Genomic DNA, 72,089 nt, shown 5'->3' with positions numbered 1-72,089 from the left:
GACTTCTATGAGTTGAACATTGGCGAAAAACTACTGGCGAGAGATATCACACGATGGGACTTTCTGGCTTCCGCTTGACATCAGTTTTATTTTCCGGGACAAGTCAATTGGTGTGGGTACACCAGCGCTATAATAGCCCTACCTACACAAAACAATTCATGGGAATGCCGTGTAATAATACCTTCAATTATTTTTGTCACTGAAAAAATCCCCCCCTGTACCGAGCGCATTTTTGCCGATCCCAAACGTTTTAGTATTCTTTCCTATTTGATGTCGAGAACAGAACCCAACCAATCCCTGCGGGGCTTCTAAACCCGTTCCTACTACTACTACTACTACTACTATTACTACTATTACTATTACTACTACTACTACTACTACCACTACTACTACTACTACTGCTACTACTACTACTACTTGTATTATTATTACTACTACTACTACTATTACTATTACTACTACTACTACTGCTTCTACTATGGATCTGTATAGTAAAACTGCAAACTTATTTTAGTGAAAGAAGTTTAATGAAAATTTAAAAAAATAATCGTTAAATCACTTTTTTAATATTATTTTCAATCTTATTTTAACGAAAGAAGTATTATATATATATTTTTTTTACATAATAAAAACAATTCCTTGGGCCGGGTTTGAACCCACGCCAAAAACGATTTTCCTTACTAGCATGTTGTGCTAGGTCGCTCCGCCACTAGGGGCAACAACATATGGCATTTACTTTGTGCTATATGTAGGTCATGATATTTTATCTGTATTGACCAATCAGATCAGATAATATCTGAAACGTTTGGGATCCGCAAATATGCGTCCCGGGCTAGATCCGCCTCTCCTGTTTAGACTTCATATATTTCACTTTCTGTCATTGATGTTCCCGTTCAAACTGTAACGACCACAGCCAGCAAAATATAAAAGGAAATAATCGTTATCTTCTCTTTTTCTTTTCTGACCTTGATATGGAAAGTTTATATAGCGCATGCACTTGGATTTTTTTGTACGTAATAAGTAGATAGGCGCGCCATATTTATGAATTGGGATTTGAGGTTATATTTAAGATTCTGTGATAACTCTTGAGGGAATTCATAGTGGTAAAAATTAAACTTTTATCGCTACAAGTGGCGCACCCACGGGGGGCTGTGGGGTCACTGGGTCCATATCGCCCCAAACTTCGTAGCTCGACATACATTTGTGCACTTTCTTACCCAATACTATACTTATTTATCAGAAAGAATAATTGATATAGACTAGACTAAAGATTTGACCTTACTCATCATCTGTATTCTATTTATTTCTGATAAAAACAATCCAATTTTCTCATTTTTCGTGAGAGTACAGGTGTCAATACTTAGAAATTACTTCTCTTTTCCTTTTTTCGATTGTAGAATATCATCCGTTCGATACTACGTAAACGATTATTGGATCCCCTCCATCAAACCTTGGACCCCTTCCAAATAAAATTCTGAGTGTTTAGCCAGTGTCGTGCCGTGGAAAATCAGCGCCTGAGGCGAGAGTATACGGCGGCGCCCCCATACGTAATTTTCTTTCTATTTTCTTCCCTTCTTTTCTTTATTTTCCTCCGGAATTTTGCACCCCTTCCTTCGGCGCCCGTGGAAGTCGCCCCGCTCGCCTCCTCACGGCACAGTACTCTGTTCAGCTGTCGCTACATACTAACGGAAGAAAGCTTCACAGCTCTGGATAGTTGTTTACAAAAATTCTCGTACCCGGCACAAAGTACAGGGTATATTCGGTAAGCATTCTCTCTCTCTCTCTCTGAGCTTGTTGAGATAATGCAAGGAGCGTTTAATAACTTTTGCACATATGGTTATCATATGGTTATAATTTGCAATATGATGATGAAATTTTAGGTGAACGTAGTTTTATCCTTTGGTTACAATATCATGTATCTCAATGTAGCCTCCATCTGCTGTGACGCATCTCGTCCAACATTGTTTCTGTGTCTTGAATGCGCTTTGGTAAAATTCAAGTGACTGACTTTTATTTTACATCATTGATTCACACAAGAAATGAGGCCTTGTCACTGTCGAATGTTTGGGCCTTCAGACGACCAAACAGGAAGAAATTCGAAGAAGCCAAATCCGGAGTATAAGGAGACAGAGGGATGGCTTCCCATCCCATTTTCATGAATTTTTGCTGTGTCATGCTGGCTACGTGAGGCTTGACATTATCATGGTGAAGTTTGATGACTTTACCTTGCAGCCCCGGTCTCTTAGTCTGAAGAGCACGTTGTACCTTATCCAGTGACATAAAATGACGCCCCTTATTAATTGTGGAACCATGTTCCAAGAATCTATGAAAATCACACCGCCCTGATCCCAGAAAAAGGAGGTCATAATTTTCTGGGCTGATCTGGAAAGTCTACTCTGCAAGCAATGTTGGATACTGGCGCGATCCAATGTGTGACCCCCATAAAACAGGGCCAACTTCTTATGAATTAATGTGGCTGATTCATCACCAGTTTTGAACAAGGAATTTCATTACGGACCGTTGTCGGGTCCTGATGTCTACTTCAGTGTGCATTGTGGATTACCTGTGAACAACAAGAATCAACAGTTATTACCACTTTGAAGCCAAAGGACCAAAGGATGCTAACTTAAAATTTTATCATTATATTGCAACTAATAAAAATATTATACCCATCTGTGCAAAACTTACTGAACGTCCTTTGTATTTAAATTTTTGCTGATGTAACTTCCTTCAAGAGCCGCCACTGTGTTTACGTAAGTTGCTGACAACATTTTTCTCTTGTCAGGTGATTTTCATCCAAATATGGGACACCTTTCAAATTGATTAAACACTATATTGTTAGCGTACGCGCCATCGGGTATGATTCCTGGCAGGAGCTCACGTGGTTGCAACTCCACGTTAAACCGTGGGTTCACTTCTCATATAGCCACGCTGCTAAAAGGGAAGCTGCATTCCAATCCAACCATCCTGCTATCGATTAAAGAATAATGTTAATACAAAAAATTTGCATTTTGTAACAGTCTACCTTTAAAAGAAAGATATTAAGCATAAAGACTGTACTTATTAATCAAATAACCTTTACTATTGCTACTGCGTTACTATCATAGAAGAGTTTCCTCGTGGCTAAATGATTAGCGTACGTGCCTTTGGCGTAAGAGACCCGCGTTCGATTCCCGGTGGGAGCTCATGTGGTTCGGATCCTACGATAAGCTATACTTCCACGTCTCATATAGCCTCGCTGCTCAAAGGAACGCTATACTAAAAATCAAATCAGCTATCTATCATAGAAGACATCACATACTATCAGTTACTTACATACTGTGTTTATAATTTGACAAAAATTTTTTTCACGAAATTGTCATTGACATGCGTAAGATCAAGTAAAATTAAAAGTTTTTCTTTTTTTTTTAACAAAGCATTTCCAACAGCATTTTTCAAGAGTATGTTTTAAGAAATAATTGCATTCTCTTTGAGACCTACGTTCGAGGAGGAACGGTCGATTCCTGCATTTCTTCCCTAATAAATAGTAGAAAGTCTACAATTTTATGTAGTACTGGGCTAAGATTGCATTGTTTTTTTGTTTTCTCGATTCATATTTACACATTTTAAAATCCACGCCTCCATTTTCATAATTTCATGACAAAAGCTTTCTTATTAAACTACATCTAGTTAAATAACATTTATAAGATAAGTAGCAGAGTACCCGTTCCTTCACGGGAAGAATACGTTTCATTTTGGACATAAAGGACTGCATTTGGATTTAAACTGCATCGTAAGTGTCACTGTTCATCTCAGCGACTCCAAAAACTATGGATTGAACACTAATATAAGTCATTTTCGATAATTTTAAATATCCCCCTTCCCCTCCCATAAGTTGCACCATAAAAGTGAAACCATAAAAAAAAAGGCTTCAACCTTATCTGTGTTGAAAATTTGATCGAGGTCTGCCGGGTGGTTCAAGAGCTATTAAGTCACAAAGACGGTCACTTTCATATATATATATATATATCCCTCCTCCTTCCCTAAGTTGCATCGTCAATTGAAATGATAGAAACCATACCAGGTGCGAACCTCATCTCTGTGGCAAATTAGATCGAAATCGGTCTCATGGTTCAAGAGTTATTAAGTTTTATTTCTTTATATATATATATATATATATATATATATATATATATATATATATATATATATATATATATATATATATATATATATATATATATCCCCAGTGCTAGATTTAGGTTTAGTGGGGCCCTAAGCAATTGAAAGTAATGGGGTCCTTTATGTATCTAGTTTCCTTTTTCAGCGACAAAATGTCGCCATTTTGGGGTTTGAATATATGCTATATGGTAATTTATGGACCTCATAGATATATAAGTACGTTTATACATCAAATATATATATTATTAACTTACATATTGGTCAACTTACAACATTTACAATGCATTGCAAATTTTTTTACAAAGAAAATACAGACTCATAATCTAGTCTCTGGAAGCTTGCTATAACATGAAATAATAAGAGGTGTCAATATATTACGCAAACTGCTAATAGTTATACAGGGCAAGTCAAAATGATGGACCCGATTTTAGAAAGTTATTCTATGAGATCTAATAAATGTTATTGTGAGACATGCACTTCGAAAGGCTAACTTGCATAGTTTTCACCCAATGTTTTCATTTCTTACCGCTAGAAATCATCAGTGAACAGTTAAGGAAAATGGTGTTGAATGGAAGGCAGTTATCTTTCTGTGTGCTTCATTATTATGTAAACATATCTGTGATTAGTGTATAGATGTCTTCATGTGGGGTTTTGTAAATTATCATGTTTACGTACCACCATTTCCAACAACATTGAATGACCTGCGTGCTCGCATTACACAGCAGCCATTGCTGATGCTGATATTGGCCGCAAGATGCTGGAAAAGGTTTGCAGGAGATAGACTATCAACTTGGTGTGTTCCGTGTTACACGAGGTGGTCACATAGAGCATTTGTGAATATGTTCCAAGAAAACTTTGATATTTGACTTTTCTTACCACATGTTTCATAATAACATATATTTGTGATTTCACACAATAAATTTCTGAAATTGGGTCCTTCATTTTGATTTGCCCTGTATATAGCATTATTAATATGGCATTTCATTTCATTTATTTGCCTGTTTCATTAGCTTACAAAGCATGAGAAATTCTCATGTAAGCATTACAGTTGTCAGAAAGAAAAAAAAAACATACAATATTGTCAAGTACCAGAAGTATACATCATGCAATCTTTCTAAAAATACAAAACCACGTAATTAGGTAACTGTTTCTACCACACCAGGCATGTACTCACGGGTAAGTATCTGTTACCAACTCTTGAGTTAATGAGTCATTTAAATATTCTTTAATTGTATAATAGCACTTTTCAGTGAGTAGATTATATAAAGTCTTACCAAGAATGGAAACAGAGTTATAATCTACACACAATCCAATTGTAGTTAATAGAATGTATTTATACAATATAAATATCATCATTGTATGAGTAGTTCACACTATTTATTGGGACAGCAGACTTTTATAGCGCCGCAAATAAATGTCGAATCTATAAATAGTTGCAAATCGAAAGCAGATTGGCGAGTCACAGTAACGGTATCTCATGCAAAATAATATTGTCTAGCCAACTACGTTTCCACTTTTCGATTACTTTTGTCTATTTTGAATACACTACAAAAAACTGTAAAATTAGCTGTAGTTTAATTTCCTCCAAATGAAGCAAGCCGCTTTCAGATCTCTGCTTACTTCTTCGCAAACCATGACCAAAGCTCCACTCCATGCTGCTATATGTAGTGGTCACAACATTTCTAATTTCGTTTGTGTGTGTGTGTGTGTGTGTGTGTGTGCGTGTGTAAAGTTTCAAAAGTTTCCAGACATTCAATGCTGATAAATTGTCTGAATATCATCCACTTAGTAAGTATTGAATGAAGCTCAACTCCACTTTCAACCAATCGTGTGAGTTTTTTCACGTCAAGTTATTAGAGTAACTCAGGCTAAAATGGAATGCAACCCCCTTAGATCAGACGAAGTGTAGTACAACGGAAATTTGCTGAAAATCATTAAAATATCGTTAAAAAAATTCTGTTAGACTAATATGATTATAAAAGCTATAAATATTACACGTACCATCATTTTATTGCGACGTGAAAAAATGTAGGTATTTTACCTTGCTATGGAGTAACTAAGCTTAACATTTAGTCCGATAGGCTTAACACATTCATACTGCTGCATATTAACTTACACAAGATAATAAATTCACTTGTACAGTTCTGAACACAACAATACAAAATAAAAATTATATAAAAATGACCAACCTCAGATTCCTAAAACGAATGATTCATGCTCCTTTTCTTTCTTTTAGTGAGCCATTATTGACACTCAATAGATCACTATGAAAATGAGTGGCAAGGATAGTAATTCTGAAAGTTAAGAAAATACTTCTTGACACTACTTCTAATACGTACAGCAAAATATTTATAATGGTCCATGTTCCGTTAGGGAGGTCCAAAACTACGCTGGACCCCCTTAAGCTAACCTAACCTAACCTAACCTGACCTAACCTAACGTAACCTAATAGAACCTAATATAACGTTATATTATGTAATCAAACGAAAGTCAATAGAAAAAAGTGGTGTCAAAGACACTGGACCCCTTTAACGGAACATTGACCTCTATAATTTCGCGATATAAAAAGTATATTGCCGCTTAGGGCTTAATTTTTAGATATTTTACTATTATTTTGCCAGTCTGTAGTTTTATGTCTTTTTCTTAATGAATCCAGCTCCGACTTCTTGTCATATTCCAAAGAGAAAGGGCAGCACTAGAGTTCTATCAGCATACAAGTACAAGGTACCATAACACTTACACTGTGAAGTCTTACTAAAGTAGTTAAATATAATGGCTGGGAAACAAGGTCCCTATTACAACAGGACTCTGAACCAAGGGCCCCATTACATGCAGGGCTGGGAAACGGGGCCCCGTTATGAGCGGAGCTGGAGAACAGAGCCCCCATTACAAGCGGGCCTCTGAAACAGAGACTTCATTACAAGCGGAACTGGGAAATGAGGGTTCCATTATAAGCGAGGCTGGGAATAAGGGACACCTTACAAGAGAGGCCTTAATTTCTCGCTTCACAAGAGTCTAGTGCATAAGAATATAAAACACCGTTGTCGTATGTGCATTTTATCTTATTTGCTTTCTCTTATTATTTGGAAATTATATTACAGCCAGTATTTGTCTTTAAATTTGTTTGGGGGCCCCCAAGAGAGTGGGGCCCTAAGCCATAGCTTGTTTAGCTTATACGTAAATCCGGCATTGTATCTTCCTCCCCTCTCCCTACATTGTTCCGTCTAACTGAAATGATAAAAACACTCCCAGGCCCGAAGTTGATGTATGTTGAAAATTTTTATCGAGATGGGTCTCTTGGTTCAGTAGGTATAAAGTCACAAACATAGTGAGTTTTATTTCTATGTAATTAGCCCAATATATATAGATAGATGTTAAGCTAGTATGTTTAAGTCTTCTCAGTGGTGGAACGCTCACCTCTATCGTGTGCGGGTCTCTTGTTTGATCTCAGATCGCAGCAAGGTGGTCTTTGTGGTGGACAAACAACGTGGGGTTTCTCGGGTTTCTACCGTTTCCTCGCACTTTCTCATTTCACCATTCAATCATTATTATCATCACTGTCTCATTTAGCATCTGAACATAATCGTGGAACATTATATTAGAAACAAAAATAAATTATTCTTTGTTCAGCAAAATAATTTACTGTAGATTAAAGTTAATCATTGGATAGTCATGAGAATATGGTACATTTACTATTTCCGACAAAAAATGTGATGACAGAAAACACTGGTCTCAAAAACAGGACTCTACCTTTTAATACGATATCCATAGAAGGGTCATAATTTTCACAGTATTGATTGGTACTTGAAGAACATATACTAGGTATTTACAAAGCATACTTATGATGTTGACATGTTTGCTGTGTACAGGGAGTCCATAAAGTCCTCCACGAAACTAAAACTCCAAAACTTTGAAACCGTTACGTTTAAATGTATAAATTTTTGGGGTTGGAAGAAGGGAAGTTTGAAGTTTAGTTCTGACCACAATGCTCGATGACGTTTGCGCTGGTAATCACGTGACTTAAGATGGCGTCCATTAAAGAAAAGGCACAATGTGATTTGTGGCTTGTGGGATTAAAATCTAGCGTTTCAGTGCGAACAAAAGTTTCAAACAACGTATGGGAAAACACCCCCAGCAGAAACAAGTATCAGTAGGTGGTACGAGAAGTTCAATGAAACGGGAAGTGTGTCAGATTTAGCACGCAGTGGAAGGCCAGGAACGAGTGACGATGTGATTCACACGTTGAAGGACAGCGTAGCCAGGAATCCAATGAAGTCGCTTAAACGTAGGTCATTGGAACTGGGAATACCGAAGTTAACGTTACACAAGATCGTACGCAAGAATTTGAAGATCCGGCCCTATAAGTTAAAATTTGTGCACGAGCTGATAGAGGAAGACTGTGTCATGAGAATGGAATTCTGTGAGTCAGCGCTTACCCGCTTACAAGAAGATGGTGACCTGTCTCGATTTCTGTTTCCAGATGAAGCCACATTTCATGTGTCGGGAAAAGTGAACAGGCACAACTGCCAAATTTGGGGGGTGGAAAATCCACGTGAATTCGAGGAGCACAAGCGGGGTAGTCCCAAAATAAATGTGTGATGTGCTGTTTCAATGGACCACATTATCGGCTCTTTTTTCTTCGAGGAAGAGAAGGTAAATTTTAACAATTATTTTAACATGCTACAGACATTCCTTTTGCCAGAATTTACTAGGTTAGGCATCCTTAATGAAGTCCACATGCAACAGTATATGGCACCGCCGCACTATGCCCTTCAAGTTCGACAGTTTCTTAACGAAGAATTTATGGAGAGATGGATTAGTCGAAGAGGACCCACACCTTGGCCTGCAAGATCACCAAATTTGAAGCCTTGCGATTACTGGCTGTGGGAACATGTGAAGACCAAGGTGTATTTACAGAAGTCAGCTAATCTGCACTATCTCAAGAACAAAATAACTCATGTGATTTTCAACATTTCAGACGAGCACCGCCAACACGCAATTCTTGGTTTCCCAAAAAGATGGCAAGAGTGTTTTGGACGTGAATGGTGCACAATTGGAGGTTTGGCGATGAACCTTAACTAGCTGAAACAAAACTTTGAACCTTTCTGTAAGTACACCAAAAAGTATTTGTTAATACATTACGTAGTTTCCAAGTTATAGAGTTTCACTTTCCTGCAGGACTTTATGGACACCCTGTATAAAATAATATTGAACTTCTTGAGTTGCATACTTCTATTAAAATTTAAGGTTATATTTTTGTAACTTCACGTTTGCAGTGACACAGCCTGGGATATTTTAGAGTTAGACTTCTACTTTATTGACTTAAACATAGTATTGCAAGAAGAGAACGGTGTAAATGATAGAATGGCAACATTTTAGTTTGCATGTCAAGGTATATGTATTGTTATCGACCACACATCCGTACACTGGCTTTTATTGGCTGTTTCCACTGAGTGACGCACATGTTCTTTCCATACATATTTTCAACGTTTTCAGTAAGCGTCAATGGAAGACGAAGAAATGTGCTTACTCAGTTCCTACTCAAAATGAGAAACAGACACCAAGTTTTTTCAGAGCTGTCTGGTCTGTATTACATGTACAAATAAACTTATTGTATTTTTATCGTATATGACATAACACATATAATACAAAGTATAGTGGAAGCCTATATCTTCAGCGCTTAATAAAATACGGACTTTCTTTTTAAAAAGATCGTGCTATTCAAATACTTCAGTTCTTGAACTGAGATTAGTGTTCAATATCCGACTATACGAATATGAACAGTTGTTGCAAGTGCTTTGAATTTGAGTTTGTCGATTTGTGACATTGTCTTTTGAGAAAGTGTGCTTTTTCTTGAAGATTTTTTCTATAAGATCTTCTGTGTTCTTGGTTAGAAATAAGTGGTATTTATAGTTTGTGAACATTTGAGTTGCGGAAAGAAGTAGAAATTTCAGTACGATAATTCCAAAGAAAAACTTTCCCCCTTTCTGCGTTTAATATAGATCTAACGGATAAAAACAATTTGATTTACATACTCTTCGAGTTAAACACATAGATACATACTAATCTGTTTAGATTACCATACAATGCAATCACACGTATGTCTTAATAAGATACTGAATTCCTTCTTCTTTTGAAAATAAGAAATCGTGATATTTAAATACTTCAGTTCTTGATCTTAGATTAAAGTGTTCCCTATCCGACCATATGAACAGCTGCCAGTGCTTTGAACTTGAGTGTGTCGATTTGTGACATTGTACTTTGAGAAAGTGCTGCTTTTTCTGAAGATTATTTTCAAGATATTCCATGTTCTTAGTTGGAAATAAGTTGTGTTTATAGTTTGTGAAGATTTTATTTTACGGAAAGAAGTAGATATTTCAGTACGATAATTCCAAAACTATTTTTCCCCAATCTTCTTTTAATATAGATCGAACGTACGAAAAAACAGTTTGATATACATATTGTTCAAGTGAAACACGTAAATAAATACTCATATGTTTGTATTACTATACGATGCAATCACGATTATACCACGAGCAGTGGTACTACAGGTAAATTAATTGGTCGTAGTATTTTAACACCGCTTCCTGTTTGTATAACTTCAGGTAAACACTACAATCAGAGTATATAAGTAGAAGCAGACAAAGTATTCTACGGGTACCGTTATGTACTATAATTAATATAGAAAGTAATGGGCTGTGTTGGCAGCCGGTTGGGTTAGGTCATTAGGGTTTGATGACCTGTTTACGTGTATTGGAAAGTTGTTATATTTCTGTTTTTAGTTGTGCTGACATGGAAAGGTCATGTGGTCTTTTTCGAGTTTGTATGCGTGTCTGTAGAGACTTTATACTGGCTATTTTTAAAAATAATAATAATGGAAATTTGAATTAAATCTGTTGATACGTCATTCTGAGAGAATAAAAAAGATATTCTCCTAATATATTTAACGGTTCGGTTTTTATTAATTTAACCTCTCGTAATAAATTTACTCGAGCAATATGTGAGAGAGAGAATAAAAGATTACACGAACAATATGTGATAGAATAAAAAGATATTATACAAATGGATTTAATTTAACCTCTCGTAATAAATTTACTCGAGAAATATATATAACTTGGAAAAATGAAATATTTGAGTCCCACCTGTTAGGCTAAAGGAGATGGTGATTATTTTATTTGTTAAAAATAAGAAGCTCAGAACACTTATAATGTGTGATACGCACTGGGATCGAACCAGGGACCCTTAACACCAGAGGTGAATGTTGTATTGTACTGGAATTGAACCCATGACCCTTAGCACCGGCGGTGTATACTGTATTGTACGGGGACTGAACCAGGGACCCTTAGCACAAGAGATGAATGCTGTATTGTGCGGGGACTGAACCCGGGACCCCAAGCACCGGCGATGTATATTGTATTGTACTGAGAATTATTGCAATTCTCACATGTAAATTGGCGAGAAAAAAAAACATATGGGAAATACGAAGTGTGTGTATGTATGATTTATTCATCGTTTTATTGATTTGTTTATTCCTTATAGTTAACTCCGTGTTTACAGCCAAGTTTGAAATACGGAGCGAGTGAATTGTTCTTCCGTCTCTGAGAGAAGGCTGTTTTAGAATGAACAAAGTTTTATTTTTGTAAATTCCATTATTTCCGGGTCGTTGCCTTACACGCTTTCTCCTTGCTTCCGTTAGAACTATGACTTGTGACACGCATGTATAGAGTGTCAATGCACTTTCTAATTTTATTTCCGCTTGTACTGGAATAACCTTAGACACTTTCTCCCTTGTTTGTTGGAACTTTGACTGATGACATACTGAAATATTTTTCCATTAACTATGATTGTCACTACGATACTTATCGGCAGTGATGAAGAAGACAGATAGAAATTTTATGTTTCTTCCCCCTTTAGAAGATGTATTTTTGTGGCAATATCTGATTTTTGGCAGAATATCTAATATCTGATGAAAGTTTTACATGTAAGCATTTTTCCTTAATTAGATGAAAACCGTACATAGCCTGTCCTGAATGTTGATCGTTCGATACCCTGTCTGAATGAGATTTCTCCAGCGGTTGACGAACTTGAAAATAAGAAATTTTTAGATTTCTCGCTGTGGCAATGAATAAACGATGTTAGCGGATATGATGACCTTATTTATTTATTTATAATTAATGAAATCGGGTTGAAAACCCGGTGAAAACATGATGCTTGGGGGAGGGACATAGTGAAATCCTTATATATATATACAGTATTGAAATAAAGTTTGTTATTATTGTTTTTACACAGTTCCATAGTGTGTGTGTGTGTTGATCTTTTGTGTGTTGAACTTTTTTGTGAGTGATTTAACAGAACGAACTCTGATTTTTTTAAGGTGAGAACTTTTTAAATGTCATGTATTATTCACTTAATTATAATAATGAGTTTTTTTTGAATAATTATTGAAAAACTACACGATTTGCTTCTGAGAAACATTATCCGGGAAATAAACCTACGACCATTTTTGTAATCATGACAAGAGGATAAGCTTTGCGATATACTGAAAACGCTTGAAATGTAATTGCGATTTTTGATTACTAAAGTTATTATTATTATTATTATTATTATTATTATTATTATTATTATTATTATTATTATTATTATTATTTTTACGGATCGTATGTTATACTCTGAACAAATTTATTTGTGATTATTTTATTCGTTCGTGTTATTTTATTTCATTCATTCTTTCGCTTCTTATTTTTTACCGATTGCTTGGTACACAAGCTAATATCAGCTACGCTGCGATTATTTATTCTCTCGTTTTAAAATATTTTATTGGTTCGTTTGCGAAGCAAGCTCAGAACACTTGTAGTGTGAACCCACAAATAAAAGACGGACCATTTACTTGTAGAGTTTTATTTGCTTAATTATAGGATGCTTAATTACAATATGTTTGATTCATTTGTTACGATTTTTTAACTGTTATACCGATCACTTTAAATCAGTTATACCTAATATATATATATGTACGTTGTACAGATGGGACTTGAACTGTTTAAGTAAGCTCATTTGCCAATAGATGGTATACTACTACGCTTTGGTAATACAACTGATAATCTTTTTTAGGAACGCAAATGTTTGAACTAAGACTAGTATTTGCAGAAAGAAATGTTTTAGTCTTGGGGGGGAGCGCTTTTCCCCAACATTATCGTGTTTTAATAGTAAATATTACTGAATGTTAGTTATTTGCGTAGGTGGTAGCCACATAGCGCAAACAATAGCTTTAATGTCAAGACAGAAAATTTTACGGAACCCCCTAAATACATTGGTTATTGAACACTGTCTTTTGACTTGAAAACCTGTTGTATATCTGCGAAGCAAAAGGAAATGATGTCCCTCCAATTAAGTGGCTTTTGCCTCCCAGATAGAGCCCATGTCCCTCAATGAGGGGGTTTTGCCTGCCAAATAGATTGCCTAGATTTTAGCAGTATTATCTTATAGCAAAAAGAGAATTATGTATGACTATTTGTAGTATATTTTTACAAGTAACGGGGGGGCCCTTCCCCCGTAGTTATGGGTTCCTCTAGATTTTAGCAGTATTGTATTATAATGAAGCGAATTGAAATGATGTCCCTCCAACTAAGTGGCTTTTGCCTCCCAGATAGAGCCCATGTCCCTCAACGAGGGGCTTTTCCCTCTCAGATAGACCAACATAGATTTAAACAGTATTATTATAGCAAAAAATGAAATTATGTAGTCCTATTTGTACTATATCCCTCCAACTAAGTGGTTTTTGCCTGTCATATAGATTGCCTAGATTTACCAGTATTATAGCAAAAGAGAATTACGTACGAGTATTGTAACACATAGCCATAACTGGCGGAGGCCCTTCCCCCCCCTTAGTTATGGGTTCCTCTAGATTTAAACAGTATTGTATTACAAGGAAATTATGTAGTCCTATTTGCAGTATAACTGGCGGGTCCCAGTCACAGGATTACTTAGAAATTTTTGAGTCCCCACAATTATGCCGGTTAGGCTAAAGGAGACGGTGATTATTTTTTGGTTCGTTTGTTTCTACAAACTCTGAACAATCTAATGTGTTTGAACTAAATATGGGAGCTAAAATAAGCTCTTAAAAGTATATAGGAAGTGGGAGGAAACCCATGGACACGATGTTGTCCACCACAAACTTACTTGACCAACCAGTGGAAGCGCTCTACCACCGAGCCACCGCGGCCCCCAGGCTTACTTAGATTTTAACAGTATTATATTATAGCAAAAGGAAAATTACGTAGCTATAACTGGCGGGGCCCATTAGTTATAGGTGATCCTAGATTTTAGCAGTATTATATTGTAGCAAAAAAGAGAATTATGTGTTTTTACCATATACATTGACATGTGTTAAAGTTCCCCATTAGTTAGTTCTTACAATTACGGGTTTTTCTGAATAGGTAATAACATAATGATGATAATTATGTTCAACTGAAGGGTCATATGTGTTGGTGGGTCCCCCTTAGGGATTTGTAATATAATGAACGTTTGGTGGTTTACTGATAGAAGAAGAAGAATCAAGTATGCCCTCACAAATTATGTTTTATTAACAGAACACAACTGCGAGAAGGGTACTTATTTAATGCTATCAGTAGTATTTAATGGCTAAAAAGAAATATATATATCATACTTTACCTTTAAAATATAAATATATATTCAGGACTAATAACAAATACGTCAACACGATGCACGGGTTAAACTAAACTAAAGTTAATTTAAAAGTTCTCCGACAGATGTCACTGTTAGTGGTGGGAGGGGGAGAACACTTGATAGAACATGATATAACATGTATTTGATGTGTACGATTATCATTTTTTCTTACGTCGGCGTGCGTTAAAGATCACAGAGAAAGCTTTCCTGATTATTAAACCTATTTTAATAGTATTAAATAAAGTATACAGGATTACCACTATATTTATTGAGACCTGTTTTATTACAGATATTGAAGCTGTGCTAAGCGTTGTGGTGCTAGCAATTAATTAAAAGTACCGACTATCCCAGCTGAGATTTCTTCTTTTTCTTTTTGTGGATTGTGAACGGAGAACTAAGCCTTGAAAGGTATGTATTTCTTATGGTTATTATTATGATTTTTTTTTAAAAAAAGAAAGAAATTATATAGTTTTTAATTGTACTTGATTTGTATTTAACCAATATTAATGAACAAAGAGAGACTCTCTCTCTCTCTCTCTCTCTCTCTCTCTCTCTCTCTCTCTCTCTCTGTGTGTGTGTGTGTGTGTGTGTGTGTGTGGATATTTTTAATAGAATAGTTTACAATTCAATATAAGTGAATATATTTACTGATTTTTCATAAAGTAACTTGATTGATTTCTATTTACATATCAATGATTAACTAAAGATGATTATTTTTTCTTTTATATGATATTATCATGTGAGCGTTGCTTAAAAGATGTATTTATTTGATCTTTTTTTTATTAAAGTGGTGTTGATTACTCAAAATAGTTTTTTTCTTTGTTTTTTATTTTTTAGATGGATTTCTTCTGCCCAACTGAAGAATTTAACATGATTGATGAAATCTACCTGCAAGAGGTTTTGCGCGGTCTCAACGAGTACCCTAGGGTTTTTAGTACGTGGAAAGCCATTATGGAATTAAGCAGACTTGGCCATAGGGGAACGGTGAGATGCGAAGCCATATTGCGGACCCTTCGTGTCTTTGAAGGTAATGATACACTAATTCTCCAGCACTGTGTAAGCAGTGCTGACGTACTGGATTTGTTTGTGTACGGTTTTTTCCGTAGTAAAGAATCATATGAATTGGCTCTAGATAAACTTATGTATTTATTAGCTTGTGGGGAAGGTCAGGTAGATAGGATAAATGATACAGAGTTATCTGAGTTTTTTGATTTTGGCTCGCGATTTGTTTTGGAACCATGCTTAATCCCATCTGAAAATAATAATGCCATAGTCATGACCCCTCAAGAAACTCATAACTTGAGTTCTAATAATTTATATTTGTTATCAAATGAAGATTTAGCTTTCCTAAATGATAAAGCAGATGGGATTGGCAATCTAAATTCCGTTGAATTACCAATTGAAGAAGAAATGAGGAGATTGGTTGAAAATGAGGACAATGCTGTGGTTATACCCACGCAACAGGTCCAGGGAGAAAATCCTGTATACAACCCAGCTCAATATTGTGTACAGGATAATCATGACTATGGGAACCAATTGATTTTTTCTCCTCAGCCTGGACCGTCATCTGCTAGTGTCCCACCAATGGTTGGACATGGCAACATAAATAAGAATAGTGGAAGTAGTACTACTGGTAGTCATAATAGTGGTAGTACAAGTGGTAGTAGTAGTGATAATAATAATGGCGGGGATAATCAAAGAAATAGTAATTTCGAAGTTGTAAGACAAAGCAGACAAAGGTTTCGTAAGTTTCATCTTACGGGCCATGAAATTGTCGTCAGACCTGTGGGTGATGAAAGGAATATTAATAACCCAGAGGCCTATATCGAGAGTTTAATCGATTTTGCATTGGAACATGTGATCTCCAATGCACGCCCCATGGACTACATTGGTTTATACGTTGAAAGTAGTAATAGTACTAATAACAAACCAGTGTATGTCCCGTTTAGAAGAAAGGACAATTTCACTGCTAGAACAGTCCTCACTTCAATCGAACGAGTACTAAATTCGAATGAAGTGTTCCTTTTAGGGGAAGAAGTATTGTTTCGATTCCATATTGCTGAGAATTTCCACGGACAAGGAAGAAATACTACATCGAGTGCCGTCGACAAGTATGGAAAATACCAAGATTATTTGGAAAAGCGATTAATTCGCATTGAAAATAAGAATATGTACTGCCTCCCCATGGCCATAATATATGGAATAACAAAACATACCGCAAGTAGTAAAGTTTTATATAATTTAAAAACAAAAGATTATAATAAGTGGCTTTTTAAAGCAGAAGTTCTCTGCGAGATGGCAGGAGTTAACGTTAAAAGTAAGCAAGGTTGTGACATCTCTGATTTGGATCTCTTTCAAGCATATTTGAAAGGGGAATATCAAATCGTTGTTTATGAGGAGGTTGAAAAGAATAATCGGGAATATATAGTACTTTATCCGGGAGAACCTGCAGAAAATAAGATTTTTATCCTATATCAAAGAGGTAAAACTATTGGTCATTTTGAACCCATTCGTACTATTAGAACTTTTCTCAAGGCACGGAAGTATTGTTATTATTGTTTGGAAGCTTATGATGAGAGATATTGGGTACACAAGTGTAAAACTCGTTGTACTTTTTGCGAACATACTCACGAACGGGACGATACTGCAAACAAAATTAAATGTAATGCATGCAATAGAGAGTTTGCTGAGGGTATTTGTTTTGACAGCCATCGTACATGTAATAAAGCGGCTAAATCCGTATGTGATAATGTAAAGCTCTGCATCGATTGTGGTATCATCTTTGATAAGAGGGGGCGAAAATCTGAACACATGTGTGGTGAACATTTTTGTTCAACATGTCGTGCATATGTTGATACAAATCATACATGTTTTGTTCAGAAACAGCAACCTGTTCATACGAAAAGGTTTATGTACATTACCTATGATGTAGAGACGATGTTGAAGGCGCCGAATGATCGCGGTGAAAGGGAACATGAAGTTGTACTGGTGTGTTGTCATCATGTATGTCACGTCTGTATAAGGAAAGGCATCGATGAGCCTTGTAAAACGTGCGGTGACAATATTGGAAATCGTTCGTTTTCTTTTAAGACAATGACGGATTTTATTAACCATGTGTTAGTAGAACGTCCTGTCTTTCAGAAGATCGTGGCGATCGCTCATAATGCATCCAGATACGATGGCCTCTTCTGTCTTAGAACTCTAATAGAAGACCAGCATATTGTACCTAGTGTTCTTATTCAGGGTCAAAAGATTTTTAATATTAACATAGGTAACCGTATCTTTTTTCGCGATTTTTTCCTCTATATTGGTGCTAAATTTTCCAAATTACCGAAAACGTTAGGCCTTAGTGAAAATTTAAAGAAGGGAGATTTCCCATATTTGTTTAATACTGAAGAGAATCAAAATTATGTCGGTCCCTACCCTCCGCTTAAGTACTATGACCCTGAGGGACGAAGCACAGAAGAAAGAAAACAATTGGAAGCCTGGCACCAAGAACGTGCGGAAAGTGGCGAGGAGTTTAACCTGCAGAAGGATATGTTGGCTTATTGTGAAAATGATGTTAGAATTCTAACAGAAGCGGTCATTAAGTTTAGTGATATTATTGAAGAGAAAACGGAGGGTTTGCAATGTTTCATAACATCATCAACCATTGCAAGTCTTGCAATGCGTACATATCGTACCTTGCACTTACCGGAAAATACTATTCCTATCATTCCCGCGTTGGGATTTCATCATAAGACCAAGTATAGTACAAAAGCTATGCAATGGCTTATGTATATGGAAGACCAATTAGGGATAGAAATCCAGCATGCTAGGAGAGGCGGGGAAAAGTATATTGGTAGGTACAAGGTCGATGGATGGCACGAAGGACTCAACGCTGCCTTCGAGTATTACGGATGTTATTTCCATGCCTGCCGCCATTGCTTCCCCTTTAACCGTGACGCGGTTTTGCACGATGCACAAGACTCGTACAATACGATGGAAAAACGATATGAGCAAACCATGCGTCGCCGTAAGTACCTGAAAAGTATAGGTGTAAACCTATATGAAATATGGGAATGTTCTTGGGATAATAAGGTAAAGACGGACAAGGAAGTGCAAAAGTTTGTTCAAGAACGTTGTACTAATCTGCCTGATTTTCTTATTCCTAAGAACTGTTACAACGGTGGTCGCACGGAGGTCTTTCGTTCTTACGTCAATTGTACGAGTGATGAGCGTATATCTTATGCCGATGTAACGAGCCTTTACCCTTGGGTAATGGCACGTAAACCTATGCCGGTTAAATCACCTAAGATTCACACGGGACCGGACTTTCCAGATGTGGAAAGTATTCACGGTGTAGTCAAATGCACAATTGTCCCTGCAAAGGACCTCTATTTTCCGATCTTACCATACGTTGCGGGAGGTCGATTACTTTTCGGCCTTTGCCGCACATGTATGGAAGAAGAAAACACTAATGAATGTACTCATAGTGACGCTGAGTGTGCTCTCACAGGAACATTTTGTACTCCAGAGTTACACCTTGCTCTTAAAAAAGGTTACAAAATAATCGATATACATGAGATATGGGAATTTGAACTCTTAGATCCTGAAGAGGGGAATTCAGGTGGGCTGTTCGGGACCTATGTGAATTCCTTCCTTCAGATGAAGCAGGAAGCCTCTGGTTTTCCTGCTTACTGTACCACTGAAGAAGACAAACATAAATATATCGAAGAATATTATGCCCATGAAGGCATACGATTAAATTATGATAATATTAGGACGAACCCTGGATTGAGGCAATGTGCAAAACTATACCTCAATTCATTGTATGGAAAGTGGGGGCAACGCACAGATATGTCACAGAGTATAATTGTTAATGATGAGGTCACATTTCTTAGGTATTTAACTACGGCAAGGTATGAAATTCAAAGTGTGGTACCAATTGATGATGACCATCTTATTGTCACATACAGAGACATTGAAAACGAAAACGTTCCGTTAGCGTTTTCTAATGTGATACTAGCCGCATTTATTACTTCGTGGGCTAGACTTAGACTTAACGAACTACTGACGACTGTAGGACCTGACAGAGCAATTTACTGTGACACTAACAGTATCATGTATTTACAGAAAAAAGATGAGGAACCCTTGTTACCGCTCGGAAACTATTTGGGAGATCTTACAAATGAAATTCCTGAAGGTTGGGAATTTACAACCTTTATAGGTCTTGGCTGTAAAAACTACGCAATGCGGCTAACAAATGCCCAAGGGGATGTTCGCGATATATTCAAAATTAGGGGGATAACACTAAACGATAGAACCTCTCAAAAATTAACTTTGAGAGTTTCTATAAATTAGTGTCTGGACAATTAGAGTCCACAGTAATAGAAAACCCAAACAGTATCGTTCGCAGACCAGGGTTCCGTATCTTTAACTGTAGAGAAACAAAGACACACCGTGAGGTCAACAAAAAACGAAAACTTATTGACGAACCTGACGTAACTGACGATGAACCAGTACAAAAACGTGCAAGTGTACCTTACGGTTATAGACCCACGAATGAATGAATGTGTGTTGTATGAATGTCTCTTTTTTTTTAAACCGGCTCGTATGCACAGCATAACCGTTCTTAAAAATATTTAATTTATTCCTAATTTATTTTAATTTATTCATAATTTATTTTAATTTCATATACCAGTGATTTTTTTTATTTCAAGCTTTAATTTTATATACCAGTGATTTTTTCATTTCAAGCTTTAATTTTATATACCAGTGATTTTTTATTCGTTTCATTAGTATGTATACTCCGAACAATCAACGATTGTGAAAATATTAAAATTCACATGTTCGAAAATATGTGAATGTATGAGTGTGAGTGTGTATATAAAGCAGAGTCTCTATTGTATGCATTCATTTGATTACAAGATGTTAAAGTTTCAACATCCCTCTACTATTTTAATTGCTGGTCCTTCAAGGGCTGGTAAAACTTGTTTTGTAAATCGGTTACTTAATGAATGTGATAAAATGTTTAGTATAAAATTTAATGATATTGTTTGGTGTTATGGCGCAGTAATACCAAAATTAGATGCAAATGCAAAAATACGTTTTGTAGAGGGGATACCTGACATGAATAATTTTGAAATTAAAGAAAATTCATTATTAATACTTGATGATTTAATGTCGGAAACTAATGGCGATGTTGCTAATTTATTTACAAAGTATGCACATCATAAAAAGTTAACTGTAATATTTATTATTCAAAATTTATTTCCAAAAGGAAAACATGCACGTGATATTAGTTTAAATGCACATTATATTATAGTATTTAAAAATCCACGTGATAAATTACAAATACAATATTTAGCAAGGCAGATTATGCCTCGGTATAGTAAAGAAGTCGTGAGTGTGTTCGAAGAAGTAACACGGGAGCCTCACACTTATTTATTATTTGACTTGACACAAAAAACAAACGATGCATTGCGAATACGTACAAATATTTTTCCGAATGAAATCATGCATGTGTACGCTAACGTAAAAGACATGCATACAGAAATTTTTGTTTAGTCTACATCAAGATGTTGAAGGTGAAACAACACTACAGCACGCTCCGTGCTCTGTGCAAATTGCAAAAATGCAAAACGAAAACAAATTTTACAAAATGCTTCAGGGGATTTAATAAGAACAATATCTCAAGTAGCTAAAAACACAATAAAAGGAAACATTCCTTTAAATTCTCGTCAGAAGCAACGTTTACGTAGACATAAAAAGATCTTACGTGCTCTATCTCAGCAGCGTACTGCATTGAATAAAAAGAAGAAGTTGTTATTACAAAAAGGTGGTGCGCTTTTACCGTTAATCTTGGGACCACTTCTTGCAGCAGTAGGAAGTAGTATTTTCAGTCGTTAAATATGTCAGAATTACGTAAAATGATTTTAGTTCCTGAAAATGCTGTACATGAAATTCAATCAAATCTTAAATCCATAGATTCACACCAGTCACGTTTAGATGAAGAAATGAATAATATCTTAAAACGCAGTGATCTTAGTGTACAACAAAAGTGGAAATTATATCAACAAGCTTTGCATCGTTATTTACAGTATACATCTTCTTCTTCTTCACATAAGCCTATTACTTTACCTATCATTCAAGAAGAAGAAAAAGAAAAATTATCATCAAGTTCCAAACAAGATAGCAATACTTCTATTTTACCATTTGTATCAGACATTTTACAATCAGTACCGAAAACACTTCGTAGGAAAACAGATCTATTATTAAAACAGTTGACAAGTTCTGATAAAATTCAGTGGGATAAGTCTGGCATTGTACGTATTCAAGGAAAAACAATACCAGGTTCAAATATTATAGATTTAGTAAATGATGTTGTTCGTACAAGAAAATATTCAAGAAATCCTTTAGGTATTCATGAATTTAAAAATTTATTAGAAGATCTTAATGTTCCTAAAGAATTTATTGGTACACCTATTAGCACACCAGCATCAAAAGTAAATAGTAGTAGTAGTAGACAACGTATTCGTAAAGTAAGAAAATCTACTAGTCCTGCAGTAGTTGCTAATTTATTTAAACAGTGGAAAGAATATAGTATGTAAAAAAATGACAAAATTATCAAAAATATATTATGATTATTCAAATCCTGATTCTTTATCAAGTATACAAACATTACAACGCAAAACAAAGTTATCTAAAAAGAAAATTAAAAATTGGTTAGCTTCTCAAGATGGTTATACATTACATGCACCAGCTCGTAAAGTTTTTGAACGTAAAAAGTATTATGTTAGTGCACCAAATGAAACATTACAAATGGATTTAGCAGATATGCAAAATATTGCAAAGTATAATAATAATTATAAATATATATTATGTTGTATTGATATTTTTTCACGTTATGCATATTGTGTTCCGTTAAAAACAAAGAAAGGTCCGGAAATGGTAAAAGCAATAACAAAAATTTTTAAAAATTTCAAGTTACCCGTGTTTAACGTACAAACAGATTTAGGCGGTGAATTTTATAATCGTCATGTAAAACAATTGTTTAAAAAATATAAAATTAATCATTATAGTGTTCATTCCGAAATTAAATGCGCGTTAGCAGAACGTTTTATACGTACATTAAAAGAAAGATTGTATCGTTATTTTACTGCAAAGAATACTTATCGTTATATTAATGTATTAAATCAAATTGTAAAAAATTATAATCATTCATACCAGTCAAGTATTAAAATGGCACCTGCACAAGTAAATGATTCCAATGTGAATCAAGTGTGGGAAACATTATACGGAAATAAAAATAATAAAAAGAATATAACATGTAAATTTAATGAGGGTGATTATGTACGTGTTAGTAAGTATAAACATGTATTAGAAAAAGGATATTTACCTAAATGGTCACAAGAAATATTTATTGTTGACAAATGTATTAAGTCAGATCCTGTCACTTACAAATTAAAAGATTGGAACGGTGAAGAAATTAAAGGAATATTTTATGCACAAGAATTACAAAAAGTAATTATAAATTCAAAGAAAACATATCTCATTGAAAAAGTATTAAAACGTAAAAAAGGGTGGATGTATGTAAAATGGTTAGGATATCCATCAAGTATGAATTCGTGGATTAGATCAGATTCTATTCAGTCTGCAAAATGAATTCAAACTTTACACACGACTTTTACGTTACTCTTCCTTCAAATGCAAGTAGCAATCTTTTTGAGAATAATACCACATCATCATTTCGAGTTAAATTGGCACAACCTATTGATTTAAGTGATGGGGAATGGGGTGTTGCATTAACACAAATTAATATTCCGTGGAGTTTTTACAATGTTGGTGAAAATGAAGAAATTATAATTACTAGTGTTATCGATGATAAAGTTGAACGCTACCATGTTCCAATAACACCGGGATATTATTCATCAATTGAATCAATTCTACAATTAATTCCTGAAAATGTTCGTATGTTACACTATTTACAAAATAAAAATCAAGTTGTTATTAAACATTCTTTAAAATTAGAAGATCAATGTATGATTGGTGTTACACCAGGTTTACAACAGATTTTTGGATTTATTAATGAAAATACGCTTAATGTTAAAAATGTTATATACACAAAAGTTAAAAATGTTGATTTAATATTAACACGTGGAAAATTTCCATGTGATTTAGATTATAATATTCCCAATACAATTAATGTTTGCATTGATATTGTAAAACAACAACAAAATATAGGCCCATTAGTTTGAAAACTTAGTGTATATAATGTACAACAGGGCATGTAAAATCTTTTGTATTTCACACACCACATTATGTTAAAGTTGAAAAGAAATATTTTGATACAATAGAAGTAAACTTAAAAGATGAACACGGGTTAAAATTACCATTTCGTTTTGGAACTTCAAACCTAACACTTCACTTTAAACGAAAATGATTTCTGAAAGTATTGATGATAGTTTTTACATTACATTAGTTTCAAATGCTAGTGCTGATGTATATCCTACAAATAGTCCAACACATTTTATTAATCAATTAAAAAATAATATTCGTTTATCAGAATCCGATTGGTATGTAGGATTAAGTGAAGTACATATTCCATTAACATGTTATAATGTTACCGCGGGTGAAAACGTTATATGGTACAAATTTAAAAATGCAGAACCTATGAAAAGTAAAATTCTTGTTGGATATTATCCATCCATTCATCATTTACTAGAAGAATTAAACGCAATATCGAGTTTTATAAGATTTAGTTTTTCAAATGTTGTACATGTTGAATGTGATGAACATGTAGAATCAGTTACATTGTCGCCTACATTAGCTTTACAATTAGGTTTTTCTGAAAAATCAGATCTTGTAAAAGAATCTCACGGATTCAAACAGCCATACATAGATATCGGATATCCACATCAAATTTTTATTTATACAGATATTATACAATATCAATTTTTAGGTGATACAAAAGCACCATTATTACGTATAGCAACAATCTCTGATATTAAATATGGAAAAGTTCAAACAATTACATTTGAAGATATTCATTATATGCCACTTGCAAAATTTTGTTTTAATACAATTGAAATACTATTAAAAGATCATGCAGGGCGAAATTTGCCATTTCGTTCTGGGACACTGCCCGTAACACTACATTTTAAACGCTCTCCGGCATCTTCTAAATAATAATAATAAAAAAAAATGAGAGCAAGACGTGTTACTTATCATCGTGGGCGCGGAATACCATATTTTTCAGGACCTGTATATCAAAGGGGGCATGGTATAGGTAGTTTCTTTAAAGGATTATTTCGTTTTGCTTTACCATTTCTTAAACAAGGTGCAAAAACTGTAGGACGTCAAGCATTACAAACCGGTATGCAAGTTGCGGGTGATGTATTAGAAAATCGACCATTTAAAGAATCGGTTCGTGCACGTGTAAAAGAAGCTGGTAATAGTTTAAAGACAAAAGCAATTAATAAAGTTGGGCAGTTGCTAACTGGTAACGGCAAGAGACGGTCACGCAAGAGGAAAGCTCCTGCAAGTGTAAAGTTTGGACCACCAACAAAACGTAAACATATACAGGACATCTTTTCATAATGGCGTTCCTAAATTCAAATAGTTTTGAATGTTGTACCAATGAATTTGATTTCTTTTCTATACCAATGACACAAACAGCTATTGAAGCAACTACAAATGCTGAATATCGTCCTATTTCCACATTAACCTCAGAAGGACCTATTGAATTTGTTATTCCGGGAGAAACAGGTGAATTTATTCATCCTGCATATCTATATCTTTATGTACGTTGTAAAATTACTAAAGCTGATGGTACAACTTTAGCTGACGATGATGTTGTCGCACCCGTAAATAATTTCTTACATTCTTTATTTAGTCAAATTGATATTTCGTTAAATGATAAATTAATTAGTTCTTCATCAGGATCTTATCCTTATCGTGCATACATTGAAACATTATTAAATTATTCTCATGATGCTTCTCAAACACATTTAGCATGTGCCATGTGGCATAAAGATACTGCAAAAAATTTTAATAAATTAGATAATACAAATGCTGGTTTTCAAAAACGTGCTAATATGGTGAAAAATAGTAAATCTTTTGAAATGTATGGACGTCTTCATACGGATATTGTAAGTTTAGATCGTATGCTTCCTAACAAAGTAAGTTTGCGTGTAAAACTACATCGTAGTAAAGATAATTTTTGCTTAATGTCTGCTGAAAATACAAGTTATAAAGTTGCACTTGAGGAAATTATTCTTCATGTACGTCGTATTGATGTAGCTGCAGATTTAGCTATGCAATTAAATACACGAATGGGTTCGGAAACAGCCAAGTTACCTCTGACGAGAGTGGAAACAAGATCTTATACTATACCTGCACAAGTAAAGTCTTACAGCCTTGATAATCTTTTCCTGGGTAATGTTCCTAAAGGCCTGATTATTGGTTTCATCTCCAACACAGCCTTCAATGGGAAATCACATCTTAATCCCTTTGAATTTCGAAACTTTAACGTTAACAAACTGCAATTACAAGTCGGTTCAAAATCATTTCCTCCCAACCCCCTCACACCTGATTTTAATAATGATTTATACCTTCTAAGTTACTATACTTTGATTTCAGGTACTGGTATATATTATCAAAATTATTCACATACTGTTACTCTTGATGAGTATCCAAACGGATATGCTCTGTATGCATTTATTCTATCTCCAACAGGAACTTTAGATGATAACACGTGGGATGTAGTACGCGATTCCCCTGTAAATTTAAAAGTATCATTTTCAGAAACTTTAACTGAACCTGTTACATGCATTGTGTACGCACAATTCGATTCTTTAGCACAAATAGACAAAGACAGAAATATTTATACTGATAACACCTTCTAATTTATTTAGTTGAGTACAATGCGGGTTGTTGTTCACTTCTCGGCGTATCATGATAACGAAGATGAGTTTATTATAAAAGAGCTAGCCATTGTAAATCCTGACGTTCCCTTTTTTCAAAATTGGGTTTTTAAACCACCATTTCCTTTAAATAACTTATCTGAGCCAATCATAAGCACAAACAAATATCTAGGTGAGAATGTGTATGGCATTACCTGGCACGAAGGGGATGTAGAATATTCACATCTTAAGGAAATTCTTCGAACATATTGTTCAAATACTACAACCATATACACATACGGAATAAATAGAAAGTGTTTTCTTCAAGAAATTCTTCAAAGAGAAGTTACAAATTTGGAAGAAATAAACTGTCCAAAGTATACTGCATTAAGTTTTCACGTTCATCGGTGTGCACATAATAAGCATCGTTTCGGACAATATAGATGTACTGTTCATGAAGCATTACTGTATAGTGAATATGTGAAAGTGTATGATTATGTGTTACATGTGAATAACAGTGATAATTACATACCTACTACAATTAAAAATAATCTTTATCATGTATAGTGATGAATTATTAAAAGTGTTACTAACTGATAAAGTGACTGGTGCAAGTGTTACTGGAATTTACCCTATTGACAAACTTCCTGTAACGGTAAAACCTCCTGCAGCACTTGTGATTAATCTTGATACATCTGATTCTGCTGGTTCCCACTGGGTTGCAGTGTACATCAATAAGAAAAAACATGGATACTACTTTGATAGTCTTGCTATGGACATTCCCAAGGAAATAAAAAACTTTTTGTCGAAAAATACTAAAATGTACTTTACAAATATTCAACAATATCAACATGATAATTCTGTGTTATGTGGTTATTTTGTCTTATATTTTCTGCATCACATTATTCGCACTCAATCATTTGAAAAGTGTTTAAAATTGTTTAACAAGAAAATTTTGAAAAAGAATGATGCTATTGTTTATAAACATGTAAACAAATTTTTAAAAAGAAAACACAAATAATTATTTTTTTATTTATTATTATTTTTTTTTATTTACATTTTTAATTTACAATAAATTTTTTTAAACTTACACCCATGCATTTTATTTACAATTCCTCATTACAATCTTGATAATGCATTAGTTAATGCTGTTGATCTTTCATATTTCCACCAATAATTCAACTGTTGTGCATTACGATATGCACATCCTGATTTCTTTACAATACTTGTGTGAAAAGAACAATATTCATTAAATGTATTTCCACATAATTCATTTAATGAAGGACAATGTTTTGTTTCTAAATCAATGACATTATCTAATGCAAATATTCTTTTAATCCAAAGAGATTTCTCTAAACCTTTACAATAAAAGGTTGAATTCTTTGCACATAATTGATATACAAGGTTTCGTATGCATGATACAGTATATCCAGTTTTGCTATTCCATTTCAATCCATGCAAATTTAATGTTAACCAGTCAATTTGTTTTTGACATCCTAGTGATAATAAATTATATTCAACTGGTGATTTTACCAAGCAATGGAAATTTACTGTATCATCGCATGCAGTTAAACAAAACTCACGAATAATAAATTCGTTATCAGACATTTTAAAACCTTGAATATCGATAATATACTGATTTACACATGGTGAAATTTCATTTGTATGAAAAATAAAAACGGAATTATCTGTCCAACAAATTCTGTATTTTGTAAAAGATCACAGGTTTTATGCATAAAGCATCGAAATGAAATTTCACTATGTTCTTGTTCAAACACTTCAAAGAGTTCAGTAAGAGTTTTGTCAAGAGATAAATACTTCACTGCAAATGATCCAGTATTATGAAAATGTCTACATTCATGAGGAAGATGTAACTTGCATTCCACGCATTCCATTGGATTATTGTTGTGTAAGTATACTTTTATAGTTTTTAATACACAGTTCACATTAATGTTTTCACCATTACATAACACACATGAAACACTAGCACTATTCGAATACATTTTTTCAATCTGAAATATTCGCTTTCCGTTTGTCTTTTCTTATAAAGATCTCTAGTAATTCCGGTAAATAGTCTGTATCACTTAATAATTCCGCATAGGCGTCATAAAATTTTTCTCTTGTTAATAGTCCGATAATATGCGTGTTTGCGTACAAATAAAACACATCATCTTCAACACTAGGACTTGCTATAATACTCCAAGCACGAATTTCCAATAATTCTGGACGCGTCGTCATACAATCATGATCAAAATCATGATTAGATCCTGTCGTACAACCCTCACATATTAGTGTCTCATTAAAATTCCATTTTTCAATAGCCTTCTTTATACATTCACGATCCACTTTTTCACTATTACAAGAACAATCTAAAGCCCAAAATCGTGATGATCTTGATAATACAATTGGAGATGATGGCGGTGTTGGTGAAACTGTTAGCGCTGGTGAATCTATTGCATCAAAATCAAATTCTTCATCTGACGATGATTCGTATATTTCTGTTTCAGCATCAGATATTGCTTCAATATTGCTATTGCAAAGATCCTTCTTCTCATACGACTGCATGATGTATCTTTATATATTTTGTCTCTTATAACCTGTATTTAAAGTATTTTCATAACCGCAAGGTAATCACGTGTTCGGCATTCCCAACATTAAAGTTATTTTTATTAGTTTGTCCCCAATTTGTGATGCTTATCTCCCACGTCCGCAATCTTCCTTTTGTTCACCTACCGCGGCGCCAAAGTTATTTCTATCAGTCTGGCGGTATTCTGTAATGTTTACCAAACGTGTCAGCAATCTTCCTTTGTATTAAAATTCAAGTTTTAGCAACGCCCTGCAAGCACACATCATCACTCTTACCCAACCGGGTTTCCAAAAGCGCGCGAAAAGTTCAGTTCATGTCTTAAGTTCATCAGCAACAGACGTACGAAAACTACGCTCTGTATATGTACCATCATAGTGTATCATGCCGTACACGAAGTTTTACCACGCTCACCGAGTATGCTATGCATACGATCCAACAAATTAAAAAAAAAGTCACGCATGAATAAATATTTTCCTCCCATCATACAGTATTCAGCTCCAATAATAAGGATCCCGGGTTCGATCCCAGTGCGTATCACACATTATAAGTGTTCTGAGCTTCTTATTTTTAACAAATAAAAAATAATCACCATCTCCTTTAGCCTAACAGGTGGGACTCAAATATTTCATTTTCTTTTTATTCTATCACATATTGTTCGTGTAATCTTTTTATTCTCTCTCACATATTGTTCGTGTAATCTTTTTTATTCTCTCTCACATATTGTTCGTGTAATCTTTTTTTATTCTCTCTCACATATTGTTCGTGTAATCTTTTTTATTCTCTCTCACATATTGCTCGTGTAATCTTTTTATTCTCTCTCACATATTGTTCGTGTAATCTTTTTATTCTCTCTCACATATTGCTCGTGTAATCTTTTATTCTCTCTCACATATTGTTCGTGTAATCTTTTTATTCTCTCTCACATATTGCTCGTGTAATCTTTTATTCTCTCTCACATATTGTTCGTGTAATCTTTTTATTCTCTCTCACATATTGTTCGTGTAATCTTTTATTCTCTCAAAATGACGTATCAACAGATTTAATTCAAATTTCCATTATTATTATTTTTAAAAATACCCAGTATAGAGAGACACGCATACAAACTCAAAAAAGACCACATAACCTTTCCATGTCATCACAACTAAAAACAAAAATATAACAACTTTCCAATACACGTAACCAGGTCAACAAACCCTAATGACCTAACACTACCGGCTGCCAACACAGCCCGTGAAAGGACATGACTTTCTATATTAAATATAAAACATAACGGTACTAGGGGAAAAAGAGCGGCGGTCCTACTTATATACATTGCACTGAAGTTAATGTAATGTTTATAATTTGGGTGTTTTTTAAAGAATAATTTGAATCACGTTAGAGTAAGATAATAATCAACTCGAAATTATTTTTATTTGTGCAAAATTAACTGTTAAAGTTTTGTTAAGAACAATGCCAACTTCTAAATTTTGTCATAATTGTCAAAATTATGTAAAAGAAGGATTAGAAACTCATCAATTAAATTGTACACCTGGTGAACATCAAGCTGAAGACCCTACGGAGAACCTAGTTGAAGAAAATGAACGAGAAGAGAAATATGATTGTGAATTCTGTTCACACAAATTTCCTACTGAACAACAGCTCACTGACCATATTGAACACTGCAGAAATAAATTCATAGAGTGTACAAAATGCACCTTAAAAGTACAACGGTGTGAAATGTCCGAACATGAAAGGAAACACTCTGAAGAGGCATATTCAAAATGCTGCTACTGTGCACGAACAATGTTTGAAGAAGAATTACAATTACATATTGCAAGTTGTAATTTTTCTCTAATCCCCTGTGAGAAATGTAATGTGATGATTCAAAAATTTGCATTAATCCATCATTTGGAAAACTTTTGCGAGAAAAGGATTGTAAAATGTGAGTACTGCGCGTGCGAGATAGTGGCAGAAAATCTACAAGATCACTTTGATGTTTGTGATAAAATTCCTATTTATTGTGAGAATAAGTGTGGGAAAGAAATGCCGCGAATGGAGGTTAAACAGCATCTGTTGGAGGAATGTCCTAAAAGAATTCTTAATTGTGAATATTGTTCTCAAGAAATGGAGGCCAAAGAGTTAAAGAATCATAATTCGGAATGCATGAAATTTCCAGTTGATTGTCCAAGGAGTTGTAGTGTCAGTGTGGCAAGAGAGAACGTAGATAAACATTTGGATGAAGAATGTGTCAAACTCTTTGATGACTGTAGCTATAAAGCTGTCGGCTGTAATTTCCAAGGATTTCCTGCAGAATTACGCCGACACTTAGAAGAAGGGAATGTTTGTCATGGCGAGTTGACGAAGGAACGTATACAAGAACTTTCCCAAAAAGTACAGAATATAGAGAACCAAACTAAGAGAATAGATCAGTTAGAGAAGTTGGTAACGGAGTTAGAAAAGAGATTAACTGAATTGCAAGAGAAATCAATCAAACAAGAGAAGGATTCAGGCAACATTATTCCACCGAGTTTAGTCTCGGTCTCGTCTCGAATTATCGAGACGAGACCGAGATCGAGACCGAGATCGAGACCGAGACAGACCTCTATAAATCGAGACGAGACTTAGGTCAGTCTCGAAAGTCTCGGTCTCGTCTCGAATATTGATATTGATAGATACTAAAATTGTCTTCACTCAAAATTTGTTTCGTTGCTGTGTTGGATAATGTGAGAACGGTTGACTGATGTACAGTGGCGTATTTAGGGGGTGGTTATGGGGCTAAAATCCCTCCCGAAATAAATTTGTGATAATTTTTTGCATTGCATGTACAACGCAAATGTTTCTTACTCGTTCCTCAAGCCTCTCCCGAAAGAAAATCCACTGCTGATGCAAATAGAATTCTTTCTCTGTCTATATATATATATATGGTCGCGGTGCCACCCAGGTCCGCCCTGCATAGGTTCCCGGGGCCCAACTTTAATTTTAAATGGAAGCAAGGGGTCAGTGGTACCTCGTTCGATAGACCTTCAAAAACTAAAAAGCGTTGTGGTAAAAGATCTTTCATATCGGGCACTGTATTCAAAATGACCTACAAGACATGTTGCCTCTATCAGATACAGTAAAGCGTGCAGTACCACTAATGAAAAGGGTTGAACATAAATGAACCGAACAAAAACTCAAATAGAAAATGTCATGTGGCACATCGATTGATATTGTCGCGGAGGCTCCCAGGGCCACCCTTCATGGGGGCCCAGGGCGCAACCTCAAAATTGTAAATGGAAACATGGGGTGAGTGATACCTCCTTCGACATATCTTTAAAAACTAAATAGTGCTGTTGCAAAAGGTTGTTCATATGGGTCACCGTTTTCAAAATGACAACCAAGACATGGTACCTGCATCAGGTAAAACGTCCAGTATCACTAATATGTAAACACCAGAACAAATATTCGAATAGAAAATCACAGAGGGTATTTATGATTCTATATCTCGGGAATGTTGCAACAGTCGAAAAGATGATTAGAATGAAAGTGCTATAATGGAAAGGAAGAAATCTAACTTCTAGAAAATTATCACTCCAACCTCACTCCGTAAGTGAGTGAAGCGAGAAGGATCGGTGAAATTGCAAATGAGAGCTTTAGTTTTTGCAAATTGTATCTACGAAACAAAGTTATTTGAAAGGTGTTCTTGTAAGAGATAAATGTCTCTGTAATGGGATAAAGTATGTAAAATTCTTGTTAAATGGGACCTTCCATTTTGATTGCAGGCAATGGTTTGATGCAAAAATGAATCAACTGAAATGCGAAACCAATTTGTCGAACAATGCAATTTTAGAACAATGTTTACAAACGTTGGTTTTGTTCAACAGTCGTCTGCATGATATTGGTTCGCTTCTTTTCCTTCTATGTCTTCTTGCATGTGATAGAATATGAGTTTCACTGAGATGTCCACAGTTACATTCCGAATAACTTTCAACGGTAATTTCAGTTGTGATCCTTTGTAACGAAACGGTACATACTGATGCAGATATATCCCAAAAATCTTGCACGCATTGCGTTAAATTATCAGGGGCGGGCAAAATGTTGTTAAACTTGAATTTCGCCTTATTTTTATTCACCTTATTTCACTTTATTTTTATTCATTATAGTACCAATCATTTGTACACACAAGTGTTTCAGACAAACCATATCTATTGCAAATAAAAGTGAGATTCTCATTTGAGATTTTACTATCCATTCCCGCTTCACCCACTTACGGACAGAGATCGGAAAGATAATTTTCTATCATTTCCTCTTGCATCATGTTAATTATACTTTAATAATCTTTTTCTCCGTTGCATTATAAATAACCTCTGTGCTTTCCTATACGAGTTTTATTCTGTTCATTTATCTCCAATTATTTTCATTTTGGGGTCTAGTGGTACTGGACGTTTTATCTGATACAGGCACCATGTCTTGGCGGCCATTTTGAAAATAACCTATATGAAAAATATTTTGCCACAACGCTTTTTACTTTTTAAAGATCTATGGAACGAGGTATTACTCGCCCTATGTTTCCATTTAAAATTTTAAAGTTTGGCCCTGGTATCTCATGAAGGGCGGCCCGGGAGGCGCCGCGACAACACCATTCGGTTTGCCCCATGGCATTTCCTATTTGAATTTTTGTTCGGTTCATTTATGTTCAACCGTTTTCGAAATATCTCCGTGGAAAGATTAAAATGGGCCATCCTGTATACATATATATATATAGCCGCGGACCCTGCTTTATATAATAAAAATGCTGAAATTTTGTACCTAGTTGGGAAATTCTTCTAGATACTCTGCAATATCACTAAATAAACAATGTTGCTAAAGCAAAATAAAGTCGTATTTTCTCAAATAGCGCTACGTAAAGTATTACATATTTCTAATTTAGTTATTTAATAAAACCACAATAATCCATACATTATTTAGTGTAACAAAGGACAATACAGTATCATTAACATCAACATTTTGGAAATCTCTAATAACTCAAATGGCATGGACGGTGCAATGCGCATCAACTGTATCTTAGCATCAATTACTGTGATCATGGTATAATATATTTCGAATGAATGTAGGAACAAAGTTACAAGAAACGGAAAATTTAAATGTTTCTAAAGACTTTACTTCGAAAACACGCTGACATATCACGTCTCATTATGCAGATGCTTCCAAATCGTTTCAAATCGTTTCAAATCATTTCAGAGATACCAAACACATTGGTAGTGATTGTTATACTGCTTAAAATGACGTATTTGTATTAAATTTTTATAATGATTATTGCTTTCCTTTGCTTCTATAACATTACAACAATAGTTTTTGGTGGTTTTAATTACAAGTGGCAGGTACATTATTTTAAGCAGTGCTGCCCACTTAAATAAATTGCTAAATATTATTCTAAATGTGTGCAAATAACGTAGATAAACTGCAACATATTTTAAAATTACTCGTAATTTGTTTTATGGTGCAAGAATGCTTTCAAGAGAAGACGTTTTTCATAATCTTTGGGCTACTTATAATGTTAATGTGTAAAGTCTTCGTTCCAGCAATACATATAAATGCAAATTGTAACTGAAATTAAATGTAACTGATACATTTTCAGTAACACTAGTTGTTCCCCCTAAGCCTTAGGCCTGGTGTACACTTTAGATTAAGACCGTGCTTAATTAAAAGTTCTAATTACACACTAATTACATTTCACTTGCTTTAGTTTGACCACCGATCATCTCAAACTCGATCCATACCATATAGCTATATGCAATTATTCAAGGACTTACAGTTAGTAATACACAGTGTTCACTTTTGTTTTGTTTTGTTTTAGTTTAACGTCCCACAGTTATGTTAGGGCGGCCAAAGGAGACGTGGAGCTAATGATTATAGTGGAATCCGAACCACTTCGGTCGTTCAACTTTACCCCTACCGGAAATCGAACTCGAGACCACACGAACCGAAATCAAGAGTGCTAGCCGCTAGACCAAATGGGGATCCTCACATTATGTTGATTTAAATCATTCAGTCAGTGTTGCCAGATCCGAGGATTAAAAAGTAGCCTTCTGTACTCCGAAAGTAGCGAATTCATACTATTTGTAGCCCAAATATATAGAAATGAATACTGATGGTGCTAATGAAATAATTTAATATGAGTTGGAAAATGTGCTGGACGTATTGCAAGAAGAAATTATGATCGACGGACGAAAAAATTCTAGACTGAATACCACAAGACAAAAACAGCCTAGGAAACCTCCGCATACAAGAAGGTGTGACGAAATCAAGAGCCACTGAGGAGTAACCTGAAAAAGAACTGCCCAAGTTAGATAGTTGTGAAGACTTGGAAAGACCTTCATCCAGCAATGGATTGATGATGGTTGATTATGATGGTGATGATTTTATTATATCTAAACCTCGGAGGTAAACTAAACCAAGTCATAATTTCGTAATTTTACAGAAGCGAAAAACCGGTTCCTCAACTAAGACTATATATATAAATTTTACTAGGTAAGGTAGGGTAAAAATGGATCCAAAATTTAATGAAAGTCATAGAGCGAAAAAATATTTTTGACTATTCAATCCATCATGTTGCAGCAAAACTACGAAAATTAATACAAAAGAAAACTAGAAAGTTAAGAATCACTTGTTTTGGCGAGTGAGAAAAAATAGATACAGATAACTCGAATTACCTACATACTTACATAATATGTGTCCATGTTTCGCAAGTAATTTTTAATCAATATAAAATTTCACCGTAACGAACGCAAGATTAGTTTTCTCGAATAAAGATTGCATGCACCGTTGAGAACTCAGGAGGCACTGGATATGTGCTTACGTAATACATTACGATCTTATGAACTTGTATAACAGAATGCACTAAAAATGAGACGCGAACTATGCGAAACATCGGACTTTGAATCTAACTTGTTTTGTGAATCAAGTCGAGACCTCACATAGCAAAGATGAGTGTAGTAGCTCCCACCACAAGGTTCAGGACGTTCGTGTTATAAAGTGTCAATTAAACACGGAGATGTGAAACGGTAATAAAGTATTTCATCAATTTCAAACAAAATACTATATTGTAGTAATAATTTACCCTATTTGTTAAGATAATGAACGTTATATTCTGTTTTTAAAATGACAGTCAAAGCAGAATGTATTGAATAATAAATGAGAAATTGTAAAGTTTCAATTTCGGTACGATTAAATACATTCGTGCTGCTATGTATTGCGTTATCCGTCAGGAGGTATTGAACAATTCTGATTCAAAGGAAGGAAATAAACTACTGTATAATACTGGAGTTAATTTAATAGAGTTTTAATTGTATAGGCAGTTCTGAGGCTATATGAGACAAAGTCTATTGCTGAAAGTGAAATATGGGTTCTATTAGGGTTTTAGGGTGATATACCCACTGATCTTTGAACCTGGAATACGCGCATGGAAAGCATTAGCACTAGCAAATTGGCTATGAAGAGGTACATCATACCATATTTCTAGGTCAAAATGAAAGGAAAAAATAAGCGGAAAGGACAGACTCTACGAGAATAATACTTTCACTATTTTAATTTCACACTATGTATTTCGAGAATTTCGAGACTTTCGAGACGATACCGAGACTTGGTACTCGAGACCGAGACCGAGATCGAGAGAAGCATCTATTGACCGAGACGAGACCGAGACCGAGACGGTGATTTTTTACTCGAGACGAGACCGAGACCGTTATTTATCAACCGAGACGAGACCGACACTGTACAAAGTCTCGTCTCGTCTCGTCTCGATACCATCCCTATATGGATCTTTCAGGGGAAGTAAAGGCAAGAGATTCCTCACTTCCTACTTATCCCGATAGAGTTAGAGCACCTACCGTTATAGGGAGAGAGAGATATTCCCTATTGAGATTAAAAAGGAGAGACTCCTAGTCTAGTCTTTCCGAGATAATGAGAAGGAGGGGAAATAATTCATACGTTAACGAAGAGAGAAATACCGCATCCAGAGAAAAAGAAGAGAAATCACCTCCTCGTTTTTCGACAACTCATGAGAAGTCTCGCATAAACTTAGATTAAATTTTTGTAAATTATTTTTGAGTTAGTTATTCTCTCCTAGCTTAATATATAGCTTAGAAACCAAGACCAATACTTATTATTTTCGGAGATACTTATTTTGCCAAGAGTGTATGAACGGAGTTTAAATACAATGTGATACAGACTATTTTAATAGAACCCTATTTGAGAAGTTTCTCCGAATGGGCTGTTTTCCCTAATTTAACGCTGTGTTATACATTCGTTAGTGTCATGTAATTTATTATACAACAACGTGTTCTAATAAACGCTTTAAGTAAAACGGGCGTATAGCTTAGTAGAAAGAATTTATTCAAATTTTGACGGATTAAAATTTAAAATTAAGTTAATACAAGGAGTAATTAATTACGATCAAAAATTTAATATTAGGATACATTTAAAAGAACACATGTATTCAGTGTCTAGTTTACTCTTAAAAAAAGAAAAAAAAACTACTGTGATTATCTAAGTGAACTTTGTGGTGGACAAACACCGTGTGCATGGTTTTTTCGTGGTTCTCCCGTTTCCTCTTATTTTCTTCATTCCACAATTCCTTCATTTCTCACCATCACCGTCTTCTTTAGCCTAGCCGGCATAACCGTGCGACGTAACACTTAAAGATTTCATTTCATTTTACTGAGTTTATCAGATTTGCATTGTTATGCGGATTGAAACTACCTGTTTAGGAAGTGTAGATTAATATCGAACAAACATTACATGTATAAATGATATTGCCCTTATATTTGTGTTAGTATTGAAATAAAATTTTTACTTGAGAAGTTTTCTTTTTTAAAATTCTTTGTTTCAAATTACGTTAAATAGCTATTCTACAAGAAGAGATTTCAAGTGTGAGGAAAGTTACTAATCACTCTTTCAATGTGCTAATACAAGAATCTAACTCTGGTCTACCGCACAATCATGACGTATTTTGACTACTTGACTCTTCAGCATTTTGCTCTTGATGAATTACAAGTACTAAATGCACTTTACAGTTTGGTCTTTGAAAAAGAAGTTGAGAAAGAACACTTGGATTTGGCGGCAGAAAGGTATTAGTTTACTCCCAGTTAACAGCAAAAATTTAAGAAAAGAAAAACAGAAAAGTCATTTTGAGGTGCCTAGTATCAAAACAAGGCAAATCCATTTAAAAAAAAAAAACTGAAATTGAGTTATATACCATTTGTTATATGTTTGATCTAAAGGAATTACATGGAAACAGTATTTTGATTTAAAGCTTAATATATCATACAAAAAAAAAAAAAACTAGTTCAAACATGGGACTTTGTACGCGTATATATGGAGAGTTACTGCAGGTTTTGCAAGATTTCTCGAAATTAAGCTGAATGGATGTTGCGGATTTTGATACTAGGCGCCTCACATATTGGTTATCGTTTGCATCAGTCGGTTGTTTGGTTTGGAGTTGACGATCCTTTTCAACATAAGAGGCTATATAAGACATAGAGCTACAGGTTAATTTGGGGTTCTAACCAAATGAGCTAACATCAGGAACTGAACCAAGCCCAGCACCTCGAAAACGATTTCACTAATCATATGTTCACGACTGAACTAGAAACCTTTGATAGGAATGCTAAAAGAAGTTAGATTGAAATAAGGACATTCAAGACTAATATGGTACTTGTGTATGAATCAATAAATAACAGTTAGAATAGAAGATGAAGTGGTGGGGTCAATGCACAAAAGAATCAAGTCCACTTTTAGGTTGCTTTGGACACATTTTGCCTTCAAAGCCTAAAAGGTTCATATCCAGATATTGCAAATGACTCTTACAATGCAAAACACGGTGTAAGCTTTTCCATGTACTTAAGCGTACCGTAACTTTATGTGAAATTACATTTTCTAACAACTTTAGTAATGTAAAGTTACTTTTTCTTCAGCTTTCGTAATGTGAAGTTAATTTTTCTCACAACTTCAGCAATGTGAAGTTACTTTTCTCACATCTTCGGTAATGTCAAGTTACTTTTCTCATAACTTCGGTAATGTGAAGTTACTTTTTTCCCACAACTTTGGTAAAGTGAACTTACTTTTTCTCGAACTTTGGTAGTGTGAGGTTACTTTTTTCTCACAACTTTAGTAATGTGAAGTTACTTTTTCTTCAGCTTTCGTAATGTGAAGTTACTTTTTTCACAACTTTGGAAATGAACCTCCTTGTGCTCTTAACGCCCTAAATATCAGAAGAAAATGATAGTAGTAATGATAATAGTTAGCGTTCTTGCTTTTCCATCAAACGTTTCGGTTTCGAATCTGGTGTATGGTCATCCTGATTGTGGCTTTACAAGCTTACTTACCAGTCGAATATTGGGATAGAACCTTAAATAAATGTACGAGTAGTCTCTGACCAACTTCCTCTCGCTATTTCCCCATTATTGTGATAGATTGTTCTAGAATTTAATAGTTCTAGCAAAATTGACCTCTAAGTTTGTAGCTGGTACTTGGTGAAAATAAAGTTGAAAAGAGAAATCTTTTGTCGTGAGTGGGAAAAGGGTGTCGCTAACCCTTAAAATTGAGATCTTCTAATTATGATAATTAAACCAAATATAAATTAAATACATTAATTTTAGAATTCTAACTTCAGATGCTTGTGTTATGGTTGACTAATTCATATCGAACTTCCGAAGAAACATTAAAACAATTTAATGACCGTGTCAATAGCGACAAGTCTCAATCACGACCCCTCTTTTCAGTTTTTTAGTAGAAATAGGAAAAGAAAGAGCGAGAAAGAGGAAGAAGAAGGTAGAAGAGAAGAAGTAAGGAAAAGGAGGGAAAAAAGAAGAATATAGGAAGTTAGAGGAGAAGGAATTACTGGATAAATATGGGAATTATGGTGAAGGACTTGAATAATTATTAAAAGGTAATTTATATTCAAATGCTATTACTTGAGAATCGATGTTGAAGTGATCCGAAAGAGACACATGTTCACTCATACAACCCTGACCTGGATCCAGGCAACTACGCAAGTGGGAGTTGCCCCGACCCAACCCGGGTAACGAGAAAGTTTAATTTAGTTGTTTGCCAGTTATTTCTAAACGTTATATAACCTTTACTTAGTATCTGAATTCCTATATTGAAGATCCATCACACATTTGAATCGGCTAGGAAAAAAATTCGAAGTAATGTATATATCTTCCACAAATAGAAGTTGTATGATCTCTGGAAAGACTGTCGTTATTCTGGCTCATCCTTTTGCTTTGGCTTTTCTTATAGAGCCAATTTTTTGTACCTTGGAATTAGCTAGTCCTTCATGACCTCCGTCATTCATTAGTATATTATTACATATATATTACAGACACTGTCATCGTAAATCAATATTAATATTACCACTTAAAAACTAAGTTTATTATTCATTCAAGCACACACACATACATACGAGACAGCGTATCGACTTGGATAAAGATAATGTAATAGAAACCCTCTAATTACAATTTTATAAACATTTATTACATCTATTCTAGAGTAAGACATAAGTTAATATGAACATGCAATCAACATATACACGAATGTATCAATCTACATATGAAATTAAATAATGACATAACTTTTATATGAGGATTCAAATGAGTCCTGGGGGCCGCGGTGGCTCAGTGGTAGAGCGCTCACCTCTGGTGCTTGGGGTCCTGGGGGCAAACCCTGCTCCCGCCAAGTGAACTTTGTGGTGGACAAACACCGTGTGCGTGGGTTTTCTCGGGGTTCTCCCGTTTCCTCCCACTTTCATCATTCCACCATTTCATTCATCTCTCATAATCACCGTCTCCTTTAGCCTAACCGGCATAACCGTGGGACGTAAAACTCAAAAATTTCATTTCATTTCATTTTTTCAAATGAGTCCTTTCTCATATATGAAAATTTTAAGTAAATTTTCGAGTGAATATACGAGTCCTGTCTCGTAGTTAATGACGAGCGTTAATATCTCACTAAATATCAATGCACCCTTTGGTGGTGTCCAAAACATTTTACTTTACTCATTTTTTCATATGCACACATGACATTAGGTTACTGATCGTAACCGACACATAGTCTATTTCTAGATATACTTATTAATATATTTATATTTTTCTTCCTTTTGGATTACAAGGAAAAAGAAATTTGTCTTTATTCTTATGGCGACTATTTTCCTTCTTTGGTAATTTCACTTGAGGTACTAGTTTCTTGACAAGGTTTGAACCATTATCGCCTTATATCATGAACTAAGCACACTTATTATTAAATTCACACAACTCGAGGAAAAAGAAAACTAGTAAACGAGAATTATTCAAGTCCAGAAAGATCTTCGTCGATGAGAGCACGATTTTAAATGTGAAAGCACTGGTTGAGTTTTAGGATTTGTACAGGAGGGATGGAATCAAATGTAATTTATACAGTAGGATTTCAATTCACTGGTCTGAGGATAGATTTATTAATAAATTAGGGTTACGATGACCTGCCTTAAATCCATGTTACATGCGGTTAGTGTAGTATAAATAATGTTATTTATTCTACAGAGTTAGGATTTCTAAATAATAATGAAATATATCCGACCCCTCAGAAACTGAGAACTTCGAGGAGTGTATGGAAAACTAGACTAAAGTCAACGAAAAAGAAGAAATCCTAATTGGGGATTTGCCAAAATAAAAATAAATAAATTTAATTTTGTACTGGTGCGTTAATAGAGCCAAAACATCACCAGTCGCTACAAGTACGCAAGGGTGCGAAGCTTGAGCCGTCAACTAATTTCAAACACTAAGTCTACTAGAAGTAGAAGAAAATACAAATTTATAGACATTGGAGATTTTCTGACGCCCTGGCACGGTATGACTAGAGTTTACTGTAATTGATTTACTAGATTACTTGATCCTATCTACTCTGTCACTTCTACGAACAATGGTAAGTTAGCCAGAATCGATGACATGGGAAAAAAAATTAAAGTTGTCGGATATTGTCATTAATGCAAACCAAACGCATGTATTTCGACGGCACCAATTCTTCAAACGGCTATTATGTTCCGTGATCGATTGGAAAAATATATCGAATTGTTTGCTATATGATGCTATCCATCCTGTCAGACTAGATCCTCAATGAGTAGGTACTATTATTATTAAACGCCAAACTATGAAGTGCTAATATAGTCCGTTAACTACACAACACATACATCCTCGTGCGAAATTCTAGTGTAGGGATCAATACTCGAAATATTCATTATTATACATAAGCACTCAATACTTTAACTTGTGGCAATAAATACATTACGCACATACATCCAGGGATGTCATATTATTTATTCACATTCATTTTAATATATATATATATATATATATATATATATATATATATATATATATATATATATATATATATATATATATATAATTTATCTTTATAACACTCTATAATGTAGATTCACTAGCGGACACCCTATACTTTAAGTATATCAAAGACTGTTCAATCATATAATCACAACTTATACGCCACTCCAGAAATTAATCGCGCACTGACCAATACACGAGACATCACACGAACCCAGACCTTCTTACTCCAAAAGCTATAAGAATTGCATATATTGTCAAAGAAAAGCAATATTATCAACGATAACATTAATTAAACACGTTTATATTCTGATGACAACAATAAGGTTTATTCTACAGTACGAATAGGAAAGAAATTAGCATCGTAATCCGGGAACGGAGAAATAGCATTATATATTCTAACTTCTACTTAATAATGAACGCAAAGTTTATTTTTATTAATAGTCAATTTAGTTGTACAATGCACATCACGATACCCAATAACTGCGAATTTTCATTATGAATCAAAATATTTCTTAAGACGGACCAGAGATGAAGAATTATATATATATATATATATATATATATATATATATATATATATATATATAAATATATATATATATATACTGTCCATACTTAAATATATCATACTTTTCACTCACTCACTACTACTGTCAAGATACTACATTACACACACATACATGCTACATTCCACGTAAACTAAGAAAGTAAATACTGATACATATAACTATACATGCTAATACGTAAATTATCAGATCACTCAAATATATATATATATATATATATATATATATATATATATATATATATATATATATATATATATATGAACCAAATAATATTATTTGAATTCCCTAATCGGCTTTATAAACTGCAGAGAAGGGAAAAGAAATGATCAGAGCCAAATAGTTCTTCTGTAAACTTAATCATGTTCTCCAATTTCTGTGTTAAAGCTATTGCAAGGATATATCGAATCTGCTAATTGCGACTGACCTTTCCTGAAGGACCCTAAAAAAATTTGTTTAACCCATTTCCGTTGGAAGCCTGCTCAACTTAAGAGTGAATGAGAGACCCTTTCTTAGTTTACACTACCATGATGAAAATTACCTTAGTTGCAAGAAAACCTAAAGATACCGCCATGTTACTAATTATTTTTAAAAAATGCACTTACTACATACCAAACTGAAACTATATATGGACAGGTCGCTGCAACTCTAAACTGAATTTTGGAAGGGTAAGAAAGGAGATTTTAAGAATCAATAATCACAAAATCTACACTTGAAAACGCACACTTTTACGAATCCTGTCCATTGCTATCTGTATATGACATCATGGCGTCTGTCAAGTTGACTTCTATATTTCACTGTTTTTATGAAATTACTATTGAGTTTTTTGCTATCTCAGGCTCTCTGTCTGCTTCCAACCATTTAATTTCTTAAATAGAACTAATTTCACCTGAATTAACTGCCTGTTTTTGCTATAAAATCACCAAAATATCCTCAACAAACAGACGTAGTTGTAGCTCAGATAGTCGTAAGTTCTAAAATGATCATTCTCGCGCCTTGATACCATAGCGTCAGAAAATAGTTCAATCAGAACAAAGAGTTTTGGCGGTGGAAAATTATAAAACGAATAGAAAATGGTAAAAACTGGATAAAACCGGATCTTGGGAGGATATGGGTATCTCAGAGAGACGAAGGGGGTCTAAATTATTTTGCCAAAAATCAGATTGGTGGTTAATTTTAAGAATTTCTGTCCGATTGTGGGCCTATGTTTTTGTATAGCATTAAGATGATGGTTTCAATATTTATCCATTTGAAATACCCATATACAAGATGTTGTCATGTAATAATGTACAAATAAACATATTATTCCCCAAAAATATAATCTCTACTAAATTATTCCAAGCTTCCACATTAATTTTGAGTTGAATAATAATCGAGTGAATATATTATATAAACCGAAAATATATTTGGGAAAAAAGCATGGTACAGTACGTGCAAAAAATAGTGGACCCCTCCCAACAAAAATTTCATTACACAGATTGTAATGGTACATTACAAAGTAAAAATAGAAATTGGAAGTGAAGTTTGACAGGCGTTTTGTTATATATATATATATATATATATATATATATATATATATATATATATATATATATATAGTGTTCGAAGTAGAAAAAAAGTAGAGGCGGTATGTTTTGGTACGACTTTGACTGGACATGCCGGTTATCTAAACGTTGAAATACAATGATGGTATGTTGCCTAAAAGATTGCATTTATATTTACATCATAATGACGGAAAACTATTGAAGAGCTTCTCTGTAATAACGCGGGGGAGGGGGAGGATGTGGAGAGACTCTGATTCCCCCCAACAACTCTTTCTGAAAATAATAAAAAAATATCCCTTATGTTGTGTTGTAGAGAATTATACTCGAAAATGCTCAAGAACCGAATGAGGATATTAACAATTTCCTGCGGGAAAACTCCCGGTCCCCCACTCGACTGTGGGGTATTCCAAACACCGAGAGGATCCGCTCCTACAGCAGACAACCTCTAATTCCGCCCATGCTCAAAACACGCCATTTATTTCCATGAAGGCAAGAAGACACACACACATACACAGCAAAGAAACAATTCAATATGTCACATCAAAATATAAACTAGGTGAACTTCTTTGAAGACACCTCATTTTAAAAACAACAGATAGGAAAAAGATGAGAAAAAAGATGAGTCGGTGTTGTCAACTTAGAAATTATTTCTACGTAAGAAATAAAACCTTTTACATGCAATGCTATTCGTCAATTACTGTGCACAAAAATAGATTTATAAAGGATTTAGCATTTACTTTCCAGTGACGGTATGTTTTAATAATTGAAAAACCAGAGATGGTATGCCTTCATCACTGAAAAACCAGAAGCAGTATGGCATACCACCGCATACCGTCTCACTTCGACCACTATATATATAGAGAGAGAGAGAGAGAGAGAGATAGATAGATAGATAGATATAGATATATAGATATAGATAGATAGATAGATAGATATATGTATATATAATGAAGTGGGATTCTTCGAAAGGATGACATTTCAGTAGGAGGTAGAAACGTTTTGAGTATTCTCGTTCTAGTTGCTATGCCTCTTATTTCATAACCTTAATCAAAAATTAACCATTAGAAAATTTAAGAGTGAACTGTCAAGAGCATGGGGTGATAAATGCTATAAATACCTACAAAGACGAAAGGTAAAGTAAAATTAATTGTGACAACTGTACAAGCTGAAGAGTAAAAAGTAGAGTGGGTGACCAATTTTTGGCATGAGGTACGACTAGAAAATGTAAACACGGATAGGAATTTCTAAAGAAGCTCTTACGAAGATAAAAACCTATTTTGTTGGTCTTTGAATAAGATGTTTTTAAAAAGACCCGTCTAATATTTCGTGCAGATATCGTACTATGCCAAGCACGAACGTGAATAAAAAAAAATATATACTAAGATATTTTCGAGATGTGAGTATGGAGAAGAACGGAGCAAATTAGCGGTTTTGAATTGAAATCAATGAAGTAGTGTTATGAATTTTTGAAATAACTGAGCAATATTGAATGCAATTAAAAGAGCAAAATAAATTCGTTAAAACATTATTTCAGAAGAAATTATATTCTATTGAATGTGATGAAAGAGTATGGTCGAAGAAAAACTAAGAAGGAGAGAAAACAACATATAATTGATGAATGGTGTTAAAGTTGGTAACTTCTGTGTCGAAAGGAAAATGTTAGCTGAGGAGTGGAATCTTCTCAAATTGTGATATAGGGGGTGGCACCAGGGGCGCCATTTAAGGGGGCAGGAAGGGGCATTTGCACCCCCTGAGTTTGAGATTTATATAGATTTTATCAATAGAATAGTAGTAAGTGAAAAACGCGAAATTTTACTTATACCAAGGGGTCTTGCCCCCCCGAAGCCAAATCTGAAATGACGCTTCTGGGTGGCACGATGATGATTCATGTTATTATCTGCAAGGGTCTCAACGAGGAGAAAGTCTATGCCTTCGTGCCTTTATTCCAGCCACCATTTCAATCTAAGTGGTCAGTATAAAAGATATATCAGTATCATCATCATCAATATTCCCATTATTGTCAGCTCAATTGCCGCAACCCAGAAGCTTCCATGCGCCACTGTTTCCGGCTTCTTCTTCTTCTTCTTTTTTGTCTTCACAGATTTTTCTGTATTGATATCGTCTATCAACTACATTTACCTTTTCCCTCTTCCTCTTCTCCTGTCGCCATACCCTCTAATATGTCCTTCATGTAATCAGGGGCGTCATTTAGGTAGGGCAGAATGGGGCAATTGCCCCCCCCCCCAAGAGTTTGAGGAATACATAAACTTAATCGATTGTCTACTAATATAGTAGTGAAAAACGTGAAAGTCTTATATCAGTGGTGCTTTTGCCCCCCCCCCCAAGCGAAGTCTGAAATGACGCCCCTGCATGTAATACTGTAAATGTCTTCTTAAAAAGAGTCCCCCATGCAAGTCTGTCGCTTGCAATGTCTATTAAAAAAACTTTTGAATCATAGTTGCACTAACAATCAAAGGATGATGAATAAAAGAAAACACTCTGAATAACCTCACCTACTCTAAAAGAAATATTCATAGTATAACCTGGAAATGCTAATCAGCACAATATATGAAAAAGTTTGCTTATAGTGAGAATGTAGATTGCTATTTTTTACTTGCTAAAATGCCTAAATTTTGCAGGGGAAGAATAGGTTCATGCGAAATGTTTGAAAGGTGATGAATTCTTCCCCGTCCCTTTAAGAAACGTATTTGAATCGAAACGAAATGTTGAAGACCCAGCTGAATTAAAAAATTATGTTCAAAAATTCATTTCAAACAGTGCATCCCTGATTCTTTGCCAAAAATTTGAATCCATATCCTCTTTCTCTTTAGGATAGTCATTTCAATCAAAATGTAATAATTAAGGGGAAAAGACGAGAAAGAAACAAGTCAGCAGAAACGCTGTGTCCAAAAACAATTTTAAACGGTTCAACCATTTGCTAGTGTTGCCCAAGAGATGAAACAGTTTTCACAATAGAAACATATTTTTCGAGTCGAGACAGACTGGAATGTAGTCTCGGGAGCAATACTAACAGCAATGTCACGAAACCTGGGTCACGACTTTTCTCCGAACTATTGGGTTTGGTCAAGGGCACATCCTGGAAGGGGGTGTTCACCGGGTCTGAACTCCCCCAAACTCTGCATACATTTGCATACCTTCTTAATAAAACTATATTTGTTTAGCAGTTAATATTGACTAAAGATTTTATTTTACTCCTCATCTTCTATTTCTTTTCTGATAAAAACCATCTAATTTTAGCATTTTTCTTAAGAATATAAGTGTCAGTATTTAACCAGAACGAACTTAAAAGAGAATTAATCGGAACTTTTTTGGCCAGTATTTCGGGAACGGTAAGTGACGCAAAAAATTCCAACACTCCTTTCAGATAGTTTTAGATGCTCTATCGAATGAAAAGCTCAAAATTGAAAAATTCGCAAATAAGAGATAGACACACACACAGTGGCGGATCCAGGATATGATGAAGGAAGGGGCTAAACCATAGTTTGCCGCTTTATCCAGTGTAAAGCAGGATTGAAGCCCATTTTATCCAGTGTATAACTGAGCGTCAAGGGGGGCTATACCCCCTATAGCCTGCACACACACACATACACATACTCACATAGAGAGAGAATTCAATAACTAATTTTTAAATTACTTATCTTTTTTTATTTTTTCAGCTGTAGGATAACAGCCATTCGATAATATATAAACATAGTTTCTCGTATTATTGGATTCCCTAATCCTTGAACCCCTCCTAACAAAAATTCCTGGGTGCATGCCTGTGCCTGGTTCAGACTTTCGCATTTCTTGACAGATCCAGCGACCCGAAAGTAGACGATATAATATCAGCTCCGCAACGTAAAAGTGAAATATAATCGTAATTTAATTTATCTTAGTTCCGTCTGTGATGGCGGTTGGAAAACTACGAAGACAAAGGGAAAGGTATATTTTCGGAAACATTTGAAAGAAAAATTACATTTTTGTATTTTTTTAAAAAAGCACTATGGCAAAAGGTTATTTTGGGGGGGGGAGGAGATCTAGGGACAGTAAACGTATATCTGTTCCTTTTGAAGATAACTGAAATTTGTCTATTACATTTAAACCCATCTATAATTAAAGAATAGTCATTGCACAAAGACCTGCGTAATGTCAGTTGGTAAGGTCAATGCAAACTTACAGTTTTGAAGTTTCCTTCGGTTGTGGTTGTTTGATGGATGACTTTAGGTCACCGCTAAACAGAATCTACTGTTATGCCACTGACAAGTAAATTAGCATCGTCCGCATCATACATCTCTACATCGTATGCAAGATTATTATTAATACATAATGAAAATACTGTAGTCCCAATATTAATACCTGGGACACCTAAACATAATAGTCCTCATTTGTGACACATATTTGTTAATAGATTTTATTAACCTATGTTTGTTCTTCAGTTTTGCTGCAGTTCTAAAGCACATCAATAGTTTGTCTTTGTTCTTGGTCAAGGGCAGATACACTACAATCTAATAACCATAGCAACAGTAGCAACAGTGTACATTCACACGCATAACGGTCATTTCAAGAAACAGTAACACAATCAATAAACTACTGCAGAATTCGTTGCATGTACACAATAATATCATGTATGACGCTGTATGTGCTTCTGTAGGTCTACAACTAATCAATAGAAATGTTTGATTCCTTGGTTTGATTCCAGAGTGGGTATTGAACTTTCGATATTGACTTCGTATCGCGAAACCATTCAAAACTACTGAAAATAAACTCCCTATAGCCAAACAGCTAGTGTATACATGTGTTTAGGTACGATTTCTAGTTTAGGCTCAGTATAATCAGTATTGTGAGATACTTGGACAGGTATTTGAGCTGAGGAATTCGAGTAAAACGAAGTCTTTAAATCGATAAATAAATACATTAGGACTGATGAACGAAATACGCATTACCATTGAGACGTTGACTTTCAAGCCGGCTATAGATTTTTTTTTTTTTTTTTTTTTTTTTTTTTTTTGCAGCCTCAAAAACTGTATAGTTTATACTGTAGTTGCTTATAGAGATACCAATGAAAGATTTAAAAGACTTTAAATTTTATTAACAGAAGAGATCAGAGCACACAATACATTTCTAATAATACATCTATGTTTTCGAATGCTTATCAATCCTGCATTGTTCATGGCCTTTCAACACAGATACACGTTGCTTCAGTCGTAGATCGTTCATCCATGGTGTAAAGAGCTTCTCATTTAATCCCAGGCCATGTGAAGTTGATAGAAAAAAGTCAGATCCATGAGTTTTCTCGGACTTTTTGTGTTTCCTCCTACATTCTCATTCCAATATATATATATATATATATATATATATATATATATATATATATATATATATATATATATATATATATTAAATAATGATTCACTTTCGTAAATCATTCATCCCTTTTGGTTTACAGGGCATATCATGTATACAGCCTTGAACACGAAACTGAAAATTTCATTCCCAAAACTTCTAGACTCTCGATACCTAAAGGTAACAACGAGAAGAAATGAGACTGAAATCGGTCCTCATCTTTTGACTAAGTGATAGAATGGGGCACGAAGCAGTTAAGACGCATCAGGGCGAAGGCACACTGGAACAACACCGACACTGACAGATGTGTCTTTCTCGTGTCTGGGAACGAACGACACCGAGAGCGACAACGACGAAACCTTCCACTGCGCACTGTGTGCAGCCAGGCCCGTATTCCTATATTGTGCGCCCATGTGCTCTAAATAATTTGTCACCCCCGCACAAAATGTGCCGCCCCACCTCTTGAAAATGACCAATATTAGAGTTGAATTCCTAGTTTTTTGGGGGTCGCTCAGCTGAACAGTGACGGTTTTAATTTAATTCAACTTCAAGGTCATACTCCACTCCTCAGGGAGGGGGCGAGATTTTAAAAGTAATCGAAAACGACAGATATTAGTGTTGAATTCATAGTCGAGGTCGTTGCGTTTAACGGTGTAAAATTTGAAAATGAATAGAGAGATCCCTCTTGGGCAGCCAAATTTGTAAAATTTGAAATGAATAGAAAAATAGTAATTTCTGTTTGGGTCGCTAAGTTAATAAAACTTAAAAATAATAGAGAGATGTTTTGGTGGTGATCATGTGTAGCGCCAAATTTTGTAAGAGTTAAAAAAATATTGAGATGGCGGGTGTCGTGTTCACTTTCCATCTGTCACCATTTATCCCCTGTGCACCACCGTTAAAATCTCCGTTCCACGAACTAAAATGGTTTGTGACTCGATAAGGACTGATTTCACGGTTTGGAAATCCTATCACCCCGCGGTGTCCCAGGGCTTTAGGGAAACAAGATATCTCTAAAACCGTGTAAGCAAATGAAAATTGATTTTATTCGCATACGTAGCCTGTATTCACATGCTACAACGCTGAAAGAGAATTTTGTTCTAATCTTTGGTTTGTGTGGATGAATAGACTGACTTTCACTTTCCATGTGGACTGAATGACAATAATAGTACCAGAAAATAAACGAATATCTAGAATTTAAAAATTTTAATTGAAAGTCCTGAAAATCAGTCTAATCCCCACTAGAATCGAAAAATAGCTTATATTGCCCCATTAGCCTAACAGATTCTTTGGAAACTAATGTTATGCTTAAGGTTAGGGATACAACTTGTTTATGAAAGAAAAAGCTTACGAATTTGGGGTTAACAATGTAATAAAAGTTTTAATGAGTGAACGAGAACAACAAAAAGAAATGACTTTCTTTAAAAAAAAAAGTTAAGTAGGCCTAAAATTAACATTGAATTTGGAGTTTTATGACAACAAATATTAAGAATAAGGCATAAGGCCTCTAACACAAAAATAAATCAATTCAAGTAAATTACATCTTGGTTTTCTTTCTTGACCTATGTAGTGAATGAATTGTTATCATTAATCTGACACACATAAACAAAATATGGAACTGATATTTATAACCAGTGCTAGATGCAATTTTGCATTGTTTATCTTTCATATAGAGCTTTCATAATTATATATATATATATATATATATATATATATATATATATATATACCTGTATATATCATACCAAACTGGTTAAATTACAATCTTGCATTTGAAAATACCTATTCATTTGACATCGTATGCTAAACATATAGTTTACGTGGATCAGCTGATATGTTCTGACTATGATCTTTCGAAAATTACGATTTTAAGATATTATATTGCTTGACGGAATTTGAATATAATTACCTACATCATAGTTGGGTGAAAACTAAATATTGGGATAATTTAAAATAAGTTGAAACGAGTCGAAGAAAGTCGAAATAAGTTGAAGTAAATCGAAATAAATCGAAAAACAAGTCATGACTTTGATTTGAGATTAGTGAGAAGTATGAAAGAAACATAGAATGATCTAAAGGACTTAAGTAATCCTATGCCTGGCTGCTAATCATTTCTAATTATTGACTGAGAATAGGGTATAAGTACAGATATTCAATTTGACCTTTACATAACTAACAAGAATACACCAGTATGTACATAAAATCAATGAGAGTTGCATTACTATTTGATTATGCATAAAAGCTATATACATACACATATTGGCACATATAGAAAATCACCAGACACAAATACACACACACACACACACACACACACACACATATATATATATATATATATATATATATATATATATATATATATAAATCATAAATGAAGACATGCATACATACATAGAAACCAAATGATATTTGAATATTAATAGTAGATGCAAAGACGTCCGTCGAGATTTTAACACAAATGTATCGAGTTTTCGTGACTTTTCTTTCTGTTTCCTCAATAAGATCGGTATATGGCCGTATACTTTCGTTTATTTGCATAGTCTATGCGCATAGACTTCTGATCGCTCTATTGTATAGATTATCAGAATGGTATAATAATTGCGGCTTTACTTAGCTTACTTCGTGTTTTTCCATATGTATTCTACATGACTGAAAATAATGTCGGTTCCGTTTTATTTACGGATTCCGTATTTCTAACCAAGAAAATGATTAATCGTGAGACTAGTCGCATTCATTATAATCACTAATTAATCTTTTAGCTCTCTTGCATAACATACTTTTGTTGAGATGTTACGGTATTATTTATTAGACTTTCACTAGCATATAGATCGAAATAGATTCATTTAATCCGTTAACTTCTATGCAAAATGACTTTACAAACACAATAATTTTTGGACAATTGGAGCAATACACTGCATATATTTCTAGGAATGCATATGACGCCTTGTTCTAAATTATCTTAAATTTCGAATATTGCATGTCCATAGCGCAGATGATGCACTTTCGCTTCATACAAACTTCAATATGGTAAGGTAAATACTTCTTTCATTACAAATTTCACAGTTCGAGTCGTCAAAGATCTACAACATGTTATTTGGTCTACATTTAATTTAACTTTCTTATAGATAATTTATAAATCCTAAATGACAAATAGAAAAAATACATAAACTACTATCTCTTTAATAAAAACAACGACATGGTCACTGATGTCACAGAATATATAAGTAACATTGTCAAAGTGTCTCTCTATTTAAATAAGCTTAGCTGAAAAGAGAGAAAAAAAGAATTCTAATGTTTAGTAACTATAGTTCGAATTGGAAAATCTATTCTCCATGCGATGAAAATGCATTTAAGGGTTTCAAATAGTTCCAACTTTAACTTTTATACTGCGAACGTCTTGCATTTTATTCAAGGCCGAAAATTTTCCTTTTAGCATCAACAAAAAAATAATTTGGATGGGTCCTACCTTTTGCCGTCTACATTGCTCTCACCACTTTCGTCGTCGCCACTGAGCTGACCACACACACACACAGAGGTTCCTGCGTTTCCTGGCTTTCTTCTTCCGCGAGGAGTGTCCTGGGTTCTGAGTTCCTTCCTCAGACTCCTTCTGCGTCCTCCTCTTTACTGCAAGGGGCGTCGCTCTTGGGCCTCTCTTGGCCATCAAAGCGGGGCTTCTGTCGGTCCATTTCTGATATGATGCACTTTTAACCACAATAGCACTTTTAAATGTCACACTGCACCAACATCACTCTTTGTGTCAGAAGTGTAGTGTTACACGGACTAATTGTATTGATTGTTTTTAAATAGTATTTATAGTATCTCAAACTGATTACGTATTATTAAAGCTAGTCTAAGTGCTTTCGGTGAGTGTGCAGGCCACTTTTAAGTCCGTTATCGCTGGTTGTCTGTTATTGCTCGTAAATATGTTTTTATGGGCGAAAATCTGTCACTCAAAAAAAATGTCTGTGAGCGTTTTGCTATGTTTCGAAGTATTAAAAGGTTTTCGTAATTGAAGAAGCTCTATGTGTAATTCCTATGCCTTAGCAAAGTTACAATATCGTACACTGGGCGTCGGTGATTTTAGCCGCACATATTCTCGGTTAATTAACGTGTGATTACTATCGTGGTGCGTGTGTAAATTCAGAGTGTGTTTTTGTGTTTTGTGATTTAATGGTTCCCGGTGATGGACTTGATTACAACTGATTTGCAGTTTTTGAATTTTCAACTTCCCGATGCTTTAAGACACGCCCCTAACTGCGTCTTCGATTTCCTCTCTGTTCTCCCATTCGTTAAATTATTTTGGTGTCCTGAAGTTGATACTATTGGTCTTCGCCCATATACGGTGTTTAAGCGTCGTTTTGCCAAAAGATGTGCTTTCTTCAAATCTCACAAGTGATACAGAAAATTTTTATAGGGGTTCATTTGGAGTCTTTTCGTATCGTGCGTGCTTTTGAACCAAATTACAGACCTGTGGCAAAATTTTATCTAGGTTCTACGTGGAGCCATTCTGAGTAGGATGTGATTTTGGCAAATTCACAGAGATTATTTTCCATTTGGATTCTATTCAGTTTGTGTAGACTTTACTATTTTTCTCCTATTTCACAAAAAGATGCTAAAAGCTCTTCTGTTTTCTTAGCATGGGCTCACGAAGAGTCTTCCGTATGTGTGGTCTGCTGTGTGTGGCTTAGGCAGCGGGGGTATTAAGAGACAAAAGAAAGGTCGTTTAAATTTCCTCGCCGCAACGGCAGGTGTACAGAATAAAAAGAAAACATTTTACTCTAGAATAGGGAAAGCAAATAAAGAATGCTATTTGAGTTAACTTTGCTTTTTAACACAAAAATTTAAAATGACATTCGCTAACGTTGTTTTAATTATAGAGCTATGCATAATTGAATTAAAAGAATGTATTTAAAATTAAATTAAAATGATCATGAGGCAACTGTCACAACGGTATCAGTTTTCATGATGTTCAAGTTCAAGTTCACCCTTGAGTGAGGGTTGGAGAGGATGACTTTTTTAAAAAATAATTAGATAAACTAGCTAATTACTAACCAGAGCGAATTAAACACAGGAACATATTTTCTCGCGCTTGTGTGGGACTCTGCGAGTTGCTAGTTTTAAATATTACTTTATTGTGAATCTTTAAACAAATCCTGAGAGCCACGGTGGCTCAGTGGTAGAGCGTTCACCTCCGGTGCGTGGAGGCCTTCGTTCGATCCCAGCTCGCTCCAAGTAAACTTTGCTTTGAACAACACTGTGTATGTGGGTTTTCTCGGTGTTCTCCCGTTTCCTCCTACTTTCTTCATTTCACCATTTCATTCAACCTCATCATCACCGTCTCCTTTAGCCTCGCCGGCATAATCATGGGACGTAAAACAAGGATTTCATTTAAAAAATCCAAAATTTTGCCGCCCCCTAAATTCTGCCGCCCTGTGCTCGAGCACAGAATAGTACTTACCTAAATACGAGCCTATGTGTAGCTGACTGTTTCTGGAGTATTGACGTTGTTAGTGTGCGTTGTCTCATTCGCAAACATGTTACAACTTGTTGCTCAGCAGTCTGGTCTGGCACTCTTATAGCCGCGGCGAGACCGTGCCCCGATTGTCGCCGCGCAAATTTCTCTGGCCGTTGTCGCAGTCCTGTAGTGTGCGTTTCTCCAATTGAATGCAATGTACGGTAGCAGACAGGTTATGTCAGAAATTGTCTGAGAGGGACAATTAAGGTCTCAGTCGATTCAGTAGAGCTTAAGTGCGTTTGCACATGGCAACGATAATATCGGTGGAAGCCCCGATAATATCGGTGTCGGTGTCGGCGTACTTTGCACACGTCACCGATAATATCGGTGGAAGCCCCGACAATATCGTTGCCGGTGATGAGCGAAGTAAGCGACACACACAAAAAAATCTTCTCCATATATGAAAACAAATAAAAAATAATAATTGGGGAAATTATTTTTTAAAACAAGGACTACAAAAACTGTTCTGAAGAGGTGGGGAGGACGGTACAAAACTTAGAAAAAATAGTCCTATGCCTAAACATGTTTAGATTTAACAGTGCCGTTTTAAATAGATGCTGTAAACATATTATTTTCGTTTCGATGAGAATTGATGCTGCTGTACATTGCAAACTATATTAGTTTTAATTTTTCTTGGAACACTGTTACATATTGTATGTATAACATTAATGTCAAAGTTGATTAAATGATAAGATTCGAATTAGTAATTCTGTTTTACATTGCTCCATACATACACTGGCGCAAATCCCGGAGGGATGAAGGGGACATGTCCCCTCCAATCTTGGAACTGGGGAGACTGTCCCCCAAATAATCCGATTTGAAATGTGTTTTTTGGGAGAGAAATTTGATTATTTGTGTCCGGTCGCCAGAAAGGAAAGTGAGATGAAATTAATGTCCATTCAGAATAAGCCTCAAATCTGCCCGCCTCCCAATGTTGAAGACAACTCTGCTCCCCTGATCCTCCACAGCATTATTTCTCGACTACAGAAATATTTTGAACGTCGATATATATATATCTTACCCATCCCCCCAATGTTGAAGACAGATTTGCACTGGGGCATACATACCTGTCGTTTCTCGTTTCTTTTTGTCCATGAACTCAAAATTCTGGGCAACTCTTGCATAAACTTTTCGCCATGCTTTTTGCTTTTCAATTCTGTCCTTGAAAGAGTCTGTTATCTTATCCCATGTGCAAGGTCTACATTCCACAATTTCAATAAGGGTTAAAATATTGAATGGAAAAATTCCTGCCATCTCTAAAAATCTAAGCAAAACTAGAAAGATACGAATGCAATAATACACAACCTTTTCATTCAGTCACTGTAGCTAAACTGCAGAACTCTATCAGGGGGTCGATCCCGGTACAAAGGGGAGAGGGAAAACTTGGATACATAGCTTTGGTCTTTGTTTTCAATTGCCATTCCACATATTATTTTTTAAAAGGGGGAATTTGGGATAGTTTTGGAAATGAGAGAAAAAATCTGCGACAAGTGAAGCATGAAGTCACATCCCTATTGTTGAGATCACAATCAAGAAAATGCCAAATGAGTAACTTGTCCTTGGAGCTTTGGAAAGAGTTTTTGATTGGTTTGGTTTCGTTTCAAAATAATAATAATAATTCTACTTTGACTTGTCAACAAATATTCTATTCAATCATTGCTTATTGAGTGGAACCAGGAAAACTGATCTGCACACAATTGTGATGAAAATAAAAGAAAGTAATAATAATCAGGATTTTTTCAATATGCTTATGTTCACAGTGTATCAAACTTTGAAAATTACGTTTAAATTAATTTCCAGAATGTATTGAAATTTAAAAGCATTAATATATTAAAAAATATACCATCAAAGTGTGTGTGTGTGTGAGAGAGAAAGAACAAAAATAAAAAAAGAGTGGAAAATAATCAAGAAATTGGTTATCTAAATTTCCTATATTCTATTTGGTAATAGCTATTTAGACGGAAACCAGTACTCTTCAGACTTCCCACATTTTATATTTATTGAATAAAGGGAATTAGCCACTCTAAAACAGAGGCTGTAAAAAAATAATAAGCTGTTCCGAAGTTGTTTATAGGACAAGATAATAATAATAATATTATACAATTGTAATAGAAAAAATGGAAACAACAAAATTCCAAAGACAAGAAGCGAAACAAAAATACACAGCGCCTTGTCACTCACTCTCTTCATCTAACCCGCTGACCGGCCGACATTATCGGTGGCGTGTGCATCCAATCATAAGAAAACATTGCCCCCGACAAAATCGGTGTCGGCGATACCGCCGACAGTATCGGGGGCTTGGCCGACAGCATCTGCGTGTCGGAGGATCGGCCGATAATATCGGTGGCGTGTGCAAGCTACGATTTGAACACATTGAAGTCGATTTCACCGCCGACATTATCGGTGCGTCCATTGATATTATCGTTGCCGTGTGCAAACGCACTAAGGAGTGTTTTAAAGTTGGTTTCGTCACTTGCTGATGTGTGGTTGCCGAGATATTCAAGATTAAAGTAAAGGGGATAGCGCCACAGAAAAAAAATCTATCAGAACGTATTTTACTGTATTTTTTTCTCTTGTTATAGAAAAATACTTCTGAGATCTTTTCTCTTATCCATAAAGGTTACATTGTTCTTTATTGATACTAATTTTCGACCTTATTCAGTTTTCATTGTTGAATAAAATTCTTTTGCTAGCAACTACTCCTTTCAGTAGAGGTGCTATTTTCAATTTGAAACCGCTTCTATTTCTTTTTTGGTAATGTGATTCTTTCACACCTTTTTGTAAAAAAAAAATATTACTAAGAAATTTTCTTTTATCCATAAAGGCTAACTTGTTCTTTATTGATACTAATTTTCGACGTTATTTAATTTTCGGTTGGGTGAAGAAAAAAGGGCTCGCGAGAATTTAACTGATTCTTGTAGTACTCGACGAGAGAAATCGATTAGTGAAAGAATTTTCAAAATCGGTGCAGGAAAACATGGAGAAAATCGCATTTTCATGTACCGGTTCAAAATGGAGAAGAAAAAAGGGCCCGCGAGATTTTAACCGATTCTTGTAGTACTCGGCGAGAGAAATCGATTAGTAAAGGAATTTTTAAAATCGGCGCAGGCAAAATTTTTCTTCCCCCAACCTAACTTTCATTGTTGAATAAATCCTTTTGCTAGAAGTTATGTTTCGAATTTAAAATCCCTTCTATTTATATTTTTCAATGTGATCTTCAATAGTGTTTTAGCCAGTTATACTATATTACTGTATAAGCTCAAAAATTAGTATCGATAAAGAACAATTTAGCCTTTATGGATAAGATAAAAGATCTCAGAAGTGTTTTTTTCTATAACAAGAGAAAGAAGTGCAGTAAAATATGTTCAGATAGAAAATTTTTCTATAGCATTCTCCTCTTATATTTTGATCTTACATATCGCGGCAACCACACTTCAGCAAGTGATGAGATCAACTTTAAAACCATCCTTAAGCCCTACTGAATCGATTGACACATTAATTGTCCCTCTCAGACAATTTCCGAGATAATCGGTCTGCTACCCAATGTTCTAACGGTCATTCCGTCTGTCGTTAGTGGGTCGCTGCCGGTGTCGTTCCTGTGTGCCCAACTCAGCTGATCCGAACACAACCTGACCGAAGCGTTTTTGTTAAGAGGTTAATGGATAAATTGGTAAGCAGATATATATGCGCGGAGTAAGTCCAGCGGAGGCTTTGTTGAAGGTATTCGAAACTAAAGGACTTTTTCGGCAACAATGAACAAAATCGTTTAAAAATATCAAGGAAACGATTTACAATAAAAAGAACTGACTACTGGCGTCTTGAAAGAAGACACTCCGTTGACTTTCACACGAATCAAAATTACATGGAAGCATTGTGATTTCGCTGCAAGAAAAGGGCAGTTTCAGGAGTATCGCATCTCCGTGGTATACAAATTAAAACAGGCTGAACTAATAAAATGTGCCACCAAATCTCGCAACACCTTGCACTACAGCTCAGATAGATTTATTGTATCTTGATCTGTCTCAGCTGACCAGTAGAGGAGACGAGAAATAAGGTTTCATCGCTCCGTTTTTAAATTTATGTGCAAAATTTATGCTAAAATTCTTCGCGAAATTCTATGCCGAAATATCTTGTTTCGTCTCGATTGTCGTCCCGGAATCGAGACGAGAATTGTCCTGTTTCACGTCTCGTGGGTAACATTGGGTAACATTATCGTCAGCCATATTGTTTTTGTCTTCCTTCCTCTGTCCTTTCGGAATGGAAATTTCAAGAACTCGTGTCAGTAAAGGTGATGCTTGCTTATTGTCTGTGTCCGTGTCTCACATGTGATAACATATGTCAATAAATGCCACTTTACATCCACCTTAACGTACCAAAGACATTTCTTATATTCTGAAGGGTACAGATGGGAAACGCAAGAGAATTATTGTCAACAGAATTAAGAGAGTAAATTGAAAAGGGAGAGACCCACGAATACGGTCTTTCTTTGCACGAGATCACATAGTCGAGATCGAACACTAAATCTTCGCTTCAGAGATAATCCTCTTACCGCTGATCTTGGGACCCCTAAAAATAATAATAAAATTTCAAATTAAATCTTTAAGTTTTACGTCCCTCGATTGTACCGGCTAGGAAATGAAATGAAATCTTTAAGTTTTACGTCCCACGGTTATGCCGGTTAGGCTAAAGGAGACGGTGATGATGAGTAATGAATGAAAATGGTGGAATGAAGAAAGTGGGAGGAAACGGGAGAACCCCGAGAAAACCCACGCACACGATGTTTGTCCACCACAAAGTTCACTTGGCGAGGGCTGGGATCGAACCCGGGACCCCAAGCACCAGAGGTGAACGCTCCACCACTGAGCCACCGCGGCCTCTTTGTACCGACTAGGGTAAAGGAGAAAGTGATGATGAGAAATGAATGAAATGGGGGAATGAAGGAAGTAGGAGGAAACGGGTGAACTCCGAGGAAACCCACGCACACGGTGTTTGTCCACCACAAGGCTCACTTGGCGCAAGCTGAGATCGAACCACGGACCCGATGCACTAGAAGTGAACGCTCTAGCACTGAGCCATCGCGGCCGCAAAGGTAATAAAGTATCACGGATGGTATTAGATTATTAGCTTTTATTAAATCCTGTCTTTCATTTAGATTTCTACCTGCAGTCCTATGGTGTTCGTAAGGATACCTTGGCTACTTCAAAAATAAATAAATAAACCGACAAATTTCATATGGCTTTCAGAAACATAAATAATAATAATAATAATAATAATAATAATAATAATAATAATAATAATAATAATAATAATAATAATAATAATAATAATAATAATAATAATAACAAAAAAACAAGAATAAAAATAAATAATTTAATTTAATGTTCTATGGTTATTGGTTATGCCTTTTAGGTTAAAGGAGACATATAATCAATAAATTTAAAAAAAAATGATATAATTAGTAGAATAACTATGTAGGGGGAAACGAGAGAACCTTCCAAAACTAACGAACATCATGTCTGCAATAAACTCACATGCAGTGAATCGAACCAGAGACCCACCGCACTGCATTCTCCACTTTTCTATTTTTTCCTTTAAAAAAAATATTTATACAATGTATCTTACAAAAATGCATGTCGTACAGTACGTACAGTACATGTGTTCGTGAATTACACATTTCAAGAAGGTAAAGAAAGAAAGAAAGAAAGAAAGAAAGAAAGAAAGAAAGAAAGAAAGAAACACGATTAAAAGACTTACCTCATAGTGTTAATTGTTCGTTTAACATAACAAAGTTGTCAATGTTTATTTTGCCTTATTTTTGAAGAAAATTTCAATTTTACTTTTAAAAACATGAAATTTGTATCCTTTTATTGTATCTAATCCTTGTTTGGCAAAATACATTTTATAATATTTCCACAAAGTTAAGTTAGTCTATTTTGTTTTTGTGATGGAAAATGTTTAAAATCTGGAAAGAGACTAAAGTTTGACGGAAAAGTTTCTATAATGCAGGGACGTGTAATACGTAACAGATTCTCTAGAAGTAACAAGATAGGACTAACTAGAATGCAAGTTCTTAATCTGGGTTGAAGATTATCAAGTTCTGAGCAAGTCAAATAATTTGGAGATTGACTGAGTTTACTGTTGTGTAATGAGACCAAAACCATATCCAAGAAGAAATTAAATGTCGACTGAAATTCTTGTTATTCGTGTTATTTTACAATTGAAAATCTTCTGTTGTAGCGCATTCTGTGGACGAATTTGAAGTTTAAAATATAAAAAAAAACGATAATCATGCCTATTGTGCTGTATGGTTGCAAAACATGGTCGCTTACTCTGAGGAAACAACGCGGACTCAAAGTATTTGAGAATAGAATTCTGAGACGAATATTCGGACCCAAGATAAACGGGGATGGGGAATGGCAGACACTTCTTAACAAGGAATTCCACAATTTGTACCGTTTACCAAACACTGTTAAAGTCATCAAGTCTAAGTGGTTCAGGTAGGCAGGTCATATAACCAGAATGGAAAAAAAGTAGTAACGCTTTCGAAGTTTTGCCTGGAAATCCAATAGGAAAACATCCACTAGGAAGAGCTAGGTGCAGATGGGAGGATAATGTTAAGATGATCTCGCAGAAATAGGAATACAAAGTTGAAACTTTATCCAGTTGGTTAAGGACAGAAATGAATAGCGAGCTTTTGTAAACGCGGCATTGAACCTCCTGCTTCCATAGGCCATAGAGTTAATTAATAAGATACCGAACTCGCCAAAAAGAAGAAGAAGAAGTAGATGATTTTATTTTTCTTTCCAACCTACTCAATCTTTCACGTATCTTTCAGGCTGACCCATCACTCAAACTAAGGTTTTATCAGGATTTCTATTTGCCACACCAGATGAATATTCAGATCTTACACAAACATAGTGTTATATAATGTTTCCACTTAAATATCCGTTACATGTTTACTTGTGAATATTTGCAATGTAAAATTATTTCACAGTTACATATTGAACTATAGCCTATGATAACTAGGAATGCAATGGATATACCCGATTGCAATGAAATGAGCTGAGCGAGCTTAAACTACGTAATCAGTTTATTCTGACTTTTTCAACATCTACACATACTCTATCAGCGTGCTAAGTTTGCTTGAGATCGGCCAAACGTTCTAGGATCAAGCGTTTTTCGGTGATTATTCCTCGATGGTACATCGGATTTTTGATTTCGACCTATGTTCTCACTCAGGACGACATACTCTATCAGCGTGCTAAGTTTGGTTGAGATCGGCCAAACGGTCTAGGAGCAAGCGTTTTCGGTGATTATTCCTCGATGGTACATCGGATTTTTTATTTCGACCTATGTTGTCACTCAGCACGACATACTCTATCAGCGTGCTAAGTTTGGTTGAGATCGGCCAAACGGTCTAGGAGGAGTTCGCGGACAACCAAACGGCTAACCCGAGTATAAGAGCTTCGCTTCGCTCAGCTCAATAAATGGATAAATAAAAATATATTAGACCTACTTCTACCTAAAAAATAAGAAAAAGAACTATAGTCAGTTTAGTGATATAGTTTTGAAATTAGGCCAAAAGAGTGGATAGTAGAACATTATCTGGAGACCATGAAATCGCGTGTTTACAGATCGGAGAAAACCCAAACTACAGTCTTCAATTAGCGTATAATATTTTATTAAGTGATAGATCTTGAGGGAAGCCACATCGGTAAACATTTACATTTTATCGCTACATGCTAAGGAAGGAAAGCTTGAAACAGATTGAAAAATAATTCCAGTATAACAGGTCACTATTATGCCTTTTTATGCAAAGGGAGACTATTATGCAAAGGGAGACGGATCATTAAGGCAAATGAGTTATGATGAAAGAATTGGTGGAATGAAAATGTAAGAGTATCCCGAGAAAACTAACAGAGATGATATTGTCCTCCATAAACCTGCTGTCCGGATAATTCATACAAATTATATAAGAAAGGCTATATATAAGAAAGGCTTGGAAAGTTTTTACCGATGTGATTCTTCTAAAGACCTGCCACTGGCTTTATTGATCAAAACACATTAAGGTTGAAACATTTGTTTTCGTGTTGGCCACAAGATTTGATATTGATCATACTTGCTTTCGGTCGTGTTATGACGCGTAACAACATTTTTTCTCTCCCTCTCTTGTTATAGCAAGAGGTAAATGAGTTGAGTTCAGTCTTTGCAGCACAACTTCAGGAATAGCGTGAACAAGAGCATGTAAATGGGACTTATTGCTAAGTTGTGATGTCACTTGTATTCAGTTCCAATAACCTGAGCAACATAAATTAGTTATTATTACTTTTAATTTAGAAAATATAAAGCAGTAACTTTCACGAGCTCACAAATCTACACATATTCGTGAGCTCTGCAATTTAGTGGCTCACAATTTTTATTTAAGTCACCACTTGAGTAACATTTATGAGGAGAGAACTGTGAAGTGTGAATACTGTGCGTATGAAGTAGTGGCTGATCAGTTTTATGTTTGTGATTTAATTCCTATTTATTGTAACAGTAAGTGTGGAAAAGAAATACGCAGAAGGATATGAAGCAAGACCTAAAAGGATGATTATTTGTGAATATTGTAGAGAGGAAAGTGTATGGTAAGTGTAGCTTTGAAAGTGTTAGTTGCAGTTGCAAAGGGTCTCCTATCTCGTTACGTATTCATATTAAAGACTCAATCTTTATCATTCTGAACTATTGAAAGGTGTTATAAAACAACTTCGTTCAAAAGAGGTTCAAGTCGTAAAGTTAGAGGAAAAGCTTAAGAAAATGGAAAGAGAATTAAACGAAGAAAGAACCACGAGGAATGCTGCAATCGTAAAGTTAGAAGAAAAGATTAATAAAATTGAAATGGAACTAAATGAAGCAAGAACCACGAAGACTGGTAAACTTTTGTGGAAAATCTCAAATATCTCTAAGAAATTAACATCAGACGAATTTGAAGAAGCTATTTATAGTGATAACTTTTATAGCTCTCCGTATGGGTATAAGTTAAAAGCAATGTTATACATCAATGCCTTTGAAGACCAGAATTCTTCGTTCTATGTTATGTCAGTTTGTCCCATAATATGTTATGGAGAATATGATTCTCTTTTGGAATGGCCTTTCAAGAAGAAAGTAACTTTTAAACTGATTAATTTAAAAGACAGAAGTAATGATGTCATTCGTTCTTTTGAGGGTATTGACCATAAAGCCTTCAAGAAACCTTCAAATGGTAAAGATAATGATGCTTACGGCCACCCAAAACTCATTTCTCATGACGAGCTAAAGAATGGAGATTATATTTCTGATCGTGATGAAATATTTTTGGAGGTATCCGTCAATTAAGGGATTTGTAAATCATGTTCAAGTTCTGAAAGCATGGTTAGTACTATTTGTAGCGTTGAGACAAAACATAATTAAATTATTGTTATTATAAGTAACGTAGGTGAGATAGCTATTTTGTGAAGACAAAGCTAACGTGATCATTTAAGCATATAATTAAGTAATTTTTGAACTAACATTTTGCTATGTCCATTTATGTAAGGCATTTGCATGCTGTACAAGGTGGAATAAATTTCTCCTAGGGGCATATAAACAGCATTCGATTTTGAGCAGGCATAAAATATATTTTATTTCCTTGTTAACCGTCTTAGTTGTCTAACAATCCATACTGAAATCGTCTCAATTCGAAACGAAGCTCTTTGTAAAGCAAGCACACAAAATCTTACTTATTAAAAGAATGGAATATTTTCTTGAATAGTTAGTGAAGCTCCTGCTTATTACGCCTTCGAATTATAAGGCACTTCATGGAGAATTTTCGGTGTTTTGTTATAATCATTCTCGTAATTAGTAATATGTACAGTAAGGGACACTTCTGGATGGTACACCCATATGGAAATTTACGGCAAAAGTGTACCATCCAGAAGTGTCCCTTACTGTACAAGTATTATCCTTTCAAATTTACAGTAAAACATTTAGATTGGACGTTATAGGATTAACAGTTTCAGATCGGAAGAGGTAAAAGCTTGAGATGAAACTTTGGTAAAAGAAGGAAATTAACTTATACCCGAGGAGGAATAGAACCTTAGGTCCGTCACAATACCGACATTTTAGCTTACGTTAGACTTAAAATAGTTAATGTACTTTTTATTGAAACTTCATCAATTTACAAGGCATCCCCTATTGTCTAAAACTATCCTTCCTAGTCTAAGTAGTTATCACGTGTGCCTCTAGTGTACAAGGCTCCGGGATTGATTCATGGTGGGAGATAATCAGACTGACAACAGTGTTTCAGATTCCATTCAAAACTGTAAGTTTCATCTTATATAGCCTCGCTCCTGAAAAAGGAAATCAATCAAAATCAATCACTCAGTCTTCTAATATTTAAGTTTAAGCTTACAGCAGCTATAACTTCTGGTTACCATATACAACTAGTCTGAGATGTTTTGGGTACAAATGATAAGGCGCAATCAATCAATGGGTCGAGCCCCACTGAAAAGTATGAGTATTTTAAGATGGCCTTCGTGTTTCTTTAATCGTGTTCATAATGCCTACGTTTTTGAAGAAAATACAAATTGAGACAATTACTGGCCAATCTGTAAATCATCTTTACACCAACTTATAAATGTGAATTTTCCCCCCTCAACTTGTCTACTACTTTGAGAGATATTATGATACTTGATCATTCAAAATATAATCCAAATTACTCCTTATGACTATGTTCAAAGTAAGTACCTTCATCAGAATTTGAACTGCACGCGGCTTAAGCAGTCAAGTTATGTTTTGCACTAATATAGCGTACGCAGAAGATCGCCAAGGAAAGGTGGTATTCAGATTACCAAATTCATATAATTTCAGGTGTTATATAGATATCGTAATATACCAAATAGTTTAATATCTTGATCCAGAGGGGAGAAAAGCCCGAAACTCACTTGAATACATCACTGATAAAGTTTCAATACAAGCATGAACACGATGTCCATTTATTAAAATATTTTCATAATGTAACCGTAAAATTACTTTAATGAACTAATATTAATGAATATTTCATTATTATTATTATTATTATTATTATTATTATTATTATTATTATTATTATTATTATTATTATTATTATTATTATTATTAGGTATAAAGATGACAATTCGTCTGTCAAAGGGTAAAGTGGCGTATCTTGATTTTTATAATTTTACAAGAGAGCTATTTTTAATGTGTGCTTCAATGTTATACCATGCTTCGCATTTCAAGATACGCCATTTTCAGATAATTCATGCCTCTGTTAATATAAATAATGAAATTATTTATACTTTGTAGAGAAGGTTAAATAAGAATGAATAGTTGTCATAACTAAAAATCACGTTTTCAAGTTACGCCACTTCGCCTCTTCACTGACAAATTACGATGCGAATCGCGTGGATTTCAATTTTGACGACTCCTTGAGAAAAGAAATTGTTTATTTCTTTTTACTACTTTGTCAGTTTCTAGGATTTTCTGGGGCGATTTGTTCATATTTCGTAAATAAGTATTTCTTTTTATATGTATCACAACATTAACTGTACTCAAACTTTAACACTAGCTGAAATGACCGCACTTCGCATGGGTCACATAAAATATCTATGTAAACAAACTAGAAAAACTCTCTTATTTTACTAATGGATTTGACATTAATATCGGTCATTTTAGATTATTTTTATGTGTTTTGGTATCGCCCCCTCGGTGAAACCCGGCCCACATACAATGGTAGCTGAATTTGAAAGTAATCGCTAATGGAATTAACACAATTGATCTCAGCAACCGCGAAAACTATGAGTTTGACAGTATTATCGGTCATTTTGGATTATTTTTACGTCTCGGTATCCCAATCCTCCGGTGACCCCCGGTCTGTAGCCGAATGGGGTGACTGTGGAAGTTAAGCGATCGGATTTTCACCATGTATCTCAGCAACCGAGAAAATTATGAATTTGACACTAGTATCAGTTCTTTTCTACTACTTTCACATGTCCCGGTAAACGCCCCCCTTGAGGCCTACCTGGTTTAAATTATAAAAACGCACTTCGTCTTGGTCTGGGGCCTGGACCAATGTACCCGTGATTAAAACTTGGTACCTCTCTGTCCACTCGTCTGGTGCTCAGGCACCACACACACCGACAGACAGACAGACACACAAACAAATTCTTTATTTTATTTATATTAGATTATTATAAATGCTTGGGAAAAGATTTCCTTTTCTACCATTTCTATAAAAGAAAGACCAAAAATTTTTAACTCTTTTTTTAAAAAAAAACACTTCATAAAAAAGAAAAAAGGAAAGAATATCTCTGTCTGTATTCTTGAAAAATATTTGGGCGGGAGGTTTGAATTGTTAATAACAGTGTTATTATATATATGAAGTAACGGAAGATTCTTAATTTCTTTACCGGTGCATGTTTTTTCAGATAAAAAGAAGCGTCTATTTTATCTTTCAAAAAAAAAAAAAACTTCTTTTCTCTTTTCTATTTTCTATCTTCGGTTTGAAAGAGTTTTTCTTTCGTGCAGTTGTTTTACCTTGAAATTACTTTAAAATATATAATTTATTCATTTTTCTTGTTTATTGAGAAAGAATTATTGTGCTCTGTAGGCCCCCGAATTTAATTTTTGGTATGTTTTTACCCAGCAATGTTTGCTACTGTTTTAAAAACTTAGTTTACTAGCGTGAGCGGAGAAATTGTAGACAGAGAGAAGAGGAAGAGGATTCGGAGAGAGAGACAAAAGAGATTGCGGTGCGAGAGGCAGGAAAGGATACGGAGAAAGAGAAGCAGAAGAGGATGCGAAGAGAAAGAGAGCAACGAGTAGTGTTGGACTGGGGCATAAGGGGCCCAGGTGGGGATTACCATGAGGCCCTCTCTCTCCATATATATATATATATATATATATATATATATATATATATATATATATGGGCTTTGGAATGTTCCCGCCTGAGATTGAAAGACTTTAAAGTATGGAATAAACAATACTATTTTGTAGCAATAAAATATAGTATACACCATAAATATACAAAATGTCTTAATATACATAGTATACACTACACTACCTATGCAGTTTCACAATTATTGAAATTAAAAAAATATAACTACATACAATATAAGAGAAATCATTAACTTACATGATTTCGTTGCTGGCATACACGGACCAAAATCTAAATTCTTTGATTTCTCTTGACCTGTAAGTTTAATATTTGGTTTAACGTATCGGACTTGTTATGAATAACGACACAGAGAAAAATTAAAACAGTCAGCTTATTTATAATATCGTTTGATTGCTGCATTAATATTCAAATAGTTTGATTGATATTGAAATTGACAAAACCGCAGAGAAGCGTTCAATTTTAATTACTTCTGCTTCATTCCAAGTATGCAACACATGAGAACAGAGAAGTCCAAATCAAACGCAAAATTATAGGGCTCCAAGTACGCATCTTACAGAGTAAGGATTCAGGGGCCCTACTTTAGAATTCTGTCGTGAGTCCCTAGCATAAAGAATGAGATTTAAAGAACCTTCTTGCCAAATGTGCGATACTCTAGTAAATCCGAAAGTTTCTGAGGCTCTGTTACTTGGAACCCCGTAGATGTGTGGCACTTCTAGACCTTGTTTCTTTGTTTTCCCTTCAATTTTCTGAAATTACGTTCGTTTCAAAGGGCTCAAAATCTTTTGCTGGGGGCCCAAAATCTGAAGAGTCGCCACTGATCAAAACAAGCAAATAACACCATTAGTTGATTATCTTCCTAAGATACTTCTATCTTAGGAAATTTGGAAAGGGCCCCGACTACTCTTCAGGGCCTCGTAATAAGGTGTTGAGTAACTTCATACAGTTGTGTTCAATATACCTAATAAATATGACGTTATGGCCCTTTGGGACTCATTCTTTTTAAAATAGGCCATTAAACTTCGCCTGCCAAAATGAAGTCCTGTTGTTTTGGTGCAGTTCTTTTTAGAAAAGCGTAGCCAGGCATTCAGATAAAACAAATTATAAGGGCCCATATGGTCGTATCCAAGGGGATCCTCTCATATATATCTGATCGCATAGAATTAGTTCTACTTCAGTGGTAGTATTTAAAATAATAATAATAATAATAATAATAATAATAATAATAATAATAATAATAATAATAATAATAATAATAATAATAATAATAATAATAATAATAATAATAATTATTATTATTATTATTATTATTATTATTATTATTATTATTATTATTATTATTATTATTATTATTGTTATTATTGACTCAACGGGCCCAGACGGGAATCCTCGCCTTCCCTCTCGAGCAAGTCCATCCCGTTTAGCGAGGACTTCATTTTAGCCGCACTCTTTCGATTCCTCGCAAAGAATCCCGAAGGGACCAACACGAACTATCGCCAGTCATGTGCATGGGGTTATTATTATATATTATTTTTTCCAGACGAATTGTTTCTAAAGTGAGTTTTGGGAGTCAAGAGTAACCCTGCCTCTACATCGGGAAGTGAGAAATCTTGAGATGTGAGCGTATAATTGTATGAATTTGGATGGCGACTCTCGCTGATCATTAGAAAGTGAATATGGAAGAACTATGAAATAAAGTATATAGATGCTCGTAACTTTACTATAAAATTATATGGCGAATACATTTTATCTGATCCCAAATGGTTGTCGTCGAATATACACGGTTAAAGGAGCACTCTGATACGCCAAATTAAAAAGAGTCTACAATTTATCCCTCTAAATGCGAAGTTTCCTTCATCGCCTCCGTGGTGAAGTCGAAAGAACACGCGGCTAGTAATCATAATGTTAGTGGTTCGCGCCTATTGTCGGATAAATTTTTATTGTTTTTCTAGGTTCACCTTAATGTAAAGAAATCACGCATATAGGGGATTTGACATATTTTGGGGAAGTAATTTTTTGATTCATTACCGTTTCGTCGTGTCTACCGCTCTTAGTATAAGTTTCAAAACAGAAGTGGGGCCACCGCTGATAGTAGCTGCGAAGCCGCCAATGCTTGGCGGAATGTCGCTAGTAGCTCACCATTGGTCCACGGACGCTTTCGGCATGGAGTAGCTTGAGTTTCAGTTTGTTTACATCAGAAGTTCTCTTTTCCTACATTGCACAAAAGGGAAAACTTTTCAGGCAAAATAACGTAATGAAGAGAAAACATGTACAAAAAGTACGTTTGAATGCGCGGGCCACATATCACGTCATCGCCTGGTATCGGTTAGAGATTTTGGTTTTCTCAATATCGAGTAGACTGGATAGAATGTTGAACTCTACAATCTTGAATGCATATTAATCTCTTGTGAAAGAATATAATTATAAAGAAGCACCGCAAAATATATATTTAAACTTTAGTTTAATATAACAATTTAGCTTCCATGCTCAAGCAGGGCATTTAACTTCTTCATATATAAATGCTGCACCAACATCCACTAATACTACTTCTATCACTCATTTTTCACAATTTACTTTCAAAATTTAGATTTGAATTTCCTTGATTATTGTTTCTACATAACACTTTCTATTTTAATATGACCGAATCAAGAGTTTTACTATATTAAAATCGTAAAAGCGTTCAAATTGATGAAGACATTTCACACAAAAATTTTCTACCCTTAATTAATAGCGATGTCTTAGAGTAGTGAGATAAGCGTTGGTTTCACAACCCGTTGCCCGACGGGATTCGAACCTGGGTCTCTGCCATACGAGTTTTATGCTTTACCACTCTGCTAACAATTTCTCATACAAACAAAAGAAAATAAACTAGTAGTTACGGAAGGTACAAATAGAACTTTCAGTTTGTACATGTGTTGATACAATTAGAAGAATGAGAAAATAATGTCTGTTGTCTTTTCTTCTTTGGAAATTAGAAGTTATGGTGAGGAAGAATAGTAATGTAAATCGGGACCATCGTTAAAACGATGAGGTAGCCTCAACTTGAAGAACGTTTCGCGAGATTTTCGTGATATCTTGTGTATAGTCTTTCATGCAACAATTGTAACTAAACATTGTTCGGCGTAAGCTCTAAACTGCGACAAACAAAGCCACGTGAAAATAAATTTCGCTGATTTGCTGTTGTCCTACCGACGCTTGTACTCCTCCGCAAAATAGTTCATGTGATTGGATTATTACTTTTACTATGAAGCTTCATATAAAACTGCTTTTTATTAGAAATGACAAAAATATAATACGGATTATCTAATAATACTGCAATCGAGTGTGGCTAATGAAACAATATAAATAAACACTAAGCATGCGCAGTAATTATGGCGCCAACTAACTGTAGACGGGTGTTCTGCTTTTAAAGTCTGAAAGATGGCTGGCATAAATCCCGGTTCCGCGAGTGTTGTGGTGAAACACCAACAAGGCAAACCTTTACTCACTAAGCAACAATTGTTTACCAGCGAAATTCAAATACTTTTTTTTTTAATCTTTCGAGTTTTTTTTTCT

At 34.9% G+C, this 72,089-nt stretch overlaps 1 protein-coding gene across 1 annotated transcript; it reads left to right on the top strand.

Moving 5' to 3' along the window:
- Positions 1-30,765: 30,765 nt before the first annotated feature.
- LOC145685039 (TNF receptor-associated factor 4-like) lies at positions 30,766-64,975 on the top strand. Its single transcript, XM_081757382.1, has 2 exons — positions 30,766-31,804; positions 64,353-64,975. Exons 1-2 carry the CDS (start codon positions 30,766-30,768, stop codon positions 64,973-64,975), a joined length of 1,662 nt encoding a protein of 553 aa, XP_081613508.1.
- The last annotated feature ends 7,114 nt before the right edge of the window (positions 64,976-72,089 follow it).

The sequence above is a fragment of the Thermobia domestica genome, chromosome 5, assembly GCF_964235325.1.
Source record: "Thermobia domestica chromosome 5, izTheDome1.hap1.1, whole genome shotgun sequence".
Classification (NCBI taxonomy): domain Eukaryota; kingdom Metazoa; phylum Arthropoda; class Insecta; order Zygentoma; family Lepismatidae; genus Thermobia; species Thermobia domestica.
Note: the sequence above shows the minus strand (reverse complement) of the source record. Positions and strands in the feature narration are given on the sequence as shown.

Bases quoted from the DNA above. Each gene is read 5' to 3' on its own strand.
- LOC145685039 (XM_081757382.1), top strand. From the start codon at position 30,766: ATGCCAACTTCTAAATTTTGTCATAATTGTCAAAATTATGTAAAAGAA. The intron at 31,805-64,352 runs GCAACATTATTC...AACTATTGAAAG, and splicing joins CAAACAAGAGAAGGATTCAG to GTGTTATAAAACAACTTCGT.